Below are 71,438 nucleotides of genomic sequence, written 5' to 3'. Positions count from 1 at the left end.
CGGAGTTGTGGTATGTCTTCTTGTTTTTGTTTTTTTTTCATTTGTTTTGTTTTCAAGAACAAAAATCAACCACTGTCTTTTTATTACAGGACGATGACAGTTGACATAATGAACAAAAACACATATTGTCTTTTGATGATGCCTTTATTCATGTAATGCAAGAAAAGGAAAAAAAGAAAGGGTGGATAATATTCAGTGTTAGAGTGAAGGCGTGAAGAAGACGGAGAGAAGTAGAGAAGATTTAAGTTTCTTTCTGCTCATCAGTCGCATCTTCCTTTGTCTCAGGGTCTAGAAATAAAAAAAAAACGTTAGATACTTTGTTCACTTTTTTGTTCTTCTAGCACAAGAATTCAAAACAAAGTACAAAGTCGCACTTACCTAAGAGGTGAATGGGACCCACAACCAGAGTTTCACTCTCATGTTCAGACCCCACGTCTCTGGCCACTCGCTTGGTGCATCCGCGGCGGCAGCGGGAGTTGTAGTCGGAGGCTGGACATATTAGGACCTTGCACTGGAGGTACACATCTTCTGTGGCCCGCAAGAACTGGAAGGCCTTAAATGTGAAACGGGCAAACGGGCTGGTGCCAGTAGTGTAGGCATAGTAGGTGTTATCTATTGGACATCTGAGGATGATAAAGAAAGAGATGTTACTGGAAAATACACGCATTACTGGTTTGTTTTTTGTTTACAAAAAGAGACCATTATTTAGATAAAGTGGTGGAACAATTAATTTATTATAAAATAATCTCCTTTTATGAGATCCTTGTATCTTTTAAATTTTGTCTGTGAAATCCTAATATTTAAAGTAACCATAGCTGGAGTATAAGCTACAGATATCTCAAAAGTATACTAAACTATAGTGCTTATTAAATATTGTACTTTTTTGAATTTTCACTGGGAGTTTTGGCATTTACAACACAAATCCCTTTGTTCTTATTGTGGACAATGTGGACAAAAAGCCAGTGTAGTTAGCGAATTAATCTGACCCGTGGAGGGCACTCATTGTCTTACCCATTGCGAACCAAGTAGTAGGGTCTTGACTGGAAATCAAAGGCTGATGGTGATGCTACACAGGTGTCAATAAAGAGGACCAGACTGCTGTCACCTCTCCTCATATCGATTTCAATAAACAAGTTCTGGTTTAGTGTTATCTCATACGGAAATGTAGTCACCTGAGCATGAGAGAAAATTATCAGCATCATATAACGATAGGAGTTTTCTCTCTAGTCAAACCTTTACTGCCCAAACACACCTGATAGTAGAAGCTGCTGGATTGGTAGAAAACCATGCTGGTGTTGTATCTGCCTGTGCCCGTTATGGTGGTGTTGTCTGGTTCATCGACCTTGTATAAAATCTGAGATACCGAGTCTTGCTCCATTCGGCAGTTGACGTTTAGCTTAAACTGGTTAGACTGGCGTGTGATCTCGCCGTAGTTGGAGCTGTAGGCACGAAGACTGTTTGTGTACACAATTCTGCCATTCTCAAACTGTTCAGGGAAGAAGATAAATTGTGTGAAAATTATAAAATACTGTGTGTTGTTAATGGGGGTTTTTTCTTGTAGTTAGAAAGTTTTGGGGTTCCTACCTCTCTTATGTTGCCACAAGTGTTGAGAGGAAAACTGAAGACCACGTGGTATGAGGAAATCTGGGGTCTGCAGTGTGGGTCATTCAGGTACAGGCTGTGACCATCATAACCCAAAGAGTTCAAGTAAGACTTCTCAATCACGATGTTCATGTTGTCTGAGGAGCAGTCCACTCGACCTGACATAGCATGTTGTTAACAAGATTGGTACAGCAGCTTGAATTATTTTTAGGGTTGGTCGGTCCCACATTTTGGTTTTTATTGAATTATTATACAGCCACTTTTTACAGTATGAAAACGGGTACAGATACGCATGATGTTTTAAAAAAGAAAAAAGATATAATCAAAGAAGCAGAGGCCAAATTAGCCCGACTTTTAGTTCCTAATAAGCGTACCTGAGCTTGGTGTCAAAGAGCTCGTGAACTCGGCGTTGAACCCTCGACCAACCACAGAACCATCAGTCCGGAAGACCACAGTCATGTAGTTGGAAGTGGAGAAGAAAGTGCTCAGACTGTTGTTGCAGACTTTGCCCAACAATGGAGAATAAACATATGGCCCATCATAGATTTCAATGTAGTCACAGGAACAGCAGTTTTCCAGCCTGTGTTTTTTTAAACACAATAAAAGCCATAAATTAGAAATTAACTTAAAAGTTGAAACATAGATCTAGATTTTTTTAAAAAGAAGATCTGCATGTAACTTCTGTCTTCACATGATTGATCCATCTGTGCCTCACATAACAATGCTGCTCATTTTTCTATTTACTTACTGCAGGAATGTGAATTGCAGGAAGATTCTTTGGTCGTATGCAGCTCTTAGTTGCCACATGCAGTAGGCATCGTCATGATAGTAGCTGGGATAGTTAGGGCTAGAGAAGGTGCCAGAGCCAAACAGATTGCCTCCACATGACCCTGTTGAATGTTAATAAAATAGCACAAGTGTCACTGCAATGACCAAAACTGCTCCAGACTAATTCTGCACATCGAGGTCCCTACCTGTTGGCTCCCTAGTTGAGACTAAGCAGTAGGCTGTTTAAAGGGAGAAATGAAGGTTTTAGATACTTTCTTTTTAGGTATTTATTGCAATCAATGTATGCTGAGATTGCTTGACAAGATACCCACAGTAGTAGTCATAACAACAGTTTCCATAGTATTCACATGAGCTTGAGCAGGAACAGCTTCCCATGTAACTGCCACAGTTGTATCGACATGAGGGTTGAGCTGAGGGACACAGAAATCATTTCAGTAAGCTTTCTCGCCAGAGGCATTAACAGTTTCTGGTTTTACTCGAGGTCACTGAGGTTTTCGTACCTGTGGTAAAGTCAGGAGACTGGCAGTAATCTAGAAGAAGTGAAGAAAATAATTACAACATTAGATCAAGTTACCTACTGTCAGCAATTTACTTATTTTATGGGCATCATCGTAAGTTGATTTAAATAATACAGTGAATACAGTGAATTTTATAGCAATACACTATACTGTTGAGCAGGAACTGTGATCACTCATTTGCAGTGACATTCTCGTCTGAGCTTTACTTACAGTAGTAGTCATTGCAGCAATTTCCATAGTATTCACAAGAGCTTGAGCAGGAGCAGTTTCCGATGTTCCAACCACAGTTGTATTGACATGAAGGCTGTTCTGTGGGGAGTAAAAGTGTGTTTGAATATTTGGTATGTTTATTTTTTTGTCATTCAGTCTGTTGAGAGATTGTCATACCTGTAACAGGCATGGTAGTGGGCATGTCAGTAGCCACTTGGCAGTATGCTACATGACAGAGGAAAGAAAATATTTTGACTTTTTGCCAGTTTAACCTTTTCTTACTTATTTAATGTGCTTGTTTAACAAACTGCTTATTCACATTATGTTAATATGAGCACGAATGAATTTGATGGGCTGAACACTTACAGTAGTAGTCATAACAGCAATTTCCATAGTATTCACAAGAGCTTGAGCAGGAGCAGCTTCCCATGTTCCAGCCACAGTTGTATCGACACGAAGGCTGAGCTAGAAAACACATGGGGACATAAGACTACAGGCAAATCATTAAACATCAAACTATTGATTTTTTAAAAATTAAGTAAGGGTTTGCACCTGTAACGTCAGGCCACATAGTGGTTGATGAGCAGTAATCTATTTGACAGAAAGAAGAAAAGGTTTTCTAAATAAAACATAGTATTTAAATAATTGGGGATTATTGTGGATGTTGGAATTATGTAATTCCCACACTCCCCAAAAAATATAACAAAACTCTAGTTGCTTTGCAGTCTTAAGGGGGCAGCTTTAAAATTACAAACACTCATTTTCCCTCCAGCCTGGAGTGCCATTTATTTATCTGGATTGTTCAGTTTTGGAGACATCCACTGTGCAGATGTCTCCCTTCTCTTATACAGTATATAATGGAACTAAATGGTAATTGTGTTGTGGTGCGTAAAGCACTAAAATATTTTTGAAAACTCAGCAGGAATGTCTCTGTTCAGAAATCAGGACCAGATTTGTCAAAGAAATATTGTAAAACCTTGCAGTTTCATGCAGGGACTTTCTTTTCCCCAACATGTCAAAAGGAGCCAGTTGAGGTGATTCTGATCTGGTTTGGATAACTCCTAGTTGCCTATCTTCAGAGGTGTTCTGGGCACACTGAACTTTGAGGAGACCCCAGGGAATGTGTTGGAAATTATGTTTCTAATAATCCCAGGATTCAGGATCCCCCAGGAGGAATTGGAAATTGAGGCTGGGGAGAAGGATGTCTGGAATATCCTGCATTAGTTTGTTGCCACTGCAACCCAAGTTCAGATGAGCAAAAACAAGTAAGCGGTTGGTTGTTGTTGTTGGGTTTTTTTGTTTGTTTGTTTGTCTTCTACCAAATTGCAACTACCAAGTATATCATTCTGCAGAAGGAAAAGCAGATCTACCAGGATGCACACACAGACACAAGCAAGTATGGGTCAGTGGATAAAGCTGCTCATAACAAGGTTTGTGCATGCATTGCATAATGGGTCATAATTTCTGAAAAGAGACATTACGGCTGATCTTTTCCTTTTTTTTAAACTATGTTTATTACTCATTTATTTGGCTTTCTTAGCATGACAAGGGAGTTTCACTATATTCAAAACATGACAGACATATCTCCAAAACTGAGCAACCAAAACAATCTGGATGCATACAGTAAATCCCACTGAAGGCCAAAGAAAATTGTCTCTTTAAACACAAAGTCACAATGTCATGTGTCATTTTCAGAAAACCATTACACTGGAATTTGACAGACTGTTTGCTCCTGCAAGAGATGGCTGCAGAGACTGTTAACACCGTTGATCTGTAAGACTTGCCACTTACCATAGTAGTCATAGCAACAGTCACCATTGTATTGACAAGAGCTTCCACATGAACAGCTTCCCAGGTACGCGCCACAGTTGTAACGACATGATGGCTGATCTTAAAAACAGAGAGAGATACAGTCTTAGCAAAGTATTTAAAAAATCTACGAGATGGCTTTTACTGAGCTGCTGCTCTAAAAATGTTTCCCCATACAGACTTTTATACCTGTGACTGGATCTGCTGTGCTTGGGCAGTAAGCTGAAACAAAGGAGCAAATCATACAGATTAAAACTAAGCAGTTTTCCAAACATCTTTGCCCCCTTGTTTTTGAATAAGCGTGATTGTTTAATAGGCTGGGTAAGTATGAGACTGTTGGAAGTGTGGCAGCACACCTGTATTGCGTGGAAAAATTCTTTTCATTGGAAAGTGTGATCATAGTGAGCAGGGCCTCCTTCTGCTGAGCTTTGAAGGACAGAATACTTACAGTAGTAGTCATGACAACAGTTGCCGTAGTATTCACAAGAGCTAGTACAGGAACAGCTTCCCAGGTGTGAGCCACAGTTGTAAAGACATGAGTACAGATCTGGAAGACAACATTTACTTTATAGCTTTTAATCTAATTTTTTAAAAACAGCATCTTTACTTAATTCTTTTTATTTACCTGTTGTTGCTGCTGTTTCTGGTATATCTGTTACTGATGTGGATGCGCAGTGATCTGTGGGATAAAGAGATTCAATTTTAAGATCTAGTTTCTTTTATGTTTGTGTGTATCATAACAGGCATGCTGGGTCAGGAAAGAAGAAAAAGAAACATACTCTGATCATGCTGTTTTCAAATATTTGGGTACTATATTGTCTTATTCATGAATTATTTATCGTATTTAGTTTGTATAACTCGTTCCACAAAATAAAGTACAAGTTGTGCAAATTGTCATTAAATACAGGCCCTGAATAAATGCATTTTGGTACTTTTCAGCATTGCTTACCTTCGTAGTCGTGACAACAGTCCCCTCTGTATACACAGTTCGAATAGCAAGAGCAATATCCAACCTGGTAACCACAGTTGTGAATGCAGGAACCTCCAGCTTCAAGGAGGATAGACAAAAAAGACAAAAAAATTCCCATTAATTAAAATCTCAAGATTATGATTTTTACTTCTTTTTTGCTTGTTTGTTTTCTTTCACTGACAATAAAATCCATAAATAAACTGGAGACATGGTACCTAACTTTATTTATAAAGGTATCATAACAGGTGTGACTTACACACAACTCTGTAAGAAGCATGAAATCCTTTGTGGCCTACACTGTTATCACTCCTGAAGCGCACAGTCAAATAATAACCGGTGGAATAGAAAGTGTTGTTTTTGTTGTTGTTACATGTCCTTCCCAGAAGCCGGCTTCCAGTATTGTAGCCATCATAGACGTAAACATAATCATATCCACACTCAGTGCTGTGATTAACACAAAACAAGAACACAACTTTGAATTAAAAGTCACCATAATACAACCAAGGTAAAGAGTGATCACATTCATCCTAGGTATGGAAAAATATTTGCTTACTTTACATCCGACAGCTCCAGCTGAATAATCTGACTGCCTGGTCTGATGTACCATATACAGTCAGAATTGTCTGGGTACAGGTTTGGATAGTTGGGGCTGTAAAAACTGCCACTGCTGCCATACAGGTAACCACCACAGTCTGAAGTAACACAGAATCATAAAATAAAATCTATTAAATAAATGTTAAAAAGCTAATCAATTAACAATAAGTTTTGTGGACAGTGAGTTTAACATTTTATAGTGTTTGAGTGTATTAAAGTATGAGATTGTAATTGCTACAGCATAAACAGATATTAAGAACTATAATATTATTTATAAACTTTATATGCATGTGTCATATATACAAATTTAAAAAAATGGGGCCAGAATCATGAGCTAACATATGCTTCTTTTTTTGTAGTATTTGTTTTAGTACATAGAATTTACTTGATGAATATATTGCACCATCTGCATATGTTGCATCAGCAACGGGTGCATTGAAAAAAAGTTGTATGTAGGTGTTGTCTCATTACCTTTAGCAGTAAGTGGCTCTTAGCTGTTTAGCTAGCTGCACTGACACAGGAAAATCTAGCTGTTATGAAGTGCTGTTAGGTTTCTAAAGCACTTCATAAATGAGACCAGTGTGGAGGAGAACCTGTTTGAGTCAGGTGACAGGTGGTTCACTGGATCTACTAGCTGGAGTCAGAATCAGCCGATGCTATCAGTGTTTTTTATGCAATAAAATAATCTTTCTCTTCCCAAGTACATCCAACCAGTTTACAACAAAACAGATTTTTAGTTGGTTCTGTTATTAGTTAGCTATATGAACTAATGTAAGTCAGTTGATTGCAACCAACCAACTCAGGTTCTGTACTGAAAAAGATGGCGCTAAACTTTAACTTGTAGCACTTATTTCTTATTTCCAGCTACACTGTTACATCTATGTCAGTTTGTGTAAATTAACGTTTCAGTGTGTAAATTAGCCTTTATACATTTAGCTTTCATGTCCATTTTAAAAAATCTCTCTAATACTCTGTTTTGTTCATGACTGTTATTTGATGTAAACTGTTGACCACAGCTATTAAAAATGAACAATATTAAGACAGACAAAGGCCGACAAAGACGGTACCATATATCTTTCCTTTTACCTGAATAACCTGGTGTATTTTCCCAATAATCTCCTGTAGTTTCCCAATAATCTGCTGTATTGTCCCAATAATCTGATGTAGTCCACCAATAACGAGCAGCGTCGCCACGATCTACACCTGATGGATAATGACATAAAGATAACATCAATTTCAGACTACAAATGTGACAGCACCGACAAGGCATCAACTTGCAAATGTTGTTGAAAATATCAAATGACAAAATAACAAATTTGCTTGAAAATCCAAAAAGAAAAAAAGCATGATAAGAAACGAATGGAAAGTACCTTGCACTTGATGTGTGATGAGCACACCACAAATGAACAAGAGAGTCCACATGTTGGTATTCGTTCACCTTCCAATTTGTCAGAGGTACTGAGCATTGCTGCTTATATACTCAGCAGCCGACTCAGAGACTTTGTTTTAGCACCTACAAAATTACTGATATCACCAAATGTTTAGTGAGATTACCCATTAATCCTGTCCATGAGAACCACACACTTGTTTAATTATAATAAAAGGTGTGCAAATATTTTTCAGTCTAGTTTTAGGATATGTTTTAATGTATTTGCTTAAGATATACATGAGAGTTTCAGGACCTTGATAATAAAGCTGAGTTTTTTTTTTTCTAATATCAACTTCAATAACATCAGTGTTTGCTGAATAACTGTTATAAAGGTGTAACTATTTTCAAATTTGGATTCAAGGGAAGGAGCTGAGTAAGTCTGGAGGGGTTTTTCACTTTAAAATGAGAATTTTAAACAGGGTTTAAGAGATTAAAGTTAAATTGCATTTTTTTTTTTTTTTTTACCTGTCCCGTTTGGTTCTTTTGCCATCAAAATTGTTGTCTAAAGGCAAAGAAAGATGCCCAACGGATTTACTTTACCAAATGGACCATCCCGGCCTTGCCGTATTGGTCTATTTGATTCACCTTTGTTTTTATTGTTTATTTTATTTTATTTTCACTTACTACACATGGGACAGACATGACTGGGGGAAAGAAAAGGGAGAAAGAAAGAGGTAGGTAAAGAAAAACAGCGGGGAAGAGGAACAGTGATAAAGGGCAAAAAACAAAAACCAACAAAACAAACAGACAAAAAATACACATATCAAGCACCTGGATCACCTGCTGAGAAAGAAAAAGAGAAAACAAGCAAAAAGAAAGAGAGCAATATAATAAACAACATCATCACGATAATCTATGTGAATATAACAGTAAATACTAAATACTGAATATTATTGTGCAGCACATAGGATCGACAGCACACAGTGTGCTTTGAGGTAGGAGCCAAAAAGGGTGCACTTGTTGCAGTGACGTGCCCGAGCTGTGCCAGAGTGACCGAGCCCCAGGCTCAGAGGCCGAGGGCACCCCACCCCCTGAAGGGGGCCCTCCCGCCCCAACAGGCAACAGAGAACGGGGGTGTGTGAAGACTCCGAACCTGCCTCCGCCCGCTCATGTGTAGTGTTGATGCATGTCTGTTGTAAGGTGCATTTAAAACCCAGGAGGGCATGGAGTTAATTAAGTTAAGTTAAATTGCATTTGAAGATTCAAATAAAAACACATCACATACTATATACAGTAAGTGTGTGCACATATATATGTATGTTATATGTGTGTGTGTGTGTGTGTTTTGGTCAGGATAGGTCATTTAACGTCCACATTAAACAAATATATGGGACTGATTTCTGCCATTACTGCCCGAGTGCAATGCTGAAAAACTAGTTAATGGATTTATTACTTCTAGGCTTGATGTTTGTAATTCATTATTATTGGTTGTGCCATGAAAAAAAACCAATACCTCCAGTTAACCCAAAATTCTGCGCCAAGAGCACTGACAGGGACTAGAAAAAGAGCTCAAATTTCTCGCTTACTGGCTTCTCTTCATTGGCTCCATGTTAAATCCAGAATTGAATTTAATATCCTCCTTCTCATATACAAAGTCTTCAATAATCAAGACACATCATATCTTATTATCATATTATCCTCACAGAGCATTTTGCTCCCAGACTGCTGGCTTACTCGTGGATCTAGAGTTTCAGCTTTCAGGCCCCTCAGCTGTGGAACCAGCTTCCAGTTCAGATTCAGGAGGCAGACACCCTCTCTACCTTAAGATTAGAGTCTAAACTTTCCTTTACAATAAAGCTTATTGTTAGACCATCCATAGTTATGTCCCAATAGGCCTAGGCTGCCATGATGCACTGAGCATTTCTTCTCTACTCCCTTTTCACTCTCCATGTGTCATTATTTAGCTCTGGCTTTGTCTCCCATAGCGTGTCCTGTCTCTCTTGAGTCTCTTCTCTTTCTCCTCACTCCCAACTGGTTGCGGCAGATAGCTGGACCTCCTTAAGTATGGTTCTGCCCGTTAGAAAGACGTTTTCCTTCCTACTGTTGCCAAGTGCTTGCTCACAGAGGTTCATCTGATTATTGTGATTTTCTTTCTATTGTTGTAGCTTAAAGCATCTTGAGGCACTATTTAAAAAAATATCTGAATGGAACTGAAAATTATTAGATATTTTAAAGAACAATTGCAGAGACTGTGATATTAGAAAAGACATACTGTATTAGTCTGAGATTAGTGACAAATAAAAGAACAATCCTTCGCACTGTTATAAACATTACATGAAGTGAAAGGTCAAATAAAATTTCTTATCCCATTAACGCTGTAACAGTGTTTGTTAAAGATAAAAGCAGGAGTGTAAAACACTTGACCTGATGATGGTTCTCTCCGGTGAGAAAATCTAGTGTGCCCTGTCCTGTTGAATCAGGTGTGAGTGTGACGGATTTTCTGTACTGTAGTCACAGATAATAATTTTAAGATTAAAAATATGATACGCATTGTCTCATAAAGAGCTATTTGAACATTTGAAAAGTGTTTGCTCTTTTCCCAGAACAGGTGGGGTTATTTTATAGTTCTTGTTCTAATGATAACACCCTCAAGACTCATTAAAATGTTACAGAGATGTCCGCAGAGTCTCTCTGTTAATCTGGCTTAGTGAGTGTTATTTTAAAAGTGCTTTTAAAAGTTTAAAAGAAATGTGCATTATATGGAATGAATAATCTGAGACTATGATCCATTATGGTAAAAAAAAAAAAAAAAAAAAAGCAAGAAAACCTTATCAGTCTTAAAATTTGCCAATCTCAGGGTTGAATGAAACTCCTCAATTCCTCTTTGACGTCTAGGTTAAGCAAAAAGAACATATGTAATCAATACAGAACACAATATCCCCCCATACAAATAAATACATGTGCAATATGGTGACTTTTCAGTGAATCACCCAGGACAGATGGCAAACTGAAACAAGACTGTTTATCCCTCCTTTTCCCACTTCTCTATAGACGTTGAGCTCTCCTTTTCACCCCATTCAGGATTTTCTTGCACCATTCTCCTAAAGTCATTATATAAAAGGTCACTGGGTGGTCTCCCAAACCTATTCTCAAACCTATTTATCTATATCTCAAGCGCTGTCTGTACAAAGCAGGATGTGAGTCATGACAGGAGAGCCCCTGACTGACTCAATGGTACTTTGGTTAATCAGTAACTAGAGTGGGAGCACACAGCTGGCCGGGTGGGTTAAAGTAAGAGTGCAGAGGAGTCAGGACCTCACTTAGCACCTCATTCAGCAGCGACAACAGCAGACCCATCTGGTAAGAGAATTTTTTTTCTTTATTTCAGTAATTGCTTTTTGATTATGTGGTAGTTTGAACTGTTAAAGATGAGGGGGGATTTTTTTCAAAAGTGCTTTGCTGAATTAAAAACTAAATGTGTTGAAAAGCAAGAATGTTTGAAATTGAAATTAAATTGAAATTTGTTTCTGAAAATTTCTATATACAGAAAGAGATTTTATGAAAAATAGATTTTCAAGAAAACTATTCACATTTCTGAACTTTGTAACATAAGTCGTGAAGTAGCCCATTTTTTCACCACCTCTGTAATAGAGTCAGCAGGTACACAATAGGTTGGTTGTCGAGTGCACTGGTTTTATTGATCAGGGACCAAGGCCATGTCCTGTGGTACATGTCCTAATAGATGAAAATCTAGTGTTTGCTCACCGCTTCTAAGAGTTCATCAGTCCACACTTATGCATGTTCAAGTCAAAGGATTAAAATAAAAATAATAATAAAATAAATTATGCATTCATGCAGCTGTGACAGTTTGTTTTGTACTTCTATTGATTCTTTCATTCTATGTGTTTTGGGGGTTTTTTATATCGTTTTTTTTTGTTTTGTATTCATGGAATTGTCATGTAAGCACACAAATGAGTTAGTAACAAAATTAAAATAAGTTGTTTTTTTTTTTTATTTTAAGCACACTAAGTTTGTACCTGTCGTTGCAAGATTAATTTTTATAGAATACAAAGTTTCCCATCTTATTTGGGTCAGTGAACATATGCAAATACACACACACACGAGTCTTCATTATCTATGCGACCTCTGTTGCCGAGGGTAATGTCTGCTCTCACTCACTGACCAGCAGGAGAGAAAGCACACAAAGAATTCAATCAATCTCTGACATGCAGGATCTGCGGCCAGTGTTCCTGCCAGCCAATCATATACAAGCTGAAAACCAGATTGAGCCTGATTTGTGATGTAAGCTGTCCAAAAAGTCATGTAACATTCCCAGAAGACGTCAAACTCAGTGCTCTCCTAGCCGGGCTGATACAGAAAATGGTCAGTTATACTTGAGGTGATTGAGGTTGAACTAACTAAATATATGTCTCCCCCACCAACAGAGACAACTATTTTAGGGTAACTTTCAACCAAAGGTAAAATGAAGAGACTGTGGTCACCTCTTCTGGTCCTCCTATTATACTGCTGCCTCTCAGGAAGCCAAGCCAACCGAGTCTACGTTCACCCCTTCTATCTTTTTGCTGCCGAGAATGTCAGCTGTGAGATCCTGCAGGCCCCCACGGTTAAGCCTCTGGAGACACTTCCTGTGGCTCCCCTTGACAATGAAGTCTTGACACCAGACCACAGGGATCCATCAAAAGTCGATGTACAAAGGCAAAACATCACAGAGAGGACAGCAGTTTTGGCAGAGCTATTAAATGCTCTGGGCTTGAGGATGTACCAGGCTCTCAGCAGCAAGCATCACAGCACTAACACGCTCTTATCTCCAGTCAACACCATAGGATCCCTGGTCACTTTCTACCTGGGAGCCTCCAAGAAGACAGCAGCTTCATTCCAGGTATTTATTTACTTTTGTTGTCACTGTTGAAGTAGAACCTGCTGAGCCTAGGCTATCTGTCTGACCATCCATCTGATTATTTGATTATGTCTTGTACTTTGACTCTACAAAGAAGTAAACAACCTCAATTCATTTCTTTCTATCCAGCTTCTACTAGGCCTGAGTAGGGATAATGATGGAGAGGACTGCGTGTCCTTAATAGATGGACACAAAGTTCTTAAGACCCTGCAGGGCATTAATTCTCTAGTGGACGATGGACCCAAAGATGAAATCACTACCCAGATTTGGGCCTTCACTCGCCAGGATGCTCAGCTGTCTGAGGACTTCATTCAAGGCACACAGGAGTTGTCAGACACGTCGTTTATCCGAGGTGTGGACTTCTCCAAACCTCAGGTAGCAGAGCAGCTGGTCAACAGCTTTGTGGAGATGACATCAGATAGGAAGGTGAAGGACATCTTCAAAGATCTGAATGCCACCAGTAACCTTCTGTTCATCACCTCCTTCAACTTCCAAGGTCTATCTTTGTTAAGTTAATTATACAAAGTACATAGACCAGGATTCACGATTAAAAGTTAAAACTAGCTCTCTGCAGCCTACACCAGTTTGTCAACCCCGGTACATTATGTATGGCACTAATCTATAAATATATAACTTTTTGCAGTTCTATTAATTGTGACTCTAATTACCAGTGACAGTTTTATGTGCATTGATCCAGATGCCAAACTTCACAAATAACAATGCTGATTGTACCATAGTTATCGGTGGGCCCTCAGTCTCAGCCTCTTCATCATGTAGCATTTTCTTTCCTCAGAATCTCTCACATTAAAAATATCTTTATCGTATATAGAAAATTCAAATCTGTGTTCTTTGGTTTTGTCTCTTTAGGAAACTGGAAGAAAGCTTTCCAGCCAGAGGAGACAACCTTGAAGGAGTTTCATGTGGATCAAACAACCACAGTAATAGCTCCACTGATGACCCACACGGGTCAGTACCACTACTTCAACGATACGGTAAATCTTTGTATTTAAGAAACAAAGATTAATAACATGTTGGTGGATTTAGCTTGTTAAAGTCATAGTGACCTGACTCTAATATTTTTGTTCTTTTATTTTGAAGGTGCGGCGATGCACCATTGTGAAGCTGTCTCTGAGCAAACGCTCCTACATGTTGTTGGTCTTGCCTCATGAGGGGGTTAAACTCGGTGATGTGGAGTCAAAGCTGCACACAGGCGTCATTTCTGACTGGCACCAAAATCTTCAGGAAGGGTGATTATTGAACTTTACTAGTACTAGACCTAGAATAAACTTTGACCTGAACTGTTTTTTTTTTTAAACAGAAACATAGTGCCTATATGCTCTTTTCAACTCAAAAGATCAAAATAGGAGAAAAAAAAGCTATGGATTTTTAGGTTCAGGTCCAATACTGTTAAAACTAAAAAAAATAAAACAAAACAAAAAACACACTCATTATAAACTCTGTCTCCCTCTTCCAGTCTCCTGGAGCTGTCACTCCCCAAGTCCTCCATGTCCTCTGTGACTGATTTGCGTGACCTGCTGACTACCATGAATCCTAAAATCGAGGCCAAACTGTTGGGCTCCGAGGCCGAGTTCAGCCAACTCAGCAACACCAAACCCTTCACCATAGATAAGGTTAACCTGAGTAGTCAGCTTGTCATAATATAAAAATCACTCACCGTATATTTATGAGACATTAATAGACCTTCATGTCTCCTCTTAGGCCATCAACAAAGTGCTGTTTGAGATTTCAGAGGAAGGAGCAGAACCTCAGGACCAGACACAGGAAGAGGGCGTCCCTCTGAAGCTGTCCATTAACAGGCCTTTCTTTTTTTCTGTTATAGAAGGAAATTCTAACTCCATCCTTATGCTGGGCAAGATCATAAATCCTCTGCTCTAATGATATATAGTGCTTTAAGTGAACAAACCCCCCTGACATGAAAAATTTCCCACATACCAGGCCTATTTCTTTACAACGTACTTTATCATCTACAGCTTTCATTTCTGCAGGAAATCTTTCATGCTGCAGACATTGTGTTTAAATCATAGATTTGTTTTCCTTCTGAAATAATTCTCACATACAGTGCATGAGGATTTACGTATACCCACACGGAATAAGGATCTAACAGTGTTACTGATAGCTTTCACCCCCTTCACATGCTCAGGGGTTATGTGAAACTCATTTGCAGTATTTATGAAAACATGTTACTTTAAGTTGTTTTCAAGCATAATGTGAAAATCTTAATTAGTTTTTTCTCTGTAAAATTTATTATAGCAGAGTTCTGTACAGTATTTTTTTCAGCAGAGTACAGGAAGTACAGTAACCACGACTGTCTGTGATGAACGGCTAGCATGTTGTATATTGTAACTAAGAGTCTATTTTTGTTTTGTTATGATTTGATTTTGCTGAAATAAAGCATCCATTTCCAAATACAAACAAAGTTCACTTGTTTTTAATCAGCATTTCAATTGACCGACTTAACCTGTGAGACTTGTGGGAAGTCATTTAAACAGGCAAGGAGTGTGAAGGCTATCCCGACAGCATGAACACTTCAGATATACACTGACTAAAGCTAGTCAAAAGATAAAATTTCACTTTCTCTGAAAAATCATATTTTTCATATTTATTCTTATATATTCTCTGCATAAAATGATTATAGTATTAGGAATAAGCCTCTCATACCATCACCATCTTTGTAACTAAAAGTAATGAACAGATTGTGGATTTAATAGAAAAGCAGTTACAGAGTGACAAAATCTACTGAAAATAATCCCAAAAATAATTTTAATGTAGAAATCAGCAAATTTGTAACTAAGATGTTATAAGGCCTGGCTTAAAATAAGGTTACTGTACTAGCAATTGTTTATCACCGCTTACACATAATTATATACGTTAGTTAATGAGTGAAAATAATGCACATGCATGTCAGCATTACTGAAGGCTGGCTGTGATTTATAGGGTTTGAATAACTTGCTTCAGCATTCACAAAAACAAATGTTATTCTCCCGTTTAGCTTTCCTGTGCATGTAATAATGTTGCAGTTTATTAAAGGTTCATGGTCCTGCAGCGTTATTGGTAGTACTGAGTATAAACATGCATGCGGTGAAAACAATGACTCATATACACTCACCGGACACTTCATTAGTTACACCAAGCTAGTATGTGGTTGGACCCCATTTTTGCTTTCAGAACTGCCTAATTTCTTCATGGCATAGATTCAACAAGGTGCTATCGTGTCAAAATGGACCATAGAAATATTACTCTGAGGAATGTTTCCATTGTCCATACTGGTGCATATTTGTCTCTGAATTTCTGAACATCCCATTCCACCATTCAAAGGTGCTCTGTTAAGATTGAGTGATTGAGATCTGGTGACTGCGAAGGCCATTTGAGTAAAGTGTTTTCATGTTCATGAAACCATTTTCAATTTCATTTTGCAAATGTGAATTTTTCAGCAGAAAATGAGACTCATTAGACCAGATAATGTTTTTCCAGTATATCATTGTCCAGTTTTGGTGAGCGTATGTGAATTTTAGCATCAGTTTTCTGTTCTTAGCTCACGGAAGTGACACTTCAGGTGGTCACCTGCTTCAAGATTGAACATGCTGTGCATTCAGAGATGCTCTTCTGCTCATCTTTGTTGCAATGAGTGACTATTTGAATTACTCTTGTCTTCCTGTCTGGTCATTCTCCTCTGATCTCTGGGATCATTTTCACCCAGAGACCTGCCACTCACTGGATATTTCCTCTTTTTTGGAACATTTTTTCTATAAACTCTCAAAATGGCTATGTGGGAAAATCCCAGTAGATCAGCAGTTTTTGAAATCACTTTTGTTCTCATTCTCATGCTTGGTTTGAACCTCAGCAGGTTAACTGCATTTTGATTGGCTGACTAGATATTTGCATGAATGAGCAGTTGAGCAGGTTTACCTAATAAAGTGGCCATTAAGTATAACTTGCTAATGCTTCTTTGTAATAAAACCACACACAGTATAACATTCTGTACAAAGTTCTTCATTACCTTCATGTTAAACATATTATATTGTACAACTGATTTGAACACATGTGACACATAAACAGACTTCTCTTAGATTAATCCATCACCAAATAATGATCAATGTACTCCCTTTGTAACTTATTTTGAGCCTCTTGCTATGCAACTTTCTGGCCCAGTGAAAGTACAATACAGTAGTTACATAAAATTACATAATCATAGTACCATCCAGTCCCTTTTCTCCATTTTGCCTACACCAGAACTGCTGATGCTCCAGCAGTAGTTTCTGCGCTGTGTCAGCCAACAATGTACAGCCTAGTTCTAACGTTTACATTGAACTAAGTGATTTGGTACAAATGTTTGAAAATGATTCCAGTAGTGTTAATTCTTCCCATTATTTTCTCATCACCATCACCTCTTACCAGCCCATGACTGGGACAAGTTTTATCCTCCACAAGTCTCCAGGATATGTGAAGATGAGTGCTGCATATCAGTGTTTCAGTCATTGCTGAGTCTGTTTTATTGGTTTTGTTCAGCAAGCTCTCTGGCTTCCTTCACAAGATCCATCAGAGTGGAGAACATGGAGATGTCAGTTGGCTGAAGACCCATCTTCTGAATCTGAGGCACACAACAGTATAAAGTTATGACATGAGTTTCTAAAAACATATATTTTTGTTGACTGATAAATGTGCACTGTTTGTCACATGTTCATATACGTGTCTTCATACATGGACTACATGTGGTTGTGCACTCATGGAATAGCACCCACCTGTTCCCCCAAGTATTCCACATCTAGTGCCAGCTGAAGACGAATCTTGCCATCATCTGTTAGTCCACCATTTGCTCCTGCTGTTGTAGTCGCGGCTGCACCCTTCCTGGCTTGTTTCAAGCGTTTCAAACTCTCTTCCATCTTTCTGACTGAGCTCAGCACCTCTGAGATGGTCTCATAGTACCTGAACACAACACGAGATGGGAAAGCAGAAACAAAATTTTTAATTTGCTGGCTGAGGTTGGAAACATGTTTATAAAATGTAAACAATCCAGCTTTTAGAAAAAAAATATTCTCCCTGTTGCAATAAAGAAACATTATTGTAACATCATCACAGGCCATATATTTTTAAGTCATCAAATCCATTATTGTATCAGGGTTTAGTGGTGGGTATGTGTAATGCTTACTTCTGTGTGCACTCAGACAGTGAAACTCGCAGCCACTCTTGTGCTGTGTGAGGGGTGACCAGCCCTGTCGAATCAGTTAGTAACTGATGTAATGGGCGTAAGGCATTATCCATATACGCTGATGCACGCACCGGTATATCCTACACGGGGAGGAGGTACAAAATATGATATAATATAATATAAATCAATATACAGGCTTTATATTAACCATTTTAATATTGTTTTGACCAAATGTAAATACTAAATAAACACATAAATAGAAACTGAATTTTTTTTCTTGGCCTCCTGTTGTGAACCACTTGCTTTGTTGTGAGAGTATTGCAGTTTAAGTTGGTGCATAGTTACAAGTATAGTGGATCACATATTAGACAAAAAACAACCAGTCAGAGGTGCAACATGTCTAAAAACCTTTAATCAGAGATATTTAATGGGTTTCTTTTAATATATTTTTCCCAACTCAGATTAGCATTGTTTTGCCTTATATATTGACCGAGTTTACAAAGTGGAACTCATTTTGCAATGATTTAGATCACATTGATTATAAAGACTTGGCAGATATTGTTCTGATATTCACTCTACAATTATGAATCACTAATAATAAAGGAGTCTGCCAACATTGCCACAGAAATGACTGATAATCAGAATAACAGACTATTTCAGATATATGTAGTTATGCAAAGTCCAGCAGCACTGCAGTGATGTGCTGAAAGGCTTGCAGCAAATGACCATGCAAGTTGGTGAATGAATGCAAGAACACACATGTTCAATAGAAAAATAAAGTCAAAGCACTTTAAAATCCAGTAAATTTCTCTTGCTTTTTTGGGTAAAACTGCAATTTCTAATAAAATCATAATGAAACTTTATGCTCAGTGACTACACGACTTTGCACACAATCAATAAATCAAATCAGCCCCATACTGAAGCATTATTCATTTCATTAAAAGCGTTCTGGGATTTGAATATCAAACATAACATCTACCCATGGTTGTTAATTCAGCTTAATATTTAGTTTAATATGTTGTGCATTTCCAAGATAAGATTTTGAACTTTACATATGGTGTTTCCTGCATAAACAACCATTTGAATGCAACAACGGCACCTAAGACATGATATGTGAGAGTGCACCTTAAGAAAACATTGGATAAAGACATTTGTATACATAATTGCAACTTCTCTTACTTTATTAGTTCTGCGGTAGAGTCGTGGAACCTCTGAGGCACTCTTCAGGAATCGACAGCTGCGTTCGGTCAGATGCTGGGTCATCCTAGTGTTCAGAGAGGGAACGCTGCTTGACAGGGAAGCCTTGGAGTCTGCTAGAGCATCTGACATAGAGGAGAGCACTCGTTAATGCACATACAGTCAACTTGTGCTAACATCAGGAAGTGGAAAAACCTGAGATTTAAGAAATGGTAGGAAACACTGCATAAGAAATGAACCTAAACTGTAAGTCACCTTCCACAAGAGAAAAATTTTTGAATCCAATGGCTTCAAACCGCTTTCTGACCATCTCTGACACCTCTGGGATCTAAAGAAAGACAAGCCAATTGTGAGATGAAAAAGGGGAAACTAAAGAAGAAAATCCTTTAAGAAACTGCACATCAGGCTAAACGGTAATATATTAAGTGTAAACAAGTTGGAACTACACAGATAAAAATGTAATAGTTTGTTTGTGAGGCACCTGCTCCTGCAGCTTTTGGATGTCTGCTGCAATGTAAACCAGCTGTTTAGTGGACAGGGAGGCAGGACTCCCACTCTCACTGCCGCCTTCCTCCAGTGACGTTCTGCTAGATGTAGAAGAAGCTGAGCTCGGCAGAGGCCTGGTTGGCTCCTTAGTCACCTCAGAGGGCGGAGACTTAGTCAGCACCTGCACAAGACAACAATCAAGATGAGGAACAGGTTATAACAACTGGCTTTTAATTTGGCTTCTTTGGCATTTTTTTAAAATCTCATAAATAAATAAAATAATCAATCAATAAATAATCACATAAATAATCACTCATATATTTTAAGTTTACCTCATCAAGAAACTTGGCATATCTTGAGTACAGCTGCAGCGTAAGCTTCCAGAAGCGATGTGCCAGAGGTGACAGATAGACATTGTCTGACCAACATCTCACTAAGCAGGACCACAACACCTCAGATACCTGCAGGTGGTATGCACTGCCAGCTGAACATAAGCAGACACATAGTTACTCTAAGTACTGTATAAGGAACAAGATAAAAATTCTGATAAAATTTAAAAAAAAAAAAAAATTCCACCTGGTGCAGCCACTAATCCATCACTAATAGCATTCTCTAGACGTCCTGCAATTTCCTTGTATCTGTAAAAACAAAGTTAGCAACACAGAGAGGGAAGAAGACAATCAATCTGTTATCAGCTTCTTTCTTGCATCAGCTCTGATGTGTACGTGCTCATAGCGTGAAACAACAACACGTGTAATGGAAACTTTTAACTTTCCAGAAAAGTTTAACCGTGGTGGTTGTGAAATAAAGACATGAGCCCTAATCTTTCTCTTGACGTGCAATGATGAATGTGTGTGTGTATTTGTGTTGTGTGCTTTACAGTGTGTGAGTCTGTGGGGGTGGGAAGAGGTTGACAAACAACTTCTCTACTTTTCCACAGAGATCAATCACCTTTCAGCCAAGGTCCAGCAACATGTTTATGGACTATGTTTAGTAACTTCCTGACCGTTTGCCAACTTGTATTATCCCCCAAAATTGCTGACAGGTCGCCATTTTAATCCAAACATTTCTTTTAAGTTTTTGAAGCAAGACTCGACATTTTTTTCAAAAGTACATGCTGTACGCATCTTTATTTATATAATATTAATATTGTGAGAAAAATGTATAACTAAAAGTTGTGTATGATTTTTATTCTACATTAAAAAAAAAATTTACTTCAACCAATTCCCTAAAAAGTTTTTGGATTTTCAGCTTATGGGTAACAAACATACAATATACAAACATACTTAAAGTAACACTGTGAACATGACTGAACAGTTAAGGCCCTTTATGTTTATAAAATGACAAACTTCTTCTGGAAAGAGACACAGAGTGTTTATGTAATGCACAAAGTGTATTATGGTAATACCCACCGTAACTGAAAGTAGACAGGCAGGTTCCATTTGTTCTGGAAGCTTGTATATGAGGGGTGTACTCTCAGTCTCTTCACACTGGCCTGTGAGCTACACTGCCGTTCAAACCTCTGCACAAACTCCATAGTTACACTGTAACGCTAAAAAGATGATAAAACGAAAAGGAAACGCAAGAAAAAAAAATTATACAATCAAACCTTGCATTATGTGACCATACACATGCATACACAGTCTAATTGTGTCACTTCAGATTTACCTCGTAGAATATGTCGGGGTTTCCAGGGTTAAAGATGTAGGCCAACCTTTCCTCTATGCCTTTGACCATCTCTGGCCAAACAGAGTTCACCAGGAAATCATAACCTGGCACTATGTCAGCTCTGTCACTGAGAATAAAGGGTACATTTAAAATATGCTTTGAAACTTTATTCAGTAGTCACTATTATAGCCACTGACTTACTTTGTGTTCGTAATACTAGTAGAAATGATCAGTTTTGTACAAAAATTGAAAGCCACTACTCAGTGAAACTATTAGAATATATTGTTTTTTGGCTTTTCAAAATTGTTCTCCCAAATTTTCAGAATTAGGACAAAAACATCCTATTTGACACAAATCTTAAACTTTAAATTTATCCCAAAATGTCCTTTTACTTGTCCCCAAGCATATGGCCAAGAAATGATATCACTTAACTAAAAAAATAGCTACCAAAATGGTGTAAAGATAATCACATAACCTGGTTCATATATTAAATGCAGTGACACTGAAGTGACAGATGAATGTGCTTTGGATGAATACGCCCGTAACATTAATACCTGGATATGGCTCCTCCAGTCACCTCTCTGAGCAGTCTACAGTGGTGTGGAACAAACTCCAAAAGTCTAGAGTACATCATCTGAAGACCACTTGGACTGGACTTTACCACTTCTTCAACTATCACCTAAAGAAAGAACATGACAGGGGATTAATTGAATTTCGTATCTCTTATTCAGTATTTCATCGGAATCTGTCTTTTTAAAAAGTCAGAATTTTCTCTGCCGTATTTATTATAAACTAATAATGCTCCCATTCATGTTAGATAACAATATCTAAAACATATGTCCCCCAAAAAGCTGAAGTATGTGTGTCATATTTACCTGGTCCATATATGGTTTGACGAGCACCTGTCCTACCAGGGCCTCAGCATCTCGAGTCTTGTCTACGGTGGCGTAAGTCCTCAAGCAGTGACGTACCATGTCCACATTCGATGTCTGCAAGCCCTCAATCAGCAGACCCTCCAGAGACTGCTGCAGCATAGACGTGATCCCTGCAATACGCTGGCAGAAGACATTCCCACTTGGTGCAGCTCGTTTTGTGCAGGTGTGAACACAGTAATCATACTCGGATGCAGAACAAAAAAAAACAAAACAAAACACTGAGATCCTTTGAAAGGAGTTTGTCTCAGTGTGTTCCAAACAAACTCCGGTGCAGTTTGTTTTTGGGGCAAATGTGATCTGATCCTGATCCAGACCAACTACTAGGTGTGTGCTACAAGTCTGAGCTAAAGAAAGAACCGATAGCCACGCATGCTTTGTATTCTCAATGTGGGAAGGTACTATAGATGTGCAAACCTCTGCACGAGCTAGCAACTAGCTGTGAAATGAATGTAAATTTTCCATTTTCTCACACAGCACTTTCTTCCTGTCTTTACTTTTATGCTCCCACCCCAGACCCATCTGGCCAATGAGCAGACTGAACTTTTTCACATGAGCTGTAGTGACACATTTGGGTTTACTAGGAGTTCACTTTGATTTTTCTCTGTGGGAACATATCCAAACCACAGAAATAAGCTACACGTTTACAAAATCATCAACTGATTCAGACCAAAGTAAATGAATTATAGGTCTGCAAACACCCTAAGTGATTGGTTCATTAATACTTACAGGTCTGACTTTGTCCAGCAGGGGCATGCCTTTGCTCTGTACAGCGTGGAACTGCAGCTGGTTGAACTCTGTTGCAATCCTTTCTAGGATCTGTCCTGCTAACAAGGGGCTGTGAATAGAGAAAGAGAAAAACCCTCACAATAAAAAAGAGGATCTATGGAAAATGGTCTGACTCGCAATATAGCATTATGTCCCTGCAAAGACCAAGCTCAACAAAACATAACTCCTGATGTGATGCCTGGGATCTGGTTTGAATTTTTCTTAATCATTTCAGATATAATTTAACAATCTACCAAGTAATACACAGATTGACTAGATTAGCATGTCAGCTCTATACCTGCTGATCTCCAGAGAGCTGGATTCCTTGGAACTCTGTGAATGAAGGATTTTCTCAATCTTCTCCACTGATCGTACAACCTGAATCAGCCTCATCACACACACCTGATTGATGGTGACAATGAAAGGGAGATAACTGAGCTTGCTATGTGCATAACATAAAATTAATACAAAATACAGTTTGGTCAAAGCATAAAGTCTGACTGCAGAAAGAGGAGCCAAACCTTTTTTTCCTGCAGGTCCTCGTGCTTCGACAGCTGGTTATCTATCGCCTGTATCACCTCACTAACACAGGACCGCAGACTCTGCAACAAATAGCAAACAGAGAAAAGCACTCAGTGGCAGGAAGTAATTACAGTCGGAAGTATATTTATTCAGAAAAGAACGTACCATAACCTCCTCACGTAACTGTCCTAATGGCACAGAAAGCTGATTGAGTGCTTTGTCCATCCCAACCTAAGATGAAGGAGCAGACGTCAGATTAGGCACAGGCTTTATTTAAGAATATTAAAACTGTGGGATATGTTTAACTGTTCAGAAGCATATTAAGAGACCAACGAATACTAGATTCATAACTGTTAATAACAGTAAGTCACAGATTTTTTGCGGAATACATCGCTCTGAAAAAAAAAAAAGTGGAAAAGATGGAAATTCCTGTTATAATTTCTTGCCACAAGCTGACAATTTATATTCAAACTTTGTCCAAAACAAATTTGTGATTCAGCATGGGAAAAGCCAGCCAAGGACACAAGAGCCCCAGCTGCACTCAAAAATGGCCAAGCAATGATGCAATCAAGAACAACCAATATTTGTAATGTTTATTATTATTATTATTATTATTATTATTATCACCTTAACCTCACTGCCTGCAAAGATCTCCCAAAACAAAATAATTCTTACTGAACAGTAAGAATTATTTTTTACTAAACAGTAAGAATTATTTGGGTGCAAAAACTGCAAATAAACAGTGCACTGGCCTCATCTGGTAAACCTGTCGACTATAAGTGGAAAACCCCATGTTTAGCTCTGGCTGAAAATTTGCCCTCTTAGTGAAACAGCAGACTTTTGCGCACTTTGCCTGTGTCGATAACGCTGTGTGGACTGTGACTTATCGACGGTTTCCTGAATACCTGTTGGCATTTTTAAACCACAAGTTTAATAATTTATGAACATACCACAAGTTAGTATTTATCTGTGTGGATAAGTTCTGCACCACAGAAATTCAAAGGATGGATACAGTTTGACATTTTAAAATTAAAAATAAACATAAAAAATACACAAAGGCAGATAAATGGAAGATTTGTTTTACAGTTTCATCTCAAAGTTTTGAAGTCTAGGAAGCATGAAAAGTTAAAAACTTGAATGCGTTCAGTAAGTAAGATCTGTAATCACTCATCAGCCTGCTTTCTTGGGTGTTCAGGCTGATAGCCTATTCCTTACGTCACTTCCATTTTCCCACACTGTCAAACTCAATACAGACATGATTACTTTACTCCAATCATTTTCTTGCCTGCTATCTCCACACCAATCAGTCCCCATTCTATATGCTTTAAACCTCACTGCTTTTCTATCTTTCTGCCTTTCAGGCAGCCCGCCTTCTCCCCATTGCCATCTCACAGTGATCGCTCAGAGCCCAATCCAAGCCTCCATCTTCATCTTCTCCTCTAGTTAGGGTCCTGTCATAACTTCTTACACTGCTAGGATTCTGTTCTGCTATGATGGGCCAGAGTCTAATCACCAATTCAATTCTCTTTCTTACTAAATCATTCTTCCCAACGACCTCTCCTTATTGAAATAGAAAAGTATGAAGTGCTCATATTTTCGAAGTTGAACCAGCAAAGGTTTGCTTGATTAGTTCTACAGATTTGGCCATTTTTCCATCACTTAATTTACAAATTAAATCATTGAGTAGATCTAATAACTGACAACACATACATTCTGTTTATTTACATAAATAAAACAATATCTACCAATAATAATGACTGATTTATTAGCTACATTTCATCAAGGCAATTTACAATTATGTTAAATTTGAAATTACACCAAGGGACGTCCTCATGTTTCCTGTTGGCTACTGTTTCTAAACTTTACACATTTAAAATTACAGTTACTGTCATTAGATAACATGAATAACAACTGACCAGGTTGGTAGAGAGGTTAACAAAGTCTGCATAGTCCTTGTTGATGAGCTCCACCATGGCTGTTTTCAACAGCTTGTAGTAGAGCTCCAGGTCCTCTCTCAGTTCTTCCAGCTGGACCTGCTTCCGACACTCACCCACAAACTGGTCAACGTCAAAGTCATCCTGCAGACACAAAGAGAAGAAGGCAGCATTCATTCAACAACACATTAACTCTGGTCACTTTGATAGGTACATCTTGGACCTCCTTTTGGTTTGAGAACTGCCTTAATTGACTGGTGATAGATTGAACATAGATTCGGAAAGGTCGGTGCCTTTCCTGTTCTTGAAATGAGTGGCACCCGGTGTGTGTGGTGCATTCAGAGATGCTCTTCTGCATAGTTTGGTTGTAACATCTGGTTATTTTAGTTACTTTTACAGCTCTATCAGCCATTCTCCCCTGACATCGACGAGGAATTTTCACCCAGAGAACAGCTGTCCACTGCATATTTTCTCTATTTTTACACCATTCTCTGTGAACCGTATAGAGGGCCGTGTGGGGAAATGCCACGTTTAAAGCCACTTTGATCACTCTCATCCCTCCTTTTGATGCTCGGTTTGAACTTCAACAAGCCAAGTCTAAACCTCGTCCACATGAGCAAACGCTTTGGATTACTGCCATGTGATTGGCTAATTACATATTTACATTTCTGAGTTAACAAGCACTTGGACAGGTGTACCTAACAAAGTGTCAGGTGAGTGCTCAAACTGCAATCCTCAGGCGTCGACTGTTTCACACAGAAACGCCTGCATGTTGCCTGTTATTTAATGTTACTCTGCTGGCTCGGTAAAAACATTCATATCTACTGACTGGTAAACCTTTACTGACACAGGAGCATCAGCATGAACGTCCACTATCGACATTTAGCTAGTCTAATGTTAGCTAGTTTGACAACCTAACGCTTTAACCAGCATTTACACACTCTTACCTTCATAAAAACATCCTTATCGAAGCACAGAGAATCCGGTCCCTTTGGTAGATTCATTCTATAAGAAAACACAACTTGAAGCTACAGTCAGAGAAATGATGACCAGCCTTGAGCTAGCTGCAGTCCAGCTTCCGCAAACATGGCAAGCGCACCGACGAAGAAGACAGTGATCAAGATGATACTCCTGCGCCCCCTAGAGGCCCCATGCAATGTGACCACAGTGCATTGAGACCGCAGGGGTCGCTGTTGAATGGAACCTAAATATTTTCATATTTAAATAAATAAAATAGTTTGTTACTACTGATTTTGGATTTCAGAGTTGTCAAATAAAAAATTACTCAAAATTTTTAGGTGCTCAAATTTTTTTTCCAAATGCAATTTTGTTAATTTGCAGTATACAGAAAAAAATAATAATTAAAACAAAATCCGCATTCATTGTGACAATCCTTTCCAACATCAACAGCGTTTCTCTTTTCTTTGCAGTAGATATGAAAAGAAAAATCCATTTTAATCGTTATATTGAGGTCTTGTTTAATTAGTAATTCACGATAGCCAAAAGATAAACATTACTTCCTATAGCTTGAAATTGACAGCACGATGGCTGTTCCTCGCAGTTTTTGTTTGTTAGTTTGCCGTTTTGCAGTTAACGGCAAATGCCAATTTGTCCAAGTAAAATTAGAAATAAGTTCAGTCAAATTTAATACTTGTTTGTTTTCGCTAAAAAATGCTTCTAAATATTAAAATTAATTGATAAATAATAGTTGTAAATTTATTATATCTATAATCTAATAAAATAAAATAATTTAAAATTTTAATTTTCCCCGTTGTCATTTTCTGCGTCCATCATTATTACTCTAGCACTGTATTATCGTTAGTCATCATAATCTTCCTTCACCTCAGCTTTAGCAGCTGCCATCAGCCGCACCGCTCCTGTCCGAGTTTGCTTTAGAAAGTGAAATCTTATTGGCTGGCAGTGCAGCGCTACGGCGTCAGGTGATTCAGTGCCAGCCACTACTCTCTCTATTCCTCGGAGTGGATAAATAACTCGCTGGTCTCTCAACCCGGATGCTGTGCCAAAACTATTGATGATTTTGCCCAGTGAGCAGCGCTGTGGGCAGAGCAAGGGGGCGGAAATATTCCAGTACCCTTGAAGCGGAGAGCTACCACCGGATCTACACTCTGCTGACCGCCGGGCTCCGCATCCGAGCCGGGACGGCAGGTGGATCATAATTCATACCAAACACAGGGGAGGGTGTGATCGCCACACTGAAGGCAAACACGTCTCCTGCTCCTGCAAGATCGTGACCACTTGCACGCCACTGAGGAGGTAGTGAAAGGGTGAGAAAGAGGGTGGAAGAAAGAGAAAGGGGGAGGAGAGAGGAGCATCACTACAGAGAGAGAGATGGCGGAGTGCGGGCGGAAGGCGCTGTCTCTCCTGGAAGCGGCCCGCTCCCGGTACGAGAGCCTGCAGATATCCGACGACGTGTTCGGCGAGTCCGGGGACGACAGCAGCGACAATCCCTTCTACAGCACCTCCGGAGACTCCGACTCTGATAACTACATAGCCGAGGTAGGTGAGGAGGATCAGCAGCAGCAACAGCCACCGCAGCAGCAGCACCACCATCACCACCAGAAACGAGGCGATAAGGAGAGTGGACACAGCGGGGGAACAGGAGGTGGCAGCGCAGCAGGACCCCCCGGCTCCCTATCCCGTAGTCAGGCAGAGGAGGAGGGCTGGACGGAGACTCTGCAGGATGTCACGGTCCCGCCGTACAATGATACATACGGTGAGGCACGATGGATGGGCTAATTTTTGCACTGGTGGGGAGCAAATGCTCACGGATTGCACTCCTGTCCAGACACAGACAGTAGTGCAATCCGTGTTCACATTTTTCAGGTCAGGCAGGCCATTTCTGTTTGTCACAACAGCCACAAAGCAACTACTGCTTTTTTTTTTTTTTTAACAACTGAATACTGCTATCGTTTTTATCTCTCTCTCTCTCTCTGTGTGTGTGTGTGTGCGCTTCTTGCTTGTGTGTAGTGAGGAGAGTAACAGAGAGAAACATGACACATGCATCGTTAATTGCTTTATTAAGTTAATGGCAAAGGCTTAACCTTTGATGCATCACCCCTTGGTGCTGTTGTAGACATGCTGTCTTATGTGTATGTGCTCATGTTTCAGAGCTGTTTCGTTTAGAGAAACGGCATGAAGCCTCTCCTGGCTCCATGCACATGTATTATGTTCATATTTTAGAATAAATAAATAAATAAATGGCACATTTTGTTTCATATAAACTCAATGTGCATAACAAGAAATATCTATGCACTTTGTAGAGCCACAACTTAACCTAGCATGCATGCCTTCTGATGCTATGTAGGTGTGTGCATTCATGCAGAACTAATGCACAAATGCCAGCCTTTGTCCACTGGTACCAACAGCTTAAATGTGAGACACAAGCTCAGAGAATCCTGATTTATTCATTCGGTTATTTTCCTTTTTAACAGCACACTTCTTCAGGTATGTTTGTGTGTGTGTGCGCAAAGGGGAGACATTTGTGTGCATGAATCGTGACACTTAAACAGCAGTGTGTGCACCCACACTGCTCCTTCCTCTGTACCACACCATTAGACTGTCAGTCTTAAGAACAGTATTTATTTATTTAGTCCATTATAGATCAGAGAGTGGGGTTTGGGGTTTATAGTGCAGCTCTTTCACTCAAGCTATGTTTGGATTGGTTCTCCTTGTCCATCTTTCCTGCCTCCGCTGAAGCCAAAACGATTTGTGGGAATGCCATCCTGTTTCCACCGTGACAGGATGCACTATTGCAGACTTGGAGGGGAATCGGCATATGGCTGTAGTAGATACGGACCAAGCCCCAGTGTGCTGACACACTACCTAGTAGGAACACACTTATTCAAATGAATAAAAAGCCCTGGCTGTAGATAACCTGCCAAGATGCCACTGCAAAGTAAGTAAACAGCACTCGCTGTGTGCAAAGAATTGTTCCCAAGCTGTTCCAGTGCAGCAAACACCGAAATGTACTACATGATCATTAAAAAAAACACATATGAACAAATGAGATAAAAAGCTTTTAAATGCTGTTTTGGGGCTATTTGGTTCAAGAAACAGCCTGTTCCATTAAACAGAATACTAAAAAAAGACACATGCACATACTACTTTATACTTCTTTTTTTTTTTTCAGATCCAGCTAACTTTAGTAATCCTGCTCTGGGATAATCTGAGCCTGGATATAAAGTGGTGTCTGTTTTAAGCACCCAAAATAATCTGAACCAAGCTGCACTGAGCTGGGGTACCATAAGAGGTTCTTGCTGTGGCACAAATGTTAGAGGATGTTCAGTACTTCTGCATCCTGGACTGTCTGACTCTATTTAGCTGTTGTGACTTTGTTGACTTAAGCTAGGGTGGCAGCAGGTATGTTCGTCTCAGGTTTTGTATGGTCTGGTCTGATTTGTTAAAAATGCAGTCAGTGTCTGTTTGCACAAGCCACTGCAACTCTAGGCCCGCCATCCTGTATCAGGGTAGGGATGATTAAAAGCATGGATGTAGTACTGCCAGAGCGCATAATCACACTTCAGACCTCAAGTAGCCAAGACTGTACTCTGACTTAATCAGCCCGAACAGATAAGAATGACTCCATCCTGAGCAGCATGTCTGCATAAATGTGCAGATTTTAATGGCACGAATGACGTTTCGGCAAAGTCGGTCAGTGCCCGTCTGTCTGCCTGCCCATTTCTATGTCAGTCAGTGTGTGCTGACACAGGATGTTCATATGTAATATGCTGTCTTCAAATGAGTTTGTGATGGTTGCCCCTGCAGTGCGAGGCGGGTGGTAAATGACCAGACCAAAGATTATGAACCGTAGCTCTTAGATTATATAAGCACTTTATCATGATGTCGAAGGGAATTAAAGAACTATTTATTGCTTCACTTTGCTGAAGCTGACTGAAAGATTACTGCTCCTGCCCATATGTCAGTTCATCTGCCTGACTGTGTACTTCTACCTTGTCTGCATGAGATCTCTCAGCCATTTAAAAACACTTAGACAAAGATGCATTTTATTATATTTATACATAATATTCTCTATCAATCACATAAAGGTAGAATGCTGAAGTAATTGGACTAAACAATAAATATTTAAATAAGCTGGCTTGGTTTCGTGAAAGTTTTTTTCCTATTCATTTTTTTTAAATTAAAATGATTCAGGGATTTGATGCTCTTGAATATTAGTACTATAAAAACAACACAAATGAAAACGTTTTTGCTTAAAGACAGTAGATATTGGATTATTTGTAAGTCAAAAAAATTTTTAATCAATAGTTGCAGTGGTGAGAAATTGCACTTAGGTGCTGTCTCTTTAATTTCCACTAAAAACTGAACTCAGAACACATTTAGTCTATGTAAGGGTTGATGCACTTCAAATACACAGTAATCTCTCCTACTAAATCCATGGCTGTAAAAGCTCTACGAGACAGATGTTTGTCCTGGGACAATGGAAATACCACAACAGCTGATAATCGCGAGGGATTATACCTGTCTGTGTGTGCACTGTAGGTGGATTTTTCTTTTGAGCAATGTGGGAAATCGATATTTATAGGAGTGCCACATAGACTAGCATCAGCTGAAAGAAGAGTTATGTAAATGATTAATCCTGTTTCATCTGATTGATGCGGGCTGGACTGACGATGAGCTGGCAGAGCTAGTCAAAGAGGAAGGTTATGTTTGCTCAGCAGCAGCAGCAGATGAGACAATTCTATTATCCAGGAAAATGACGAGTCCTTCCTCACATTGTATTTGTACCTCCCTTCTGAGATGAGTCGTGTTAAATCATTTTGCCTCAGTAGATCTTCAGTCTGAACGTCTGATGTTTTTATTCAGGGGTGGACTGGAAGTCATGTTGAATATTACCTTCAGCTTTCAAGTCTAATTGGATGTGAATGAGTTGATCTTTGAGCTGTGCCCTGGCTACTTCTGTGTCTTGTCTGCAAGCATCAACTGAATGGGAGTGCTTGTACCCCACTCTGTCTTTTCTACACTTCATGTCTTGTCCTCCTGCACACTTTTAACAGTGTACTATATAGGGTGAAGTCTTGTGCGTGTTATCGTTAAATCGGCAAAGAAAAGAGCCTTCATTATTTTAGTTGCAGCCTGCTACACAGGGCCTGAGAAGGGAGAGTAAAAGCCTTTTTTTATGTTGTTCTGAGATAATGAGATTGTGCTGTTCAATCGAGCCAAAAGATGTTCTGCTCAGTCCAAATTACCTCTCATGGATCCAACAACCTGAGAGTGAACCAAAGCCAGTTAACTGCACTGAGTATCGACTGTGTGGCTTCAAAGCTACATCCAAAGGCAGACGGACAGAGAGCTTTTTAAATGGGAGATAAATGTTATCTCGTCCTTAACCAGCGAGGGAGAATAATTAGGTCAGGCAGAAAAGTCCCGACTACGCTTCACTGTTGCTGCCATTAGCACATTGTAGAAAACGGCTCTGATTCTTTGTTGATTAATTTTAGTTAAATTACCTATTTATCCATTGCCTTTCGCTAGTTTTGCTGCTTATTCATTAATTTATGCCATTTCAAACATTTATACCACAGCTGGTGAACCTTTTTTTCCCATATTTGAGCATTTATCTATTGCTTTTAACAATTCTTTGACATTAATGTTAGTAAATACAGTTATTTTAATTGTGTCAGTGCTTCTTTACTTTAAGTCAACAATTTAAGTTTTTGTTCAGTACTTTAAAGGATGGATCAGTCCCATCTCCATTTTTTTACAGTTTAAACGTATCCTTATTTATCTTATACTGGGCTAACTCTCTTCAGATTGGCAGCACCTGACAAACAGAAGGTTTGAACAGCATGTGTCTAGAGCTGTGTGTTGTGAAGACCATATTAAGGACATCCCCTGTATTTGACAATGTCTAAAAGTAGCAGGAAAAAACGACTCAAACAGTGTTATTATTTGAAATTTTGGCCACGTAAGTGTTATTTTGAATGTTTATTCTTTAAGCTGTTAGCCACAGTCTGGCATAGAGACCGGTTGGCAACTTCTTAGCAACCACCGTTTCCTAGGGAAAATTGTGCATACCCCAACCAGTTAGTGAGTGGTTGCTGGAGGTTGCTGGCAGTGACTAGGTGAAACTGATCTAAAAGGGGTATAAGGTGCTGCCTAGACAAGTTTCTTGTGAGTGGTTTGATCATCAGCACAATTAGCATTGTTCATGTCACTGTCACTTCACAGCCACCTGTTCTCTCTGCACCAAGGCCTACACTTTTAGACATCTCTTTAAGTTGTTCTTATGCTGCAGTTTCAAAAAAGAAGCTTCTTGGTTGTTAACATAGACTTTCAATAGATTTAAGTAGGTCATTATAAGGACTAAACACTGTACACTGATCACACAAACTTTACAACCACACACAGATGAAGTGAAGTTTCTGTGTTATTCCACAGGTTTAGATACATTCAAATTTCATTAATAAAAAGGCAAATCATTCTGTATAAACAAAACCATCAGTCAAATTAATCGAAATAGTGCAGATGTCTTTTAATGGCTCATGGCTCGCAAACATTAAAGCGTGATTTTGACTTATTGCCTGCCATAACACAAAAGCAAGAAGACACTGAAGCCTTCCGCAAGCATAGAAATGCCACACTTTGACTGGCATCACAGTGTGGTGGCTGTCAGGTCATGTAAACTTTCTAACTGCTGCCCTGGGCTTATGACATTCATACCAAAAGCTGCTGATGCACGAAGTGTAGTGCGTTCCGCTGATGTTTTTTGGGGGGTTTTTTTGCTACAATGTAACACCTAAAATTAATTGATGCTTTACGTTACTGTTCTCAAGATTCTTTTGAGATGTCACTGGAATTTATATAAGCAAGAATGAGCCTGTGTGCATCCCACACAGCTTTGAAGATGACAGCTCAACAAAATGATATTTTATTGTGTCAAAAAAAACCCTTCTACTCAGCAAAGTCAATCAAATTGAAGGCTTCGTACCAAAGTTAAAAAGCTGGGCGTAAGTGACAGTGCTGTGTGTGACTTATCCCATGTGCGATTCTCTGTCTGTCAATCAGTATAATTTATTTTGTCATAACATTTTACTTTTGTCCTTTTTCCCAATACAGGACCTGCTCAAAAGATGCCGGCCACCGCTACAGCCTTGGACTTTTTCCAGCTCTTTGTCCCGGACAACTGCATCCAAAACATGGTCACTCAGACTAACATGTACGCCAAGAAGTTTCAGGAGCGGTTCGGCTCAGACGAAGGCTGGCGTCCCGTCACGGCCCAGGAGATGAAGGCGTTCCTGGGCTTTGTCACTTCCACCAGTGTGCACCGCTGTGAGTCAGTGCTCAGCATCTGGAGTTCGGGCTTTTTCAGCAACCAAAGCATCGCCTTGAAGATGAGTCAGTCGCGTTTTGAGAAGATCCTCAAGTACTTCCACATTGTGGCTTTCCGACCATCACAAGGAAGCAACCAGGGCCTTTACAAGATCCAGCCCTTCCTGGACTCGCTGCAGCAGTCCTTCAGCTGCACTTTCAGACCATCACAAACACAGGTGTGTGGGGTTGCGACAGGTGGTGTTTTCTTCAAGCCTCTCTTGATATTTTTAGATGCTTTCTTTCAGCTGGCAACAGATTCTTCTTGCCTTTAGGAGCACCACATTTTAACAGCACAGCTACATTTTATTATGCCTCATAAATTGCATAGTATAAAAAGAAATGACCAAAGTTCCAGAGGTCATTTACAGGTGATGATGTTGAGGAAATCACGTTTTAGTCATCCACATCCAAAGTTTTGCTGTGTCAGCATGTTTATGTGTTCCAGTGCAATATTAACTTTCTGACCTGGAGCCATAACACATTTACACAGATACAGAATGAGAAGGAAGAGGACAGTGATCAGTAGGTAGGGTATGAGTTGCATGTAGGTGCTAACAATGGTGAGATCAAGGGGTATGCCAAGAGATTGTCTCAGTTATAATTTAATTAGTTTATCTCTTCTCTGACAAAATTATTTGAGCTATTTAGTTTTAGATGTAAAACAAAAGAGAAATTTGTTGAATGACTGTTTTCGATTCAATTTGCATTTATACAACACCAAATCACAAGGCCAACCTTATAGCTGAGAAAGCGATATGTTTAAATATGGTAAATGGACTGGTTCTTATATAGCACTTTTCTACTCTCACTGAGCACTCAAAGTGCTTTATACAACTCGTGCATTCACACAAGCACTTTATCTAAGGCTTTTTTTAGTGCTTCTATCTAACATTCACTCGCATTCACACTCCGATGTGCATCGGCGAGCAACATGGAGTTAGTATCTTGCCCAAGGCATGTAGACTGGAGGAGCCTGGGATCGAACCACCAACTTTCCGGTGAGTAGGTGACCACCTGAGCTACAGCCACCATTCCTGAGGAATGGTGGAATTATAGGAATTTCAGGAATTTTAAAGGTTTTCTGTTGAATCAAATTTTTTAACAATGCTTCAAGTATTGCAAACCAGCTCATAGCTCCAGCAATGAGTCTCTGTTTGAAAAGCCATCTACACGATGACTGGGGACGCGCTCTGTTTTACACAGGCTTCCCCTGCAGAGGAATTTAACTTGTGTATCCGATCCACATTTATGCAACTAGGCCAGTGGAGCGCCAGCCTTGTTTCTCTATTTTGGGTGGGCTGGACTTTTTTTCAACTCCTACTTTACTTTCTTCTCTGGATGAATTCATCACTCTGCATCACTGGAGATTTAAAAGTACCCCAAATAACCAGCCTGCCTAAAATCAAACTGATCTTTCACCGCTGTGCCCTTATCAACTTCATTTTTTTTTGTATTATTTTGACATGACAGCAAAAAGAGGAAGCTTTTGAATCAGTTTCCTCTTTAGATGTGTTCTTCTTGAGCAAAAAGGCACAGCTGAATTTACCACGACCTTGTTTACGTAAATCTGATGAAAATGTAACATTAAAAATGTGTCTGATTGCTCCCAGAGTTCAAGCAAAAAACAAAGATCTTACATAAGATACAGTTTACTCTTAAAGTATTTGTTAGTAGAGGATACGGCATTGCATACAGTTCCTATAAGGGCTTTTCTTTCTTTCATAATAATAGCTAAAATATTGCGACTTAATATTCTCAGTCTTTTACACAGAAGGACACTGGGGTCGCTTTTAAAAATAAGTGAACAAGTTGATTTATTTGCTGTTGTCTTTCTACTGTATGAGTGCTACAACGTCATCTTCATTATGAAAGATGATGTCAGTTCTGTGATGGGAGCATTTTGGAACACAGGCACTTAAAAGCAATGCCCTCCTCATATATTATCCACATCTAATTCATCTGTGCAATTCTACCCTCTAAATAGTTTAAATATCAATATTTTACACTTTATTTCATTGCAGCATAATCACTGGTTGGGTGAAGTGTGTTTTCATGCTAAAGAGCTCTAAACACTTAGATCTAAAAATGACAAAACTGAGCCAGTGAGGTCAGCAAGTGAGTGTCGTTGGCAGTGAAGGGTTTATGTGAATCTAGGCCAGTTTGTTTTATCAGTTCATTTTCTGTATTTTCTGCTCCCGATAGTCTCTCAGAGTGGACTAGAAAATACAGACAGTCTGAAACTGTAGCTCTACTGGCAAGGAAAAAGCAATCTTCTCAATAAATGACTGCCTTCTGAGAAAGAGGGAAAGAAACAAGTGTAGTTGTTGAAGTCTGAATGGCAGATAATAATGGTTTTAAATGGGCTGTATCTAAGTATTTTATTTTTTAGTTATGTTGCTACTAGCCTGGTAGCTCGATCCTTTCAGTTCAGTTTTATTTCAGCAGTACCTTCAAGGGGCTGTATATTGCAAGGTAAAAACCCTACAAAATACTCAAGATAAATTTTCAACAATCAGACAATCCCAGTGGGTGACAGTAGGAAGGAAGAACTCCCTTTTGACAGGAAGAGGCCTCGGCAGAATCAGGCTCTCAACCAGGGGTTAAGAAGACACCTACAGATTGGCATTGTTGCTGTTGTTGGGCTCCACACGGTGCTTGAGCTGCCTCTCCAGTGAGTATGGAGTAAGGCCCTCAAGGTGACAGCTGTTGTGAACTGCTGCTGCATGAATAAAATTGAACTAGACTAAATTGAATATAGTGCAACTCCAACAGTGGGGAAACAGTCATTGTTCAGCTCTCCAGGAGAACAAATCAAGAGACCAATTTCAGAGGTCACTAATATACATGGGTAACAGCTAGGTGGTCAGCTCCCAGACAGGTAAATGCTTAGCAATGCAATATTGAAAATAGTCATAGTTTGCATCTAACAGCTAATCATGTAGAGAAGAATTATGGGGAAAAAATGTGCTCTGTTTTTTTTCTCTAATAAACTCTAGCATGCTCCTCGAGATACTCCTAACAGTGATGCGTCACATATTCTATGTCAGTTAGGTCTGTGCTGGGGTTAGTTTTGCAGTTGCTCAGATCATGTCTGGACTGCTTTATTGCTGCTGTATTGATTTGCAAGTGTAAAATAATTATTCAGAAAGCCATTAGAGGACATCCACTCGAAGACGGTGAGCAAATGAATGGTTTTATTTTCTCAGACAAATGATTTACTTCAAACATATTTTGTTCAAATGTAATCACTTTGGTTTCAGCTGTAATAAGATGAGAGAAGACGTCACTGTGCAGCTGTGCCACAGCTACAACATGAATTATTTCTTAGGCTGTTGTGGTCTGGGTGACATCATCCATCCGAAGTCTAGATGGCCTCATTTATTTTTAACTTTTATGACTCCGTGATTCCATATTTGACTGGAAAATGACTTGTTGCCAGAGCAGCACGGAGGTGCTGGTCGCCACTCGGTTAGTCAAATCATGATGGGCTGGGTGGGAAGAAGAGGCAGGGAAAACACCGGAGGAAGGGAGAGCCCTGAGAAATTTAAAATGCAAATATTTGCCGAGTATCAAAACCAATGTGTATCTTTGGATTTATGACTGTTGGCTTTTAAAATACTTTCTTTGTTTCTCGTTCATCGTTTGGAAATTCCTCTTCAGTATCTCATATGACTCATCCTAGTATTTAGGAAAATAAGGGGGGGGAGACTTGCACATTCATCCTAGTATTTAATGACTGTGGGCTTAGGGAAAATAATATAGAACATACAAATAAAAATCAGTTTGTAACAACTGTACATTTCATATCAAACCCAATTCTGACAGCTGTCCAGAATGAAAATATATTCAGCTTATTGTCATAGAAAGCAAAGAAAATCAGTTTTAGTTAAAGAACTTATGAATAATGAGCATATTTAACTCTTTTTTGTGTGTGTTAAATTGATTGTCTTAAAGATTGAGAATCATAAAATTGTGTGTTTCTAAGGGCACCCTGAATTTTCTTCATATACGAATGAACACCTTTTTTTTCTCTCTCTCTCTATTTTTGCCACTCCGAGAAAAAGTTAGTCACACCTTATTTATTTGGGGATTTTATTTTATTTTTTATATATTTTTGTCTATTTTCATTTGAATGGAGAATCATCCATGCTAAAAAGAAAACTAAATATAAAAAGGCTTCCACTGTTTGGATGAATCCAGGCACAGAGAAGGAAGTTATAGTGCATAAATGTAAAAGGTATGGACAACGTGAAGATGAAACCTCAAAATGAAGTGAAAGTGACAAGGCAGAAGTTCTTTTTCGGAGGGGTTTTGCAAACAGAGCTGCACGAGTGAGAACATGTTTCTGCTGACAAAGTGTTTTTGTTTTTTTACTATCACGCTCAAACACATACAGGACTTGCGAGAATCTTCAGTTGGCCGCCTTCTCTCTTTAAACTCTTGGTGTGGTATTAAATCATACACAATCTCATTCTTATCTCTCACACAGGAAGCCTCACAAGGGAAAACTAGTTGTGTTCACTAGCACCTTTTTGCTTTTGATGAGGCTATGCAATGTATGTATGTAAAAATTCACTTAGACCCATGTTTCAGGTTCTTCATGAGCCCTTGATAGATGAGGACCCAGTGTTCATCACCACTTGTACAGAAAGAGAGCTGAGGAAGAGAAAGAAGAGGAAGTTCAGCCTCTGGGTCCGACAGTGCACCTCCACCGGTTTTATCTGTCAGGTATCTGCACACAATACTCGATGTGTTTGTATGTGATTTGGAGACACGGAGGTGGGAAACTTCCTTCAGAATCACAATTGTTTCAGGTGTGATTTGAGAGTGAAAAATTACATTAGAGGAGATGAAAAAGAAATGATTGCACGTCTTTGTCTGCTTTGATTCTATTTTGATTTGCTGCTTTGCAACTTCATGGCAGAAATATAAAATTTGTTTTATTAAATATGGCATACAGAAGTCTCGAGTGTGCCTGAAGTCAAGTAAGAAAGGCTTTCATGAAAATATCAGAGGCTTTGATCTTCACTAGATTTCAAATCTTATTCTTTGAATGTTGCATCATTTAGCATTCAATCTATTACTTTTCACAGAAAATTATCATATATTTTTTTATACTGGTAAATTTATGTGTAACAAACTGCACAGTTTGAGTTTAAAATGGATCACATGAAAAGCCTTCTGGGTAAAAAATATTGTCTTTTGATGTTGGTTTTGAGTGGAAGCGCTACTAGCTCAAGCAGGCACATCTCAGGCAGGCAGAGCTGCTCTGACTAACAACCTTGTCCTTACTGCAACCTTCCACTCCTACGCCGGTTGGTTATGTAATACCCCCATTTAACTGAGACCCTGCATGGAAGGACTAACAGACCTGTCCAACTCTGAGCATTACAGAGTTCATTATACAGGGGGGGAAACAAGAAGGCACATGCCCCAAAAGATTTTGTTCGCAGTTTTTTTTTGCTAAACCTGATGCACTTTTTATGCATCAGCCTTCCTCAGTGTTAATCATAGTGTGCATGTTGTGCAGGTCACCCACATTCAGCCACCCACACACATGCAAGCTCACGCAAGCAAACACACAAACATTTGCATTGGTATACCTGACAGGAGACCATGTTTTTAATACCAGTGATACCCAGCTACAGTTTATTAGTTAAAGGCTTCTGCTCCCTCAGTGGAGATGAATGGAATTTCACTTGTGCTCACAGCAATGAAAAACGACATTAAAAATTCAACATCAACACATATTTCCAGAAAGACTGCCCTACTTACTCAGACATATCACTTCTGTTAGAGGAAGAGTTTTATTGGGTGAAACTTGTTTGTTTGTTCTTTTGGTTTATTTGGTCAACAATCACCACAGCTATGTCATCAAGTAAACAGGAACCCTAACCGTTACCTTAACCTAAATCTTATTCTGACCACCAACAATGAAGGCTGAGAACTCGTTTTTAAAGTCTTCTGGGTTGTAAAGTAAAAATAAAGGAGATCAAAAACAAATGCAGTATGTATTTTATTTTACCTTAAAAAGAAACAAGTTCCTGCTTAATTTAGAGGTCACCACTGCGGGTCATCTACCCCTTATACCCAGCATCCTTCTCTTTCACACTGTCCTCTGTATTTCCTCCTTCACTACATCCATGATTTTTTTTCTTTGGTCTTCCTCTTTTCCTCCTGCCTGACAGCTCCATATTCAATATCCCCTGTCCAATATATCCGTTATCCCTCCTCTACACATGTTCAAACCACCTCAGCCTTGCCTCTCTAACTTTGTCTCCAAGCTCCTCGATGGTCTGATATACATATATTATGGTCACTTAGAATTAAATGAGCACCTGCAACTCTGGCATCTCCGGTTCAGTCCTTTGTCTCTTTGTCAGTATCCTTCTGTCTCTAAACCATACATCATAGCAAATGTCACTACCATCCTGTAAACCTTTCACACTTGGTGTCACAAATCACTCCTGACACCCAAAATTCAAATTGCCTCACGCTCTTTAGGCTACATCCACACTAATGCGTTTTTTTTTTTTCAAAAACGCATCGTATACTCTCTCTCCTCCCGTCCACACTGAGACGGCGTTTTTCCCGAAGGAAAACGCAGCGTTTTCAAAACGCTCTCGAAAACGCATACATTTGAAGACTGTGCTTATGCGTCGCAGTGTGGACAGCGAAAACCGAGACTTTCGAAAATGATGATGCATGTTAGTCATGTGATGCAGTCATGTGACCAATTAAACAAAGATAGCGGAGGGCATTATACAGCAGTTGTTTTGTTTGCTATTAAAGCCCTAAAGATTAAAGATTAATATCAGTTTGTACATGCTCCAGATAGCTTTTCTTCAACTTCTTTAATTCTCACCCGGTTTTGCAACTTTGTGCTTTTGTGTTACTCGCAGCAACAACTCCACCTCATTGTTAGTCCATTTTAAAAAACCTCGGTGCTTTTCCTCGACATTTTGCCGTGACGTTTCAAAGAGCCGGAAAGTAAAAAAAACTGCAGACGGAAATGAGGCAGGCCGAATCTTCTTACGTTTCACGCATGCGCAGTGTCATGATCGGAGGCAATAAGACGCAGCGTTCTCAAGCACAAACCGCTTTTATTTATTGTAGCAGCAGCCTACGTGCCTACATCAATTCCTGAAGCAAACATATACAAACAGTATTCTAACGACCTCTGGTGGCTGCCCCCATGGTAGCCTTACTAGGACAACATAAGCAGATTTCATAACATCTCCCCCTTTAACAAAAGTACTTTCAACATAAAACAGTGTTGTCAGATCGCAGGACATCGCAGGATTTTCCGGCTTGAGTGAACGCTGGCGCGCCTGGCTGCCGCTACTCACCGGTACATTTTCGTTTATTCGGATTATTTGGATTCAGATTTGAATGTGATTTGAATGAACAGGGGCATTCACACTCAGGACCAGATCGGTCTCTGCCAGGGATTGATTTGCACCGCTTGTCCTCAACATCTTCTATTTCAGCTGAATGTGCTCTTACGTCTTCTTTTTCTCAGTGAGCTGCACTAGCTTAACTTTTTGAGCTATTCTAGCCTACCTGTTCGTCGCTCCAGCCTGCTCGGCCCCTTTTTCTCCACACAATTGAAGATGTGGGCCAAGATGTTCCTGAACTGGTCGGCAGTATTTTGGATTCTCCTGACGCTCGTCTACCATCCTACGGCTGGACTGCTCCGCTATTCAGCTGCTGAGCTCCTCCGCCTTCGCGGGCAGCTGTCGCTCCCGTCACCGGCGGAGCTCCACTACCACCCGGACATCACTTTCCAGCCTCGCCGGAGATACATCCATCGCGGGTCCCGCAGGATTTTCCATAACTCCAATGGAACTAAATCGTTTTGGTCTGCTACTCGCCGCCATCGCAGGAACCCTGACCGGGCTGTCAACCATCGATCTCTAGCCCACCTGCCCAGGGCACCCACCGCGATTAGCAAAAAATAAAATACTCCACTCAACTTCGGTCTTCTAAATACTCGTTCATTGACAAATAAGGGACCTCTCATCCAAGACCTCCTATCTGACCGTAAGTTTGACCTTTTTTGCTTAACTGAAACCTGGCAACAACCTGATGACTTTTCTCAGCTAAATGAATCTACTCCTCCGGGGTTTGTTTACTTTTCTAAACCCCGCTGCTCAGGTCGTGGGGGTGGTCTCGCGATCTTCCTTCGCCAGCACTTGAAAGTCCTGCCAGTTAATGTTGGTACCTTTAGTTCTCTAGAGGTCCTTGCATGTGAGCTGACTGGACCCATTCCCACCATCATAGCTACTGTATACCGCCCCCCCAAACCTAACCCTGTCTTCTTCAGTGACTTTGCTAATCTACTAACCCATCTCTCATCTCTCTCCCCAAATGTGATCTTGGTGGGAGATTTCAATATTCACATGGATAATAATGACCTTCTGCTCACCAGAGACTTTTCTTCCTGTTTGGAAGGCTCTGAATTTAAACAATTTATCGACTTTCCCACTCACTCTAAAGGACACACCCTGGACTTGGTCTGCTGTTCTGGTCTTACTCCCTCGAATCTTTCTGCTACTGAAATCCCCATAACTGACCACTTCCTCCTTTCATTTAACCTCACTCTCTGCTGCTCTTCTACCAAGCCAACCCGTCTCATCTCGTTCCGCAACATCAAGAACATTGATATGGACACTCACTACCAGTTTGGACAATGTTCAGATTCCAGACTTCTATTCCACTCCTGATGATTTGTTGTTATATTATAATAATTGTCTACGCACTGTCCTTGATTCTCTGGCTCCTGTAAAAACCCACACTGTTTCCTTCGCTTGCTCTGCTCCCTGGTTTACGTCTGACCTCCGAGCTTTGAAGGCCAAAGCTCGGCAGCTAGAGCGTAAATATAAGAAATCTGGTTTAACTGTTGATTCTGAAATCTATAAATACCATGTACTTCAGTATAAAGACTCCATCAGCAAGGCCAAACAAAGCTTCTACTCTGGTATTATCAACACTTTTGAGGGTAATGGAAGGACTCTGTTTTCAGTTTTTAACAAACTAATTCAACCCCCCAACGCTTTACCACCACACTTCTATTCCTCTGAAACCTGCAACTCCTTGATGCTGTTCTGGACTACGAAAATCAATAACATCCACCAGCAACTCAGATCAAATGTTGTGTCTACCCTCTCTCCAGAACCTTTTCTCCTTTTTGAGCCATTTTCCACTTTTCATCTTCCTGATTTATCTGATATTTCCGAGTTCATATGTAAGTCAAAGCCTGCCACATGTCATCTTGACCCCATGCCCACGGGGCTTGTAAAATCCTGCCTCTCTTCTTTACTCCCACTCATCTCTGCTATCATTCACTCTTCTCTCACCACCGGTATCGTTCCCTCCTTATTGAAGACTGCTCTAGTCACTCCTATACTGAAAAAACCTTCTTTAGATCCCAACAACTTCAACAACCTCCGTCCGATTTCCAATCTACCCTTCATTTCTAAAATACTCGAAAAAGTGGTTGCTTCATTTACACCTGGTTAATAATAACATCTACGAGAGATTTCAATCTGGTTTTCGCTCATGTCACAGTACAGAAACCGCTTTACTTAAAGTCACTAACGATCTTCTAATCGGAGCTGACTCTGGTCTTCTCACTATTCTCGTCCTTTTAGATCTGAGCTCAGCCTTCGACACCATTTCTCACTCTGTACTTCTAAGCAGACTTTCTTCTCTCGGCATCTCTGACACACCCCTCGCCTGGTTTCAATCATATCCCCTCGACCGTTCCCAGTTTATTCAACTAAGATCATTCCGCTCTCGTCTATTCCCCGTCACCTCTGGTGTACCCCAAGGCTCAGTCTTAGGCCCTCTTCTCTTCATAATATACATCCTCCCTCTAGGTACCATTTTCCGCAAATTTGATCTCCAGTTTCACTGTTTTGCTGATGACACCCAGTTATACCTCTCTTGCAGACCTGACTCCTCCCTCCCACCTTCCTCCCTTTCAGAATGTCTATCTGAGCTAAAATCCTGGTTTAACTTTTTTAAAGCTCAATGAGGATAAAACTGAGATCCTCCTTATTGGCACCAAATCCAACCTTTTAAAGGCGAACCATTTCTCACTCACCATCGATAACTCCACAGTTTTCCCTTCTCCTCAGGTTAAGAGCCTTGGTGTCATCCTAGACAGTTCACTTTCCTACAAATCTCACATCAATAATCTCACCCGTTCTGCCTACTTCCATCTACGCAATATTAACAGATTACTTCCTTCTCTTTCCACCCAGTCTACGTCCATTCTTGTCCACAGTCTTGTTACATCCCGTATTGACTATTGCAACTCTCTTCTGCATGGTCTCCCCCAAAAATCCCTCCATAAGCTTCAACTGGTTCAGAACTCTGCTGCTCGCATTATCACCAGAACCCCCTCCTACCAGCACATCACCCCTGTTCTTCAGGAACTTCACTGGCTCCCTGTGAAATTCCGGATAATATTCAAACTTCTTCTGCTCACCTTCAAGGCCATTCATAACCTCGCTCCTCCTTACCTTTCTGACCTGTTAACCACTACCTGTTCTGCCCGTTCACTTCGATCTTCCTCTTCTATCCAGCTTGCTGTACCTTCCTTCCGCCTCACCACCATGGGAAGCAGAGCTTTCAGCTGCTCTGCTCCCAGGCTGTAGAACTGCCTACCCCCAGAAATAAGAAACATTGGTTCTCTCCCCCAGTTTAAATACCAACTCAAAACTCATCTGTTCAAATCTGCATATTCACTGTGAATCCACTGTTTGTTAATTTTATCTTGTGCTTTGTTTTATTGTTCTTATTTTACCATTGTTTTACTATGTGTCTTCCTATTGTAAAGTGTCCTTGGGTGACTTGAAAGGCGCTCATAAATAAAATTTATTATTATTATTATTATCACAGGGGTAGACTACCCTCAGTCCTGATAAGGGATTATTCTGCCCTTAGAATATAGAAAGGAGATAGCCCTCAGTCTCTGAATCTGAGAGGTACTTTAATCTCCCGCCCCCTGGAAGTCACTCTCACAGGTGTGGTAGGGCGAAGAGGAGACCCCAGGACAGGGACTGGCAATGCCTGCCTTACTGGTCGTTCTTGGGAAGCAACCGCCCCTTTAGTTGGAGTAATCGGTGTAGCTGGAACAGTGCTCTGCTGCTGCTCCTCAGGATCAGCAGTGCCTGGGACAGGCTGAAGGTGTCGTCTGTTGCGGCGAGTCACGTTCCCATTCGCCATCTCCACCAAGTAGGATCTCGGCTCTTTAGACTTACTGATGACCTTGGCTGGAGTTGTCCACCCCTTTTCCCCGTCAAGCTTCACTACAACATCCTGGCCTGGGAGAAGCTCAGGAAGTGGATGAGCTGAATGTCTGCGGTTGTAGAAGAATCTGTAAGAGTCCTTAGCTGCAGCATCCCTTTGGCACACCGTGTCCCTATTGACTGGACTGGGCAGCAATGTCTTGTCGAGTACTGGGACGGTGGTGCGGATTTGACATCCTGTCATAAGTTGAGCTGGGCTTGCACCGGTTGCTGCAATTGGTGTAGAGCGGTAACTCATTAAGGCTAAGCAGGGGTCAGGCTGTTTGAGAATGTACTTGGCCGTTTGGACAGCTCTTTCAGCAGCTCCATTTGACTGGGGGTAATGAGGGCTCGACGCAGTGTGGGTGAAGCCATAACTCAGTTTGAAGTCTTGGAACTCTGATGACGTGAACTGCGTCCCGTTATCACTGACCAGTTCTAACGGGATGCCCCATCTAATGAACATATGTTTAAGCTTGTTAATGACCTGTCTGCTTGTTGTTGTAGTGAGGGAAGCAATCTCAATGTCTCTTGAAAAATAGTCAACAACGACAAGAAAGTTCTTACCCTCGAGCTCGCACAGATCAGCTGCAATCTTTTGACAGGGGCCATTGGGCAGAGGAGTAGTCACGAGGGGTTCCCGTCGCTGTGTAGGCTTGTGCTCTCTACAAAAGATGCATGACCTCACCTTGTGTGTTATTTGAAGTCCAATGTTGGGCCACCACACTGTTGATCTTGCGCGCTCTCTACATTTAGTTAGTCCTTGGTGGCCTCCATGTAATTGGTCAAGGACACTGGGTCTGAGTGCTGTGGGAATTACGATGCGATCGTGGTAGAGCACTAGACCATCTGATTCTGAAAGGTGGCTTCTGGCTGCATAAAAGCCTTGCAGTGGTGAGCTCTTTGCCATTCTCCGAGGCCACCCTTGTCTGATGAAGATGATTGCCTTTTGAAGCTCTGGGTCCCTCTGTGTAGCTCTACGAATTTCCTCCAACTTATGTGACTTGATAGGTTTGCTTGTCACTACGTTGCTCACATATGCCTTGACCTGGCTGTCTGTCTCGGACGGGTAGCATCCGTGCAGTGGATGTCTGGAGAGTGCGTCTGCCACCACTAACTGTTTACCGGGAACATGCTCAGCAGTGACATTGAATCGCATCAGCTGCATCAGCAGTCTCTGACATCTCAGTGGCGTTTTATCAAGGTCGTATGAGTTGATCAAAGGCACCAAGGGCTTATGGTCAGTTTGTAGGCGTACATGACCCATGCCTTGGATGTAGCGGGCAAAACGTTCGCAGGCCCAGACAGATGCTAAACACTCTTTTTCGATCTGCGAATATCTTTTCTCTGCGTCTGTGAGCGTGCGAGAACAAAAAGGAACAGGCCGTAACTCCCCCTCATGGTCCTGTAACAGTGCAGCACCCAGGCCATAGCTGCTGGCGTCCGCACTGACAACTGTTGGTCGGCCTGCATCATAATAACAAAGTGCTGGTGCAGCCACGAGCATTGCTTTTGCTTTGTTGAATGCTTGCTCCTGAGGCTCGCCCCACCCCCATACAGTTTCTTTCTTGAGAAGATTGGAGAGGGGGTGCAGCACCGTGGACAGGCCCGGCAGGAATTTTCCAACATAGTTTATTAATCCGAGTACCTGCCTGAGTTGTTCTACATTGGTGGGGCTGGGCATCCTAGCAATAGCCTCCACCTTGCCATCATCAGGTTTCACACCATCCGCACTGATGATGTGACCGAAGAACTGTAGTTCATTCTTTCCGAAGTGGCACTTGGACCTGTTAAGCTTAAGGCCTGATGCTTTGATTGTCTGTAATACTGCATCTAAGCGTTGGTCATGCTCCTCTTTGTTAACCCCGAAAACCAGTATGTCGTCCATCACGACGACAGTCCCCTCTAGGCCCTTGAGCAGGGTGCTCATGAGCCGCTGGAAGATCTCGGGTGCTGAAGTTATGCCAAATGGCAGGCGTCTGAAGCAAAACCTGCCCATGGGAGTTATGAACGTGGTTAGTTTTTGGCAGCTGGGGTCCAGTGGTATTTGCCAGAACACACTGGAGGCATCCAAAGTGGAGAAAACTTTAGCCCCTGCTAACTTGGGAGTTATGTCATCCAATGTGGGCAAGATGTACCGTTCGCGCTTTACTCCCTTATTCAGACGTTTTTAGTCCACACACACTCTGACCTCATCCTTGTTGCGCTTTGGAGCAGGCACCATTGGTGCACACCAGTCTGTTGGCTCGGTGACTTCCTCAATGATGCCAAGTTTGAGCATGCGCTTTATTTCCTTTTCCACTTTTGGGAGGAGAGGAAAAGGCACCCAGCGTGGGGTGGTTACACTGTACGGCACTGCATCTTCGGTCAGCTCGATTTTTACAGGTTCACAGTTCAGCAGGCCAATTTCTCCAAACACATCCTCTGTTAAGTCACTACTGATTTTGTTAACTCTAGCAACTAGTCCCATGCGCTTCGCCACTGTCTTTCCCAGTAGGTTACTTGCGTATTGCCCTTTTATAACTGTAATCCAGTACTGGTACTTTTGGCCTTTGTACACTGTAGTAGCAAGGAATTTACCCATGCACTTGACTTTTCCACCAGGGCTGTACACAGTTGGCTTACACTGGATAAGTTTGGGTCTCTGCTGTAGCTTATTAAAGGTCGTTTCTGTCATAACAGTGGTGTCTGCGCCTGTATCAATTTTGAAATCAACTGGACTGCCATTTACCAGTAGCTCAATGTCCCAGTCGGCATCTGAGCCTGACTCCTCAATGACTGTAGTTTTTGGCTCAGTTACTGCTCCCAGGAAAAGCTCCCCTATGAAGAATGAATCCTCTACAGCCTCAGCCCTGACCTCTTTTAGCATTTTGGTTTTGCATACAACTTCAAAGTGTCCCAACTTGTTGCACTTTCTGCATCTTTTATTGCGGGCTGGGCAGTTTTCTCTTTTGTCATGCACCCTGTTGCATCTTTGGCACTTTGGTTTACTCTCACTATGTTGTTGCTCACGTACCTGACGAGGTTGGTAGTAACTCCTTCTCATGCTGTTATAATGCCTCTGTTTCACCTCATTCACAGTGCTTTCCACTCGCTCCGCACTTTGCTGTTTGACTTGTTCACTCTGGCGTGCCAGTTGAATGGCTCTATCCAGAGTTAAGTCCGCCTCGAGCTGCAGTTTTTGTGAAACATCTTTGTCAATTAATCCAATGACGATACGGTCCCGGATCTGCTCGTCTTTACTGCCGCTGAACTCACAGTGCTGCGCGAGCTCGTACAGGCTCCGCACGAAAGCCTCGACCGTCTCCCCGGCCCTCTGGCTCCGTTTGTGAAAACAGGCGCGGTCGTGGATAACGTTTCTCTTTGGGACGAAGTGCTCATCGAACTTTTGTAAAACCAGATCATACTCAAACTGCGGACTTGGCCTGGCCTCTGTAGCAGCAGGAAACACAAATGAGCCATATATTGGTTCAGCATCTCTCCCCATGGAGTAAAGAAGCGAGTTCACCTGCACTTCGCCGCTCTCCATTGCTAGCTTGGACGCCACTCGAAAACGGGAGAATCTCTGCCGCCATATCGGCCACTCTGCCGGCTGTGTAAAGTCGAACGGCTCCGGAGGTCCAAATTTAGCTATTTCTTCGTATAACTCGGCGTGAAGTCCTCAATTCTGACACCATGTCATGATCGGAGGCAATAAGACGCAGCGTTCTCAAGCACAAACCGCTTTTATTTATTGTAGCAGCAGCGTACGTGCCTACATCAATTCCTGAAGCAAACATATACAAACAGTATTCTAGCGACCTCTGGTGGCTGCCCCCATGGTAGCCTTACTAGGACAACATAAGCAGATTTCACAACACGCAGTACTGGAACGTAAGCGTTTTCGGCTGTTTCAATGTGGACGCACAACTCTGTGAAAACGCTAGTGTGGACGCCGAGAGTTTTCAGACGAAAACGCCATTTTCAGACGAAAAATCCGTTTTCAAATCTATCTGGGGTAGTGTGGACGTATGTCCACACGTACACGAGTATTTTTTGAAAACGGAGATTTCCGTTTTCGTTTTAAAAAATAATCCCGTCCACACGTAAACGCAAAAATGAAGGAAAACGCTGCTAGGAGCATGCCAAAGCAACAGGTGGCGATATATTCCTAACCGTGTAGAAATGTTGGCCAATCAGAAGTCTAGAAGCCTCGGTGGGAAATAGTAAACAAAGATGGGGCATAGAAGCAGAACCGAGTCCTATGTGTAGAGGGACAGTAACTGTGTGTGTGTATATGTAAGCATTTAAACACTGCAGAGAGTACAATTAACAGTATGGTAGAAATTCATTTCACCGAAACAATAACGTGGCACACAGTGTGACGTCAAAAATGGCGCACACCTTTGACGCTGCGTTTTCTCCGTTTTCCTCGTCCACACGTAAATGCAAAAACTGAGTTTTCGAAAATATCCACCCTGGCAGGCATTTTTAGAAATCTCCGTTTTCAGTGACCGAAAACGCCGTTTACGTGTGGACGAAAGGTGCAAACGCATAGAAAAATCTCCGTTTTCAAAAATACCTGTGTACGTGTGGACGTAGACTTGATTTTGTTAGAGAAAAAATGCTGCAATGGAAAAAATCGACAAAATATCAGAACGACTTAGAAGGGCTGGATGTTCATGAGTACAGCTGTTTAAGGAGAGAAAAGCAAGATGATTAAAGAATGTAAACACATGATCTGGAGTAGGATCAAACGACCTATTGAAGAAAACTCAGTTGCATAATTCACACTTTCAATAGAGGGGAAAAGTATACAGAAGCAGAAAGAACAACATAAAGAGTCATGAGAGAGATGAGACAAGATTGTGCAATTTCAGAAACAGAATGCACAGAGATTAGCAGTAAAGCATGCCAACATTTTTCTGCTCATGCACAAATTGAACCAGACTTTTTGGACAGTTGGGTTGTAAGAACAAGAAGACAGTAATACAACTTTGAGAGTCAGATACTTTTTACGATGAGATCAACATTTGGCATACAACTGTGTGCACTAAAGGGTAAGTGTTTCCTTCTTTAGCCTGGAAGTAGGCCAGAATAGCATTAGTGGAGTGAGGAGTATCCTACACAGAATGTTAATTTCCCTTCTTTCTTTTTTTTCTTTTTCATTTAGTTAAATTGCTTTACATAAAATAAAATAATCAAACCATTCATTATTTTTCTTGTAATCTGACCGTGTAAAACAAGTTGTGTGCAAGAAGCATCACAGAGCCTGTCATTTAAAGCCGTATTCCATTATCCCATCCATTTAACAAATAAGCATTAGCATTCACGGTGACTGCGGCCGTTTGGCAGTCACTCAGTGTTCACCAGTCCTCTGTACACTGACGTGTGCCTCCATTGAATTCTGTGTCTAAATGAATTGCGTCAAGGGAGAGGGGGGAAAAAATCAGAGAAATAAAATGAGTTAATGGAGTGAATCAATGAGATTCCATTAGCCAGTGTACCACACAAGGATACACAAAACACACACGCACAAACGCATGGACAGGCCACTTAGTTTAATAGCTATGGGTCTTGCGTAGATGCCGGCTAATCAGGCTAATGCCAATCAGCTCCCAAACGATAGTAGAAAGTTCAAAAGGCACACGGAGCCATCTATGGGTGTACATTTCTGTTTGTTCAGTCTTGATAATAGCTTTGGGCCCTAAGGACTGCATCATGTTCCGGGAATCATATCTACAAGTTCTTCATGTATGTTAAACTAGGAGGCAAAGCTCAGCTTGCATTGATCTATAGTTTGTACAAAAGTCTTGAGCTGCCCCATGTTTCTTTATATTTTCAGAGGAAATTGGGAAGTAGGTGCAGCGATTTATTGAAACATGTGCAAATATACAGGTAAATACAATATAGTTCTTCTAATTTCTTTAAGTGGTCATCAGGAATAGTTCTCCAGGCTCCTGGAAGAACATTCAAAGCATGTCTTTGGATGTTGGCTGCCTTTTATTATGTTCTCTTTTAAGATGACACTGCTTCAGTTATGTTGAGGTCCAGGATCTGGGGAGGCGAGTTCATGATGACTGATAATGTTTCATTGTGTTTTTCTATCTAGGTGTGCATTTATCTATCTAGGTGTGTTTGATCTCATTAACGTGCCAAAAAGTGAAGCTGTTGCTATTCAGATGGTATTGTATGGTCAGTCAAAATATGAGAAAGCATTTTTCTGTTTTCATAATTCCTTCAATTTTGAACACCACTGGGCGAAATGCAGACCATGATAGAGGCTCCAGTGTATTTTACAGGTGGCTGTAGATGGTTACTGCTGTACCTTTATCCTGACCTCTTCCTTACACACTGAAGGTCCTGTGCTAGGACTTTCAGGCACTGCTCATCTGTTTTAGGTAGAACTGCTATAGATAGGACTGGACTGAAAATAAGTGAAAAAGCAACCAATGTCCAAAGAAAAACTTTGAGCAATGGTTTTCCTGGTTTTCTGGAGGTCTCTAAAAATTAGAGACAGACTCTGAAAAAAATCTGGCTCCTTGGAAGCAAATATAAAAGATGTACCGGTATATTAAATAAATGAGAGGTGGCTCAACAGTGCTGTAGCTCAACATGTCTCAATAACTACTGCCCAGATTTGAAGTACTCATGTAAGTATTCATGGCTTGAAGTGGTTCAGTCTTTAAAGGGGTAATTCTCATCTTGGAAAAACAAGCCTCCTTTCTCAAATCTCCACTGTAGGAGTCAGGTGTGACAGTAGCTTGACTCACAGATCAAACCAGCTACATTTGGTTTGAAATTTCACAGAATATCCTAAGAAACACCAAAATATTAATTCATGCCACTGGCATTACCTTCAGTGTTGTACTTATACCCCTGATATTTCTCTTTTTATGAGTCCAAATACATTTTTATTTCAGTTCCATGGTATTTTCTCCCTCGGGATACACTTTAATTCAAAGTCTCTACTGGAAATAAAAGCAAAATCATCAAAATGCTTTTTTCCACCGCACAATTTTGTAAATTATACATTACAGTTTCTCTAGGGTTTAGACAGCAGCCTCTGTAAGCTCGAAAAGTAAAACTGTTTGCATCCACATGCCCTGACTTGATCCCCCCTCTTCTGCAGATCGCAGTCCATCTGAAAGATGGCCAGGGTACAGATGGTCTGGCCACCTTGAAGAACAAACCTCAGCTCCACAGTCTTGTGGCTAAGCAGCTCTGCCAGAACATTTCCGGAAAAAACGCCATCATCTTCACTGGGCCATCCATCACGAGCCTCACCCTCTTCACAGAATTCAGCAAACAAGGTATGCAAAGAAGTTTCTGCAGCAGTTTGTGTCTGCTGCTTGTTCTTTGCTTGGTCTTGTTCTTTTCCCTTCTCTAATTTTGTACTTTGTTGTACACTTTGTAATCTATCTCCATCTCTCCATACCTCCCCTTTTTGCATTTCTAAAGATGTTTATTCATTTTTAATGATGGTGTGATTATACCATCCCCAGGCTAAACAGCACACACAGGAAAGCGGTATTCTCTATTCTATTCTAAGATAAAACTACAAAGCCAGGCAGTATGCATGTTGAATAATTTATTTTTTCATCTCTTATCCATACACTGAGGGTGAACTTGCTAAATTACACAGATGCCTTTGTTACTCTCTCAACAGTGCTTTCACCAAACTTGTCAGTCCCCCAAATTATGTATTTTTTTTTAAAGCTAACTAGCATTTGAGCTAACTAATCTGAGTTAAAGGAACATATTTTTTCCTTTGAGTGTGAAACATTATAAGGCGACTGCATCGTCTCCAAACAGCCAGTCTGTCTGAGAGTGTCTGCAATCTCTTTCAGTCAGATTGATGAAGGTTTGCAAATTGCCATCTATTTTATAAAAGCAGGCAGCTTGGCAACACATTGCAGTCAATCTGAGTCACAAATAAGAATCCACGTACACCCTCCTCATCCTGTTGGGCTGGTGCTGAGTAAAAAAAAAATGTGACAGAGAAGAAGAAATAACGGTTCGCACACTGCAGAACTCCAGATTCCTTATTTATTGCATCTAGTGACATTGGTCATCAGACCATCATCTGATTAAGAGCAGGTGTGCTCGAAACATCAGTAGATGTCAACTCAAATAGTTGCTGGTTGTATTTGCTAGACAAAAACAAGTTTGGCGAGCGATTTTGCAGTTCAATTGCTGTCTAGCAGCAACTGCGTTCAGCCTGGACTTTGACTGTAAGCAACTAATGAGTTTGTGTGAATTTCTGTGTAGGTAGATGTGCAACATATTTGTGATTTTTGGCAATTTGACACAGTTGATCCCTGTATTATCATAAAAAGATTGCATGTATTTGCCAACTTGACGCAATTCTGTCACAAACCAATAGCAGACTGAAGCAGACACAGCAAAGTCTCAAGTGGCCAAGTTTGATTGTACCAGTCTCCAACTGGTTTCCCTAATGTGAGTGTAGCATTAAAAAATTGAACGAATTGTCATGACTGTTAGGATGGATGTTTGTTTTTTTTACTAGTGCTCAACATCGATCCTTACAGGTCTGCAATGCACTGCAAAAGAGTGTTTATTGCCTTTTGACTTGCATAGTAAATCATGAAAGATTAAGCGTTTTGCCTTGTTGGAGCTTGAAAAATCAATAGACAGGTAAAGTAGACACTTTACCAGACACTTCATTCAAACACCTGACAATAAAAATCTGAATCAAAAGTGTTTGAGTCACTCTCAGTATGTTTTATTCATAATCTGTGGCAGTTCATCACCGGGAGTCATAAAACCGATGCTTTTGTTTAGGAGATATTGGGATTTAAATGTTTTAATGCTGTCAATCCAGCTGTGATACTCTGATATTTGTGCTCATTATACATTTTTATTTTAATATGAAAATATACATTTACTTTGTTTGCTTCTTTTACATTAATACCAAAAGTGGGATAATGTGAACATGCTATAAAAGCTAAACACAATCAATGCAAGCAGACAATAAACATTCAGCTCAACAGCTCCTCTGATAAGTTTTCATTTTTACATTTTCTTTTTTTTTGTATTTTTGCTAAAGAATAATTGGCAATTTTAAACTCAACCAAGCGGAGCTTCATTATGTCAAGAAAATGAAGACTGCAGATATAATCATCATTTTCTTTTTCTAATTAGTTGAATCAGTCCAAAAAACCCAGTTCTGAGCTTGTGAATGCATCGTCTGACATCTTTCCTTCAAATTTATCTTGCTGGATTAATTAGCTGAGGTAATTACTCCATATTACTCCGCAGTACTTACTGTGGACATGCGTGCTTGTACTACACAGATAGAAATCAGTTTGCAAATGGAGACCAAATCAGCGGCAGTCAGCCAGATGATTGTTTTGTGTCTGCTCATCAATGGAAGAAAAAAAAGAGAAAGTTTCAGGAAAGAAAGGGATACACAAAAATCACTGCAACTAACAATCACTCCTGACTTTAATTGTTGACTCATTTTTTTTCCTTAAAGAATCACTCAATAATTTAGTGTAGTATGATAAAATGACTAATGCCCATAGCAATTTCCCAAAAGCCCTAGCTGACAGATTTGATTAGTCCAATCAAGACTGCAAAACAAAAAGCATTTATTTCATACAACAGAAGTCTTTTGAGAAACTGTCTATTAGTACAATTCTCTGCTCAGAAGCCAGTTTGTCGGATAATTGTGTCCAAAATGCATCAAAGGCAAGAATATCACAAGCACAATGAAGAGGTCCAGTAAAAATAAATTGAGGTGGCACGAAGCAGATAGCTGCCAGCTATGCCTGCAGCAACATGTCATCCCAAGGTGGTTCGCCCTTAATTATGAGTCATTTTAAGCCTTAGTACAATATATACAAGTGGGTTATACAAAAATTCACCTCCAGACATTGGCCATGAATGGGGGAAATTATCCATAGAGAATGTAAACATGTTTATTTCTACTGCAACATTGTCCATTTTATCATGACAGTATATTCTCCTTGTCGAAAACCAAAAAGAGCCTTCAAACGGCAAGTGCTCAAAGAGTGAGAAAGCAGGTGGAACTGCCATTAGTGACCTTTGCAGTTTGGAAAACAACCCTTCCTCAAATAACCATGGAAACAGCTCAAAAGTGGAGAAATGATGACTGCAAGATTCCCTAAGCTGTTTTGCGGAAAAGCTCTGGCACCTGTATCGTGGGAGATAACCTTAGAGCAACCCTAATTTACAGATTCTTAGTAATCAAATGTCCATGAAAGGACAGTTTCAAAGACTTTGCATACTTATTGTGGAAGGATGATCGCACCTACACCTTTAAGACCACCCATGAGTACTATTTCCAGATGGTTGGACAGATGGGGGGGTCACTGGTATGAAACGGTGTGATTATCTTTGTCAGGTGTAAACAGGACTGTTGCCTGGAGCACATCTGCTTCAACCCTGAAGAATGAGAGAACATAAAATCCAAACTGGACTCTTTTTCTTTTTTTATCCATTTCCTGCCTGCCTTGTACAGCCAAGTTATAGGAAAAAGACAATGAATCATATCTACTATATTTTCAAATTAAAATGTATTTGTTTTCTGCAGCACAGTTCTGCAAATGTTTCTGAGTTAACGCCTTGTTAATAGTTGATGACATGGTTTTACCCTCAAGTGGCCATTGTAGGAACTGCAGTTTTTGCTATTTGCCACGATCATCCTATTTGTCTCTCTGTCCCTCTCCAGATATCTATTGCTGTGGTTTGCTTAGCACCAGGAAGAGCGACTGTACAGGCTTACCGCAAAGCATGCTGGTCTGTGGCTCCACGCCTGCTCAGCGTGGCCAGTCTCGCATAATGATGAAAGGCAGCATGTCGCTGATCAGCTGGTACAACAAAGGACACTTTAGGTTCCTTGCCAATGCCTATTCCCCAACAAAAAAAGGTAAGAAGATCATTTCCCAAAACATTTCCCCACTACAGGAAACTTCGTTTTTCCTAGAATGAAATAAAAGGAGCTTACTATTAGAAATTATTAAGGGAATTAATGATGTTTCAAATATTTCAGTGCACAAAATCCATTAATTTTAGTAGAAAAACACAAAAGCAAAGACTTTTGGTTGTCGTTATTAAGAATTAGGAGTTTTGGGGGGGAAACTTTGACTAACTGTACTGTCATTTGTGGATGCAAGTCACCATCTAGAGAAACTGGCACATCATTAAGCATTTATGTCACGGAGAATCAGTGCGAGCTTCTAATCCGTGATAATCCATTTCCAGGAGGCGCCAAAAATCATGATATTCCCTTCCTCTTATAGCATAATCCACTCTTCATTATCCAGTTTTGTTAGGTTTTAACTCTAAATGAAGGTTGCAGTTTGCGTTTGTGCTCTTTGAGTGAAGAGTGTGGCAGTGAAGCAGGAAAAGTTAGGCTGTTATCATCCGGCATTGATTTTCCTTTCCCCTCTGCGTGTATATGTGGGTGACTGTTTTTCGCTTTGTGCTTAAAGTACTTAATTGATGGATTTTGCAACTATTATCTCTATTTTTAGTACTGCCAATAATTATACGGTAAATAGTTTAAATGGGTCTAGTTTTTGCCTCTCACTGTGTTTGCGTCAGGGCTGATCATTAAGAGGAAAAGTGGAGAGATCCCGTGTCCTTTGGCTGTTGAGGCCTTTGCGGCACACCTCAGCTACATCTGCAAATACGACGACAAGTATAGCAAGTATGTGCGCCGTTTTACACAACATTACTTGTTACCAAGAATATTTTACACCACAGTGGATTTTAAATCAAACAATCAAGATGTTTTCAAACTTTCAGCTTTAATTCAGGGGCTTTGACTAAAGTGTTACATTAGATTTTGGGGTTTTACACACATTTTTATACGTAGTGCTCGATTTTCCGAGGCTCAAAGTAATTAAACAGACTGAAATTATTTCAAATGTGGTGATTGTTTTTATTATTTGGATAAAAATCCTTTGCAGTCAATGACTGCCTGAAGTCTACATCCCATGGATTTCATCAAATGCTGAGTTTCTTGCCATGAGATGCTCTGCCAGGCTTGAACTGCAGCCACCTTCAGGTCTTTCTACCTTCACTTTTGAATTTAATAAGTACAAATCGTGCTCTATTGGATTGAGATCAGGTAACTGACTTGGCCATTGAAGAATATCCTTCTTCTCTGCTTTGATAAACTCTTGGGTTGCGCTTGCAGTATGCCCTGGGCCATTATTCCTTTTCACTGTGAAGCACTGTCCGATCAATTTTTCACCATTTGTTTGAATTTGAATCTGATCTCATCAATAAACACTAGTGACCTACTTCCACTATATTTTACAGATGAGGTTGGATCATGAGCTGTTCTGTCTTGCTCAATACTTTTCTCTTGGTTTAATTTGTCCAAATATATTTTTTTCAGAGCTTTGCAAACTTGTTTAGATGTTTTCCGGTATAGTCTTATTTGGCCTTCTTGTTCTTGATTGTAACCAGTGGTTTGCACCTTGTTGTGAACACTGTATTTTCATTCATTAAGTTATCTGTTGATTGTAGACTTTTAAAACGATACATCCACTTTCTCAAGAGTGTTCTGGACTTGGTTAGATGTTGTGAAGTTGTTGTTTTTTTTCACTACAGAAATAATTCTATGATTGTGTCCTTTTTTAGTTTTCTTCTGTGGTCTTTTTTGGTGTTACTGAGCTATCCAGGTCATTTCTTCTTTTTAAACCTGTTGATTTGGCCCTTGTTTGCACTGAAATTGCTTTGGATCTCATATTAAAAAAACTAAAAGTCTGCACTTCGATCACATCTTGATTGTTTGATTTAAAAACCCAGATACAAAATTGAAAAAATGTGTTGGGCCTATATGTTTTTGGACAATAACTATAGATAGTCAAACGAAACCATATTATTTACATCTTTGTAAAGAGATTCAGCAGTAATTGGCTCATTTCTCCGCACAGGTACTTCATCTTCCACAAGCCTAACAAGACATGGCAGCAGGTGTTCTGGTTGAGCATCAGTATTGCCATCAACAACGCATACATCCTATACAAGATGTCTGACGCCTACACAGTCAAACGCTACAGTCGAGCGCAGTTTGGAGAGAGACTGGTCAGAGAGCTGCTTGATCTAGACGACTGCTCCCCCACGCAGTGAGGAAGAGAAGGAGGAGGTTGATGAAGACAGAAGGAGCTCACAACAAAAACACTTAACACAACCCCCCCCCACACACACACACATACATTCACGCTCAACCTTACAGACTTTGCAGTCTGTGTCTATGTGATAATACTGAAGCAGTGCCAAGCCTATTTCTCTCTTCCTATAGTGGTTTTTGTGGCTCTGTAAATATTCATTAACACACAACTGCATACTACACAATAATCGTGAGCCATGAGACTCAAATGCAATCATTAACCCCGCAGATTTACTAAGGATTTGTCAACAGGAGCTTTTTCACAAGCAGAGCTGAATGATGGAACAGGAAAAGCAAGAAGATTTCACTCCTAAATGATGTCAGCTTCAAGTTTTAACGAGTTAAATTATTTATACAAGCCTGAATGAAACTTCTGCACAAAGTGTCCAAACACCATAACCGTCAGGCTGAAAGGCTACATGTAGCTCAATATTTACACTCTGCAAAAACACCTGTAACAAAGTCTTAGTAAACCAGGAATAAGGTGTGTTCACACGCTGCATGCGTTAAGAATCTCGATTGTGATGTTTACTTGTTCGGTGTGAAAATGATTTCTGCTCCAGGTGAGTTTTGAAAATTTGTACGTGTGTATTTAGTAAGTGGAAACTGCCGTTTGTGTGTGCGACATTGAGCCAGAGGATGTAAATGTATGGCTTTTGTGACCCAGATGTGTTGTGTTGCTGCATATTGTACCTATGAGAGAAAGACTGTCAGTCGCTATAAAGCCACACCCAGCAGTGTGCCACAGCTTCACAGCCTCCCAGAAAAGACCAAAAAAAGTCTTTAAAAAGTTCCTGCTTCCAGTTTTTTTAATTGTAATAAGTAATATGAAATAAACGGCAATAAAGTTAAAGCTAGGAAAACATATTCCTAGGTTTTGTTTTGTTTATCAAAGAGTTTGCTTCTTGAACTCAGGTTAACTGTGTGTGTAGGTGTTGATTTTATTTGACCACAGAAATTAACAACTCCACAACTGTTACCAAATATTACCCAATCCTGATTGGTATACATATATATGTGACTTTTTTCTGTAGGATTGAAAGGCCTATACAAAGGAAGCAATTAACAGACTAGAAAACAGGCATTCAGGGTCTTTAACAACAACTCTAACAACAAATGCTGTCACATCTGCTTCCCGCTTTTGTACCAAGAACACTTTTTTTGGCAGGAAACTTGTCATAATCATGTGATTCATTACACTTTAGTGTACTTAGCTTTGCAAGGAAGAACATGTTCAAATCTCCTCGATTAAATGAGCCAGTGTTGCTAGGCAATGAGTATAATCTTGGCCAATGGACAGGGATTTGGGTAATATTCCTTGGCAGCGTTTAGGTCCAGAAAGTAAAAACTAAATCACTGGTGGCTTATAAAACGTCTTAACAAAACAAATGTTTGAACAAATTATATTCTTTTTCTCAGTTGTTTTTGGCACATTTCACCAAACATTATTTCTCAGCACATTTTTGAAAAATGCACGTCCCAAAACTTTACTCTGTCAGTGAATAACTCTCTGCCCTCACAAATCACACAACGGTAAACCGAGCTGCTGAAAACGAATTTTTCATCAGAATGACCGACTAGAAGTGTGTTCCTAATCTTTGTCATTTCCAAAAGGTTTTTCCCAACTTGTTTTCACTGACTGAAAATTTACATAGCACAATACAGAACAAAAAAATGTCTCCCTTTGCAGGTTTTGCCTGTTTCTAACAACCTGCTGTCACTCTGTAGCTCTATAAATGTGTTTTATAGCACTCTTTCTCCTGAATTACACCTTTATGCTAACCTGATCGTGTATCCCATTGGTTGATCTGAGAGGAATGTGTCAACCCAAACACCATGAAGCTGCTTACTTTGGAGCGTAAAACTAAATATAAAGAAAGCTGACCTGCCTCGAACAAAAAGACACATACAGTTAATAACTGTTAAAAATTCTAGACAATAGTGATTAGTCATCAGGCTAAATGTGCTAAATGATTTGCAGTACGCCACCAGTTCACAACATCCCACGCTAAAGAGTTTAGACACGACAGAAAGAAACTTTCTTAAAGCCCCTGAAAACTTTGTTTCAAACTTCTTTTTTTTTTCCTAAATACCAGAAAGCAAAATGAGGGAAATACAGTCTACATTCAATACAAAGTAACAGTGAGGATGCTGTTTGATTTGTACAACAGATTGTACTTACAAGAGCTTAATTCACATATTCTCAAACTCTAATTGGTGTAAAGGCATACATGCCATTACGAAAGACTAACAAGTAAAGTTCAAGCGTCACTTTGATGCTGTTATACGGGTTCATTTGCAAACAAAGAATCATTCTGTTGTGGACAAATAACAAAAATCTGTAAAGGATTTCATGTTGTTTCAATATGTTCAACTGTCAATCAGTAAATGAGCCAAAAACACCCCCCCAGGCTATAACACTGCTGTCTGTAGCTTTAACAAGGACAAGGTCAACACTTTATTGTTGTGCTGAACCGTGTTATGAAGACTGTAAGTGAAAGGTGTCGGCGCGTGCTTGCCCCATCAGCATGGTTCAAAGTGTGTATTCATATACTGGTATGATGACAGTCTGTATGCTGGTAAAGCAGAGTTGCTGAGCGAATTGGTCCCACCCCCGTCACACTCTTGCACTTTGAGGAAAGCTATAAAGTTAGCAACACACATATTAAATAATAATTTTAGTTTTGATTTCAAATTGAAAAAATCAGTGATTCTCTGCTCTCACAGATGAATTTTGTAAATATTAGTAGATACATGAAATAGATTGTATTAAAAGAAAATACACCAATGATATATGAATGAAATTTAATGACTGTAACCAAAACAGAGAATTCTACTTCCACTGTAGATTTAGAGAAAGTGCAGTACTGTACGTCTGTGTATATTTTGTTTACAAATTACTGTGAGTGTATGTCCATAATCACACTCTTACTGACACTCAAGATTGTGATTTCTTATTAATCTTTTTCACTAATCCAAAGCATTGTTGTCGCCGTTACTCTTGCCTGTGTGTGTGTGAGAAAAACCCACTGAATGTTGTAGCATCGTTCACCCCGAAGTAACACTCTGAATCTTAGCAGGCTCTTCTGTTGTGTCAAATGTTTGTCAACTCCTCCTTTGATTACAATATTTGATATCCACAGATTTGTTGTGTAGTTTGCCATTCACTTGAAGTGTATCATAATGTCGACATGAAATACAGACGTAGACATTGTAGAAGCAGTCTGCCACCGTGCTGCATTCAATGGCAACACTCTCCGAGCTGAAACAATGAAAGTAAATTGGACCATTAGATGGATTTTGTTTTAATAACACAAATTGTGCATTTTGCATCATTTACACAGGAAATGCAAAGCAACTCTTGCTACTGATGAGCACTTGTTTCATAGAGGGTTTTTTTCTATTATGCAAGGGTAAGGACAGAATTTTTCATTTTAACTCTTTAGGGAATGAAGAATTAATTTCTATACAGATGAATTAAAAATCTCCATTTCCATTTTATGCACATTTTAAAAACGATAAGATTCAATCATTTGAGGTTTGACTGGAGCTCTTAATTGTGTCAGCCTGCTCCTATTTAAATAATCAATTACTGCAGAGATGTTAATGCTAAAAAAAAGTCCAGCTCTCTATCATTATCCCCGTGCAGTAACTATCTAAGTGATTGTTATGGGTCACTGTGTATCAACACTACATCTATTAGTGTGAGTTTCTGAACACGTTTCAAGACCATTAATAGATAGACAATAGACTTTTTTCTAATATATTCGACTTATCCAGTTCACGGTTGCAGCGTGGAGTCTGTCTCAGATGTCAGAGGGTAAAAAGTGAGGTATATCCTGGGCAGGTTACCAGTCTATTGCAAGGCGTTAATTTTAAATGTTAATAAATAATAATAAAACATCCCAGTCACTGTCAATAGATTGCTATTTTGGAGAAAATGGTATGGCTAAGCCCCTTAAAGCTGGAAATCTTGACATCCGATTGGCATTTAAAGCCTTAAAAAACTTAAACCAGAACACAGTGGGTCTTACTACAAACATGTGAGTGTTTTGTGTCTTTTTACTTTTGAATTAAGTCTGATATCTTCCATTAATGGTCATACATCTAGACATAATATGTAGACGTGAGAAAACAAGATGTTAATGATAAAGAAGGGAATACTGTGGAGCCATTAGGTCAGAAATATTTGCCTTTCATTTGGATTCGTCAGGAAGAAAAAATGTTGCCCAAACATTAACTGCGTGTAAATTATTACAAAAAGATAACATGAAATTAGTCAGACTCATTTCATGTGTGTTTGTGCGTTATGTACCGGTTTATCATCTCCACACAGTGTCTCACAGATGTCTGTCGCTATCTGTGAGACGGATGTAATACTGAAGCATTTTGATGAGCGATAGCTTTGGACATGTTAAAGATTTCAAGTGACTGACCTCAGGGCTTCATGACTAACTGCTGTACAATATATTCACTCACACAAATAGCATATATACAGTACTTCTATACCCTTATCAGGTGCTTTCAAACCACTGTAGATTTATTGCTCTAATCGGGAGCTTTTTTGCAAGAGTTGTACCGCTATTATTTCCAGATAAAATGTCAGAAATAACAATATTACTAAGCACCAAAATGTGGTAAAAATGTTCCGCTTCCCATGATTCTGGATTGAAATGGTGGCTGCAGGATGTGGCATAAGCGATTACTGTGGGCTAAGTGTTATCTAGCTTCACAGAAGTGCCAGAAGGATGTGTGTATGTGCATGTAATGTTAAAGCTGGCTGTGTTTGGAAAAAAAAAATGTAATAACCGGTGTATGCTGGACCAAATAACTTTCTAAAATGTGTGTGGTGATGAGCTGTACAACGTTGTCGTGTAAATGTGTTTTCATTAAAACACCACTCATAAGTGCCACATTAAAGAGTTGGAGAGGCTTATTATTCTTCAGGTAACTGTAAATCACAAGGAATGCTGAGACTTTGAGTTTCATTTGGATCTAATGCAATCCATTTATAAAGAAATTTCAAATCAGAAGTCATTCTCACTGCGCTTAATGCAATTCTCAAATCAGTAACGCATTAGCCTTTCTCATTGTTTTTATACATCCTGCTATGGTTTCTATGCATACTTCACTGCTAAAGATATTTGTTATTGTGTTGTTGCACTTTTCACTTGTATCTCACAACTCATCAAGAGCATTGAATTAGTGTTTTCAATCAAATCAGCACAAGGTGGTGAAAACATTCCTTAAGAGATTTGGTCTACTGGAATTTTCTTGGACAACCATCTGTAGGCTTTACAGTGAACGGTCTGAAAAGGAGAAAATAAATCCAGTTTTCTTGGTGAAAATACCTTTTTGATGTCAGAGGAGAACGACGAGACTACTTTGAGCTGAGGCAACAGTAACTCAGTCAGCTGCTCGTTATAAATGAGGTATGCAGAAGAGCATCTGTGAACACACAACACACTGGTCCTTGATGTAGATGGGCAGCAGCAGAAGACTACACCGGGGATCACTCCTATCACCTACCAACAGGAAACTGAGGCTACATTTCGCACTGACTCAACAAACTGCACAACAGAAGATTGGAAAAACACTACTTACAGTGGCCTCCACAGTCACCAGAGCTCAGTCCAGTAGAGCACCTTTGGAATGTGACTGAATGGGAAATTTGGACAACAAAAACTGCAGCAAATATGTGATGCTATGATGTCAATAAGGAACTAATTATCTGAGGAATGTTTCCAGCACCTCCCTGCACCACTGAAGAAAAAGGGGATCTAACCTTGTAATACCCAGGATAATGTAATAATGTAATAACATATACATATATATACACACACACACGACACAATGACACAATGAGAAGTGTTTCAACACAATAACAAATATCTTTAATGGTAAAGCAGAAACCACAACAGCATGCACAAAAAACACTGTGATAAAGCTAACATGAGAACTGCATTAAGACTAGAGAGCATGACGTTTGCAATGTGAGAACTGCGCCAAAGTGATTGAGAAGAACTGCAAGCTACACAGCCAGTTCACTACACTTTGTTTTTGGTTTTGATGGGATGCATACTCATGCCATTTCTCACTTTGTCTGATCTCCTGTTTGAATTGTAAAATACAGACTCGCCCATGCATTGCTGCCTTTGTCACTTTGTGGATTTACTCAGCTCCTACTGTTCCTGCCAAGGACTCGTTCATATACACACTGTCAGCCTCACCCTGAGTATCTTTCTTTCAGTTTGAAAAGCTGCCAAAGCTTCAAGCAGCCAAAAGAACAAAACAAATTATGTGCAACACTTAGCAGCATTTCACCTGCTTATTGTTCTGTCTCATCGTATCCACATAAATATAAATACCGCCATTTAATCCACATCCCAGCTTCATTTTTGCTTTATTTAAATCTTGTACAGAATAGTGGACACTGAATATATATTAGCTGACTATATTTGAGGATAGTCACATTAAAGGAATTATACATTCAAGTGCATTATGTCTGTTTTGAGAGAATTGTATCCATACCCATTTGTCATGTACCTCATTATGTCTATTTGTTTCAGTCTTTGTGTCGACTGGATTAGTGTTCCTCCAACTAACAGTTATGATTGTCTTGGCAATCAGTTTTATTATACAGAGTACAGACCCCTGCTCTGTAGTGCAAATACTATAGGATCCACAGGAATAACATTCAACATTTCTTCAATCTCCTCTTTTATATCCTGCCAATACCTCTGGAGCACTGTTCCACAAGACATGCAAAAAGATCACCTATGAGTCGGCAGTTTCTCCAAAACAAGGGCGATGGAGAAGCTTTACAAAATGTTCAGATTTTAAAAAACACACATTTTGATCCTTCAATCAAATTCCTTCCATAGATTACTACTAATGGGTTTGTGATTATTCATGCATGTGTCCTCAGAGTCCAAATTTAATTAAAGTCCCCACTACTTTTTTTTGTTGAGAGTGTTTTCTGCAATCTTATTTACTAGCATCCTCTATATGTGTGAGAATATGGTTCTTAGCAGATATTTTCCAGTTCCAGCAATAAAACATTGTTCAATACCCTTAGTTGTAGGTAGCAAAAGAAAGTAATTTGGGGAAAGTGCAAATTGGTTTTGTAATTGAGCAAATGATTTTATTCCCCTACTGTCAAAGAGCTGGTTTATTATACTATTATGCTTCCTTTAGAGTGCCACTGTTTGAATCCAATTATCCCACAATGATGGTAGGAGATCTATACTACGAGCAGTAGGCATCACTCGTGATAAACATATCCATTATTCCAAAGTTTTTAATTCAAGAAGGGCAGGGCTGAAAGCTCCACACAAAATATGTAATAAATGTTTCTGGTTTGGCAAACATGTCCTGTCAGGAGACTTGTTTTTATGGAAGGTATGTCATGGGAACTGTTTTACATAATTACATACAACATGGGAAAAACTGATGGGTCTCATATGTCATACAAATGGTTTTGTATCTGCTGTGATTTATTAGTATTTAGTTATTGAAATTAAATGCCATGACAATTTAACAAGATTTTGAAAGAAGAGCCATGGTAAAGAGATAGGATTACTTAAAGGCAAACTGTGATAATCTCATCCGGTCTTACTCAGTCGTGTAAAAAATGAAATATTCCTGTTTTCCCTACAAAAATAATGATTTTGTAAAGTCATTTGAAACACAATAAATTCACCTTCAGCCCTCAGGCTTTCAAAAACATTTGAGCAGACTCAGACTCATTTCCCATTCCTGCTTTTCTCTGCAGATTAGGTGGCAAAACCTGACACGAATTCTTCCATAAAGTACTCAGAGGAGGTTTGCAGAGTGGTAAAGCCCCCACAGCAACATTTCACATATTAAGTGCTGATTGGATTGACAAGGCAAAAGTGAAGAAACTGGAAGGGAAGAGTGTGTGGAAAAACTGCCCCTGCACCAGATTTAAATGCAAGACTTCCATCCCTACATCGATATGGTGATGTCAATAAAATCCCTGACTTTTGGGATGTCAGAGTATGCTTTAGCAAAGTACTGAAACCTCAGTTGCCTGCAATGTCACCGTCGGAGTTTGAATGTGAGTGTAAATGTGTTCAACTGAGTAGAAAAGTACTATGTAAGTACCGGTTTATTTACCATATTTACTTAATGTGCACATTGAAGGATATATCCTTGTCAAAAATGTTTTCTCACAGCGTTACTGGAGGTCAGGGCAATGCCATCGAGAGTATATCGCATTTATAACATTTTTAGTACCAAATACAATAACCTCAGTGTTGCTGGAATTAAGGAGAGGAAAGTAGGAGATGCCTGACAAGCAGCATTAATATTATAGACACTTTGGTTTTAATTGTAAAAATTTTATAATAGAAGCTTTTCTTTTCTTTTAACAAGATATAAACGTAAAGTTTATGAATTTTACTTACTTTTCAAAGTTGCCAGAAAATAATGGTCCTTGTAAATATATCTTCATCTTCATCTTTTCACATCGTCGTTGAGACCACATCAAATAATATGAGTTAGGAAAGTCACTACTAGAGGCTAGGCCGATTTGAAGGTTCAAATGCAAAGCTGAATACTCTGCATAAGAACTGCGCTGTTACAGTTTTCTCAGTTCCTTTGGTGCTTTTCTCAGATCAGAATGAAAATTCTCAAAACCATTAGTGCAACCTCCACAACATTTAGTCATTTATGCACATCATAGTAGCAATGTCTCCTTCCTCTGAACAAATTGCAAATACTCTTGGACATGTATCGGTTGCTTTCATACAATTCTCTGCCGTTTTATAACATTATCATTTGCTTACGTCATGTCAGTCAAAATGATACTTTTGGATGCTGAATAGTCGTTCCTAATCAAACTAATAGTCTTCATTTGATTTCTTGAGTCATTACATACAAAATTGTTGAATTAGTTATCAAATTCTGTCAAGCAAATTTGATACCTTTTGTTATTATTTTTTCCTGGAAATGTCTCCTAAATTGAACAATTTCTCTCAAGTGAACTTCAGCTTTCACTGACGAGGAGGTGTGTGAAGTATTAATTGTAACCAATGACAAGCCACCTGTTCACAGTCACTCATGGATCAATCCCATGAACCCTCAATTGGCAAGCATATATGAACTGAGCAGGACATAGTGTGACACAGAATTCTGTGACACAGAAATGGAAGGTCAGCATCGTGGAAGAGGGGTGAGGATGCGGGGGGACAAAACAGGGGAAGAGGGAGAAGATGGCAAATACATAGGCAGATTCCTAATGAACTTAGGGCAACACTTGTTGACCATGTTGTCAATCACTGCCTCACAATGGATGAGGCTGGTCGGAGGGTGCAACCAAATGTTGGAAGAACCACTGTGAATTCAATCATTCAAACATTTCGTAGGGAGAACAGGTATGTATAGTATTGGACAGTAATCGAACATCTCATAATATCTTATGTTTAGTGTACATTACTGTAATTTTTACTGTAATCTGCACCACAAACTGAAAGACAACCTCGCAGAAGTGGAAGAGGGCCCCTTTTTACCCCGCAGCAAGAGGAAGCCATTTGTGCAATGGTGATTGCAAAGAATGCAATAAAGTTGAAAGAAATCCAAAGCGCTGTCATAGAGGATAACTGTGTATTTGGCAATATTGGATCTGTGTCAATTGCAACAATTGACAGAGTGCTCCAGAGAAAAGAAATGTGCATGAAACAATTGTACAAAGTGCCATTTGAACGGAACAGTGAAAGAGTGGAGGAGATCCATCACCAGTATGTACAGGTAAAACATGTCTTCTATGTATACTTTAATGTTCAGCGCTGTAAACTGTTTTACTTTGTGTAGTTTTATGCAGTAGACTAGCAATTCTGTATATATATTCACAGAACACACAGAATGCATCATGTTACACAGAAAAAGTTGTTACATTTCTCTCTCTCTCTCTCTCTCTCTCTCTCTCTCTCTCTCTCTCTCTCTCTCTCTCTAAAGCGTGTACTGGAGCTGGAAGCCAGGGAACCACTGCACACGTTCATATACGTTGATGAGGCAGGTTTCAATCTGGCCAAAGGCAGAAGGTGTGGAAGAAATCGCATTGGACAGAGACCAACCACTGTCCAATATATTGGCAGTTTCATTGACATGAATACTTGCTTTTGAGGACTGGATTGTCGATTTTGAGCAAGTGACCTGCTTTTGCAGGTTATCCACTAGGTTTTGCAGTTTGCACCAACTGTTTTGAGAAATACTCTAACTGCTGTGCAAATGTTAATAGTGATGTGAGAAAAGCACCAAAGCTACTGAGAAAAACGGGAACAACAAAATATATAAATAACGGTGTGATGTGAGACAAATCCAGTAGAGGGCAGCAGATCTCAATTTCCATAGCGACTCTCACCATCGGCCTATTGATCAGCACTGAAGGTAAATGCATTATAACTGGACTGAGAACCAAAGTGAGACTATATAATTGAATTATTTTTGCGCCTTATTGATGACATGCTCAATAACAGACTGTCTGGCTGACCTCCTGAAGCTGGAGGTAACTTAACCTTCAGGAAGAAACAGTTTGGCAAAAATAGTGTAATGTTTTCTCATCTGCTCAGATCAAGAAGTTTTCAAGAAAAATATTATTTCTACCCCTTACTGTGAGTATGAGTGCGTATGAGGGGAAACAGAGAGAGAGAAAGGGGAAATAACATACAGTTTGGTAGAGAATGAATCAGGCATGACTTTCTCCCATGCCTGAAGGAATGAATCATAATAATTTATACAGACTGAGAAGCCTGTGGGGAAGCAGTTACACAATAGGGAGATCAATTGAGTTGTCTCTGGGGTTCACACAACCGCGAACAGCTCCCAGGGGTGGACAAACACAGGAGAGAGCTGTGAAGACGCAAACAGATAAAGGGTCACACAATGGGGAAAAATAGCAGCAATGCCTGCTAAATCTTTATCTCCATACTGTTAGCAGAATTTAGAGTTTGCTTGATGTCTATAATTCTTTTCCAGAAAACAATCAGTAATAATGTCTCTTATTAACAATGGCAATAAATAGCAGTGGAAGTCTTTTATTACAGTAAACGTACCAAAACCATAATTTAGAAGAACTGGATATAAATTAAGTGCTGAATTCATGTTTTAGTTACTATAGATTACAATATACATCAATAAAACCAAAAGTACACATTCTCACTATTCAGAATCACACATTTGGAACTGTATCTGTTTATCGTGTGTTAGTTTGTTCTAAATTACTCAAATCTAAGACTAGAGTCAACACTGACAATAAATTTGAAGATATATTTGTTTGCCATTGTTTGTGTGTACTTCTTTTTTTTATCTTTTTCAAAGCTCATTGACTTTAAAGCTAATCTTGTAGATTTTACTGTTTTCCATGTAGCACTACAGTTATTTTCAGTTTTCTTATCCACGTTATTGTTTGCATTCTCGAAATTACTCTGATTATTCCTGTGTATAAAGTATCCCAGAGTATCTACATTACTGTGCAAAAGTCGTGACACAGCCTTCATTTCAATTTTTTATTTTGCAAGGAAAATTGGAACGAAGGTTGTGGGGGATTTACTGAAACATCTGCAAGCATATGAACAAACAGTATATGAGGCCAAAACTCAGTTTTTACAATTCTAACGTGAAAGTTAAAACTTTGACCTCCTTTGTTCTTCAATACAGCCTGAAATCTCTTAGACAAGCTTTCTTGTAATTTCTTTAGGAAGTCTTCAGGAATAGTTCTTAAAGGGACAATCAAAGCTTTTTTTTGGATGCTGGCTGACTTTTGTTTCATTCTCTGTCAAGATGATCTCACACTGCTTCAGTAGTGTGGTGGTCCGGGCTCTGGGGAGACCAATCCATTACTCATAGTGTGCATGCTTTTCTGCCCATATATGCTCCAACTGCATCCGCGTGTTTGGGATCATTGACGTGCTAAAAAATGAAGCAACTACCAACAGATGTTTTCCACATGGTATTGCATCATGAATTAAAATGTGACAGTATTTTTCTGTGTTTATGATTCCATCAGTTGTGACAAGATCCCCAGCACCACTGGCTGAAATGCGCCAAACCACGACCACACTGACTGTTGCACCTCTCTCATGACCTCCCAGTGACCCTTCAATGGCTTAACCCTAATATTATGTCATATTAATAACAAGAATCTGCAGATTAACCTGTCACTATAGCTTTAAGATAATGATGTGGTCTAAATATGCACAATGTTTGCTTTCAAAATATAGATAACCACAGAGAACCATCTCAAGATGGTCCTTAACAGCACTTGAGTGCATGTAATTAGGGTATAGGTGTCATTTTAAATGTTTCTACAGCAAATGTTATAATGTAAATATGAATTATTGGCAGTGATGTCTGGAAAAAATACCAAAAGAATATTTACTTTGATTTGTAAAGCACAGTTTATGTATAAACACATGCTTTTCATATTTAATGTGTATACAAATGGAAGGCAGGCAGATCAATTCAAATATCATTATTTGATATGTGATAATGATAATGATTGATCTCATATGATATGCTGATCTCCCCCATATAAGCAGTCTTTATAGGTTAGTCTATTTAAGTATTGTTAATGCTGGGCCTGTATTTACTTGGTATCAGATCAAAATGAAATTTGCACATTACTAATACAAATGTTCTACTAATTTTCATTAGGAAATAAATGATATATTAATATAAAGGTTGGTATTTTCCAGCTACCAAGGTATTAGAAATGAAACTAGGCTCAGTATCCAGAATCAAAATTCCAGCTAACTTGTAAAAAACACTTTCAGTGTCTTATGAGACCAACTCGTGGCCTCAGTAAAGCTCATCTGTTTAACCTGCACAAAGACAGGAGAAAACTATAACTTAAAAAACAAACAAACTATAGAACTCAGATAAAATATAAAAAAGAGGGGAAAAAACAACACTTCAGGGTTTAAAATTTGTTTTAAATGTGTTTTGTAGTCTCTTGTGTCCTTGCATAAATATCACCTATAAGTACACCTCTTCCTACACTACAGTGTAAACAGACCTATGGTTTTCAGAAATGTTGTTAAACATTACACAACTAAAATATAAAAGCAGGCACACAATAGAGTTTCACAAGAGAATGCTCTACCAAGTATATAACCTCTGTCTCCACAATGTCTGCAGTCTCCACCCACCCTGTGTGTGCAAAGTT

General features: G+C 39.7%; 5 protein-coding genes across 6 annotated transcripts in view; 3 read left to right on the top strand and 2 right to left on the bottom strand.

The window, feature by feature from the left end:
- The window catches only part of ikzf5 (IKAROS family zinc finger 5), a 4,931-nt gene extending 4,898 nt beyond the window's left edge, over nt 1–33 (top strand). Inside the window, exon 4 of one of the 2 annotated variants that reach the window (XM_063491991.1) lies at nt 1–33. This exon is cut by the window's left edge and continues 2,990 nt beyond it. The gene's annotated coding sequence lies outside the window, so the exon portion shown is untranslated. The other variant, XM_063491993.1, reaches the window with a different exon arrangement.
- Nucleotides 34–179: 146 nt separating this feature from the next.
- Nucleotides 180–3,321, bottom strand: LOC134640396 (deleted in malignant brain tumors 1 protein-like). The gene is made up of 9 exons (XM_063492192.1): nt 3,297–3,321; nt 2,892–2,921; nt 2,392–2,492; nt 1,977–2,226; nt 1,585–1,760; nt 1,253–1,486; nt 1,012–1,172; nt 379–650; nt 180–288 (listed from the first exon to the last, which is right to left on the bottom strand). Exons 1-9 carry the CDS (start codon nt 3,319–3,321, stop codon nt 242–244), a joined length of 1,296 nt encoding a protein of 431 aa, XP_063348262.1. The 3' UTR covers nt 180–241.
- Nucleotides 3,322–12,230: 8,909 nt separating this feature from the next.
- On the top strand, nt 12,231–15,379 carry agt (angiotensinogen). Its single transcript, XM_063491750.1, has 6 exons — nt 12,231–12,761; nt 12,909–13,275; nt 13,647–13,771; nt 13,878–14,026; nt 14,254–14,410; nt 14,499–15,379. The coding sequence occupies exons 1-6, from the start codon at nt 12,345–12,347 to the stop codon at nt 14,673–14,675; spliced, it is 1,392 nt and encodes a 463-aa protein (XP_063347820.1). The 5' UTR covers nt 12,231–12,344; the 3' UTR covers nt 14,676–15,379.
- A 129-nt stretch (nt 15,380–15,508) lies between these two features.
- cog2 (component of oligomeric golgi complex 2) lies at nt 15,509–26,466 on the bottom strand. Its single transcript, XM_063491987.1, has 18 exons — nt 26,401–26,466; nt 25,436–25,597; nt 23,685–23,750; nt 23,519–23,599; nt 23,296–23,399; nt 22,959–23,067; nt 22,173–22,352; nt 21,852–21,976; nt 21,298–21,424; nt 21,042–21,181; nt 20,206–20,267; nt 19,962–20,113; nt 19,625–19,810; nt 19,399–19,471; nt 19,126–19,268; nt 17,947–18,086; nt 17,540–17,723; nt 15,509–17,388 (listed from the first exon to the last, which is right to left on the bottom strand). Exons 1-18 carry the CDS (start codon nt 26,455–26,457, stop codon nt 17,290–17,292), a joined length of 2,190 nt encoding a protein of 729 aa, XP_063348057.1. The 5' UTR covers nt 26,458–26,466; the 3' UTR covers nt 15,509–17,289.
- Nucleotides 26,467–27,229: 763 nt separating this feature from the next.
- On the top strand, nt 27,230–65,930 carry pgbd5 (piggyBac transposable element derived 5). Its single transcript, XM_063491013.1, has 7 exons — nt 27,230–28,187; nt 33,551–33,981; nt 38,399–38,533; nt 52,214–52,394; nt 55,799–55,996; nt 56,674–56,779; nt 58,017–65,930. The coding sequence occupies exons 1-7, from the start codon at nt 27,803–27,805 to the stop codon at nt 58,210–58,212; spliced, it is 1,632 nt and encodes a 543-aa protein (XP_063347083.1). The 5' UTR covers nt 27,230–27,802; the 3' UTR covers nt 58,213–65,930.
- The last annotated feature ends 5,508 nt before the right edge of the window (nt 65,931–71,438 follow it).

The sequence above is a fragment of the Pelmatolapia mariae genome, linkage group LG13 (genome assembly GCF_036321145.2).
Source record: "Pelmatolapia mariae isolate MD_Pm_ZW linkage group LG13, Pm_UMD_F_2, whole genome shotgun sequence".
Classification (NCBI taxonomy): Eukaryota; Metazoa; Chordata; class Actinopteri; order Cichliformes; family Cichlidae; genus Pelmatolapia; species Pelmatolapia mariae.
The sequence above is the reverse complement of the archived record's forward strand: the minus strand, read 5'-3'. Positions and strand labels throughout refer to the sequence as shown.

Bases quoted from the DNA above. Each gene is read 5' to 3' on its own strand.
- LOC134640396 (XM_063492192.1), bottom strand. From the start codon at position 3,321: ATGCCCACTACCATGCCTGTTACAG. The intron at 1,761-1,976 runs GTACGCTTATTA...ATGCTATGTCAG, and splicing joins CTCTTTGACACCAAGCTCAG to GTCGAGTGGACTGCTCCTCA. The intron at 1,173-1,252 runs GTGTGTTTGGGC...TCTCATGCTCAG, and splicing joins CCAGCAGCTTCTACTATCAG to GTGACTACATTTCCGTATGA.
- agt (XM_063491750.1), top strand. From the start codon at position 12,345: ATGAAGAGACTGTGGTCACCTCTTCTGGTCCTCCTATTATACTGCTGC. The intron at 13,772-13,877 runs GTAAATCTTTGT...TTTATTTTGAAG, and splicing joins ACCACTACTTCAACGATACG to GTGCGGCGATGCACCATTGT. The intron at 14,027-14,253 runs GTGATTATTGAA...TCCCTCTTCCAG, and splicing joins CACCAAAATCTTCAGGAAGG to TCTCCTGGAGCTGTCACTCC.
- cog2 (XM_063491987.1), bottom strand. From the start codon at position 26,457: ATGAATCTACCAAAGGGACCGGATTCTCTGTGCTTCGATAAGGATGTT. The intron at 23,068-23,295 runs GTATAGAGCTGA...CTCTATTCACAG, and splicing joins AGCTCTCTGGAGATCAGCAG to CCCCTTGTTAGCAGGACAGA. The intron at 17,389-17,539 runs GTGGGTGCTATT...TGTGTGCCTCAG, and splicing joins TGGAATACTTGGGGGAACAG to ATTCAGAAGATGGGTCTTCA.
- pgbd5 (XM_063491013.1), top strand. From the start codon at position 27,803: ATGGCGGAGTGCGGGCGGAAGGCGCTGTCTCTCCTGGAAGCGGCCCGC. The intron at 38,534-52,213 runs GTATCTGCACAC...CCTCTTCTGCAG, and splicing joins CCACCGGTTTTATCTGTCAG to ATCGCAGTCCATCTGAAAGA. The intron at 55,997-56,673 runs GTAAGAAGATCA...TGTTTGCGTCAG, and splicing joins CTATTCCCCAACAAAAAAAG to GGCTGATCATTAAGAGGAAA.